General features: G+C 41.7%; 1 protein-coding gene across 3 annotated transcripts; it reads left to right on the top strand.

Moving 5' to 3' along the window:
- The first annotated feature begins 29,201 nt into the window (after positions 1 to 29,201).
- LOC146677039 (protocadherin-1-like) lies at positions 29,202 to 50,997 on the top strand. Of its 3 annotated transcripts, XM_085417826.1 has the most exons (4): positions 29,202 to 29,773; positions 29,868 to 29,966; positions 42,503 to 43,340; positions 47,332 to 50,997. In XM_085417826.1, exons 3-4 carry the CDS (start codon positions 42,525 to 42,527, stop codon positions 49,579 to 49,581), a joined length of 3,066 nt encoding a protein of 1,021 aa, XP_085273952.1. In that variant the 5' UTR covers positions 29,202 to 29,773; positions 29,868 to 29,966; positions 42,503 to 42,524; the 3' UTR covers positions 49,582 to 50,997. The 3 variants fall into 3 exon arrangements, with proteins under 3 accessions (XP_085273952.1, XP_085273944.1, XP_085273957.1); XM_085417818.1 differs by having other exon boundaries at positions 29,202 to 29,966; XM_085417831.1 differs by lacking the exons at positions 29,202 to 29,773; positions 29,868 to 29,966 and adding an exon at positions 37,550 to 37,669.
- Positions 50,998 to 72,089: the final 21,092 nt, after the last annotated feature.

The following is a 72,089-nucleotide window of genomic DNA, read 5'->3' as shown; positions in this document are numbered from 1 at the left end:
ATATTTAAAATTAAAGGAATTGAAATGTACATTGTGCCTTGGTTTAGTGTCTGGAAGAGTCCTGTCTCAGTCAATTATAGATGATGTGAGAGGGTGGGTGTGTGTGTTTAGGGCACGGATGGCTTGGGGATAGAAGCTCCTCTTGAGTCTCTCTGTCCTTGCCCGGAAGATGCGGAACCTTCTACCAGATTGCAGAAGTTGGAACAGTTTGTTGCCAGGATGGGACGGGTCCTTCAGTATCTGCGCTGCTCTAGTCCGGCATCTCCTGGTGTAGGTGTCCTGAAGCGGGGGGAGAGCAATCCTGCAGCAGCGTTCTGCTGTACGGCTCACTCTCTGGAGAGCTTTTTGGTCCTTCACACAGCTGTTCCCGAACCACGATGTCATGTTCTGTGTGAGGATGCTCTCCACAGCGCCTGTATAGAAAATCCTGAGGATCTTTGGAGAGACCCTGAGCTTCCTCAGTTGTCGTAGGTGATACAGGCGCTGCCTAGCCTTTTTGGTCTGGACCTGAATGTGGGCAGCCCATGTCAGGTCTGAGGAGATGTGAACACCAAGATACTTGAAGGACTGCACCCTCTCCACTGGAGCTCCATTGATGATAATGGGCTTGTAGTCTCTGTGCTGACCCCTTCTGAAGTCCACCACCAGCTCCTTGGTCTTGCTGACGTTCAGCTGGAGGTGGTTGTCCTGGCACCACGATGCCAGATTCTTCACTTCATCCATGTAGGCCGCCTCATCGTTGTTGGAGATGGCACCCAACACCACTGTGTCGTCAGCAAACTTCACAATGGTGTTGGAGCCATGGGTGGCCACACAGTCTGAAGTGTAGAGGGAGTAGAGCAGTGGCGAGAGGACACATCCCTGAGGTGCTCCTGTGTTGATGGTGATGCTGTTGGAGAAGCACCTGCCCACCCTCACCACCTGAGTTCTGCCAGTGAGGAAGTCCAACACCCATGCACACAGACGGCTGTTAAGTCCCAGATCCCTGAGCTTTGTGAACAGTCTGCAGGGCACTATTGTGTTAAATGCTGAACTGTAATCAACAAACAGCATTCGCACATAGTTACCCTGTTTCTTGTCCACGTGGCTGAGAGTGGTGTGTAGGACGTGGGCGATGGCATCCTCTGTGGATCTGTAGGCGAACTGCAGCGGATCTGTGGTGTCTGGGATGGAGGAGGAGATGATGTTCTTCAGCAGCCTCTCAAACACCTTCATTACTACCGAGGCCAGTGCAACTGGCCGGTAATCGTTCAGGGATGAGGGTTTGCTGTTCTTGGGCACAGGGATGATGGTGGATCTTTTGAAGCATGTGGGGACCACAGACTTCGCCAGGGACTCGTTGAAGATGTAAGTGAACACACCTGCTAGCTGGTCAGCACAGCAGCGCAGCAGACGGCCGGTGATGCCGTCTGGCCCCGCCGCTTTCCTTGTGTTCACTCTCCTCAGTGCCGCTCGGACGTCATGCTCCGCGATGCTGGTCACCGGTCTCTCGCTGATGACGTCACTGTCCTCGGTAGTCAGGCGGTAGATAGCATTAGCCGCCTGGCTAACCTCGAAACGGGCGTAGAACCGATTCAGCTCGTTGGTGAATGCAGAGTCGGCGTTGATCGGCGCAGTGTCCCTGGCTTTGTAGTCCGTAATGGTGCGTAGTCCGTGCCACATACTCCGTGTGTCGCCCTGGTGGAAGCGGGACTCCACACGTTCCCGGTACCTGCGTATGGCATCTCTCACCGCGCGCCGCACGCCGTATGAGGCCGCTTTGTAGGCGCTCATATCGCCAGTGGCGAGACCCGCGTTGTAGGAGGCGGTCCTGGCGTTTACTGCAGTGCGGATCGATCTGTCCATCCACGGTTTCTGGTTTGGGAATGTGGTTACTCTCGCAGTGGGGATAATCTCCTCCGCTAGCATATTGACGAAGCATACTGCTACTTCCGTAAACTCGTTGATGTCGACTGCGCATGCTCTGAACATGTCCCAGTCTACGTCGTTGAGTGCGTCCTGTAGCGTAGCTTCTGATTGGGCAGTCCACCGTTTTACTTCCTTCGTGGTCACGTCTTCCCTCCGTATGCTTTGTTTATACTGGGGAATGAGGAAGATGACGTTGTGGTCAGACTTCCCAAAAGCCGGGTGTGAGACAGCTTTGTAGCCCTGCTTGTATGGCGTGTAGCAGTGATCCAAAATCCGATTCGCTTTGTTAAAGTCTCCTGCTACAATAAGGGCTGCGCCCGGGTCCTTGTTTGTTTGTGTGTGTGTGTGTGTGTGTGAGAGAGAGAGAGAGAGAGAGAGAGAGAATTTGCATTTAAAACATCTCTTTAAGGGTTTTTTGTGTTTTATGTTAAACAAGCTGTTTGAGAATTTATGTCCAAACTACAGAGGCATACGTGTGTGTCTACATTTCTTTGTTTTTTTCTTTTTGTTTGTTTTTTTGGTAGTTTGAATGTCTTTTTGTTTTTGCATCATCAGTTAAAAGTATTTTCTGTCACTGAAAACGTATTCTGCAGTCAGTCAGCGCCTACAATTTAAGTCAAAGTTACAGGACTACAATACTGTTGCTCATAAATGTTTGACCACTGGGCCCAGTGTTAGGTAACCTTTAAATCTTAAGACTGATTTTCATCAGCGATGTTAGCGATACACCTGTCTGCGTGACAACAGCACTATTTCCTGCCCTGAGTCATTGGACCTTTTGTATTTGGTAAAACTGAGGCCTTAATGTGACATAACTGTAGAAGGCTTGTATGAGGCAAACCTATAGAATGAATGTTTTCTGTTTGATAAAGCGTCTCAATTGTGCTGTTGACACTTTTTGTAACTATGTCAAATTCATAGCAATAATTGCTAACACTTTTATTCAACTGGACTTTTATTGTGAAACATTTCGTGGTGTACTATGGGCCATGGCAGTCGGATGGAACTGAATGGAGCGAAAGCAGAGTCGATCCAAATGAATCAAAGACCCATTCATTTTCTTCCACTTTTCCAATTTAGGGTTGCAGGGTGATTGGAGCCTCTCCCAGCTGCCATGGTGTGAGAGACAGGGTACACTGTGCACAGGTTCCCAAGAGCAACAGACAACCACTCATGCCCAATTAAAATAACACCATCAACAGTGTTAGGTTTCTCCCACCAGACCACCTGTGCTAAGTCACATTCGCATGTGCTTTCCCAGTTGCAAATATGCATAAACCAGCAGCAGCAGAGGCAGTTTTGACAGTCATTAAAAGTTTTATCAGCCTAGAGATGTTTGGAGGAAATATGAAAATGACTCGTTTAAAACATGATTTTTGTCAGATCAAACACTCAAGTTCATTTGTGAGCTTTCAAGGTGCTTGTAGGCGGACTTTGGTGCTTTTTAAAACAGTCTGGTTGACTGTTTCTGTGTTTTCAGTCTTTAAGACCAGCTAAGCAGCATCTGACTGTAATTTATCTACAGTTTGCTTTCAATTTTATCGTGTAAGTCTGCAGAGGAAAGACTTTGAACCTTGTGAGGAAAAGATTTTGCTCACAGGTGAAGCGTTGCTTGAGTTTTGTTAAAAATACAACCCAGCCTGAAGACTACAACCAAAAACTGTAAACTCGACTGTCTGAAATAACATTACTAACACAAAAATAGCAAAATGAACAAAGTGTCCCTTGCACACTTGTATGTCATTGCAGGTGGGATGCTCCAAAAACACATTTTTATTTGGTTTGTTGCATGCTTATACTTAATGTGGCAGCCCTTCCAGCACAAGCACATGCTGTTTCTTCTCCCCTTTTTACTGGCTGAATTATTAAAGTGCGTTCACCTGAGAAGACCCACCTACTGTCAGCGACACAAAAACTGCTGTTTGTTTACAACCTCCTTACGGCAGTCAGACTGCAGCTCGTGTCAGACTTTAAACCTGCGTGTCTGCCGAGCTGCGTGTTTCGGCACAAACCAGCTGTGAACATTTGAAGTGGATTTGATGAACTTGTTAGCAGACAGGTATTACAGGTACAGATATTATCAGTGATTTGATCGCACTGTGACTTGAAGAAAAAGCAGACAAAATGTGAACAAATTGAGAAACAATTCTCGCAAATTCAGCAGCACATTCGAATACAAATACAGGAAAGACAACTAAACAGAGCAATGAGCTGCATTCCTTTGCGTGTGGGCTGAATTATTTACCGTGTTTTGTTTTTTTGCATGGATTTTCTCATGTCGGGATATTTTGGGATCTCAGAGCCACTGAACAAACAGTTAACAGGTCAAAGTGAACCTACCTGACACCTGAGCACTGAATGTACCCGAGAGGCTCTACCATTGTTATGCTTGCTGCTACAATTTTTTATCTTATTTTTTCTTTGTTTATTTAATCAATCATATTTTAAAAGGGACTGTTTTTATATGGCATATACTTCCATTTCTGCTGGATCACAAATATCTGATGTATAGTCATTCGTGCAGTGAAATGCTTCTTTTAATTGTTATAAGATAGAAACTGGCCCCCCACTGGGATATTTCATTTTCAACCACAATCATTATCTTTATGTATTTTCATTTGTATTTGTCAAAAAGGGACATTATTTTTACAAACTGTGATACGATTGGTCATCATGATATATGAAAAAAACGCCTACTGAGAAAAATCCCAGAACAGAAACATAGCATAAAGATTTAGATTAGATCCAATAGATGAAAAAGTACAGTTTCAAATCAAGCCTCTCCAGCATGCAGAGCACATGTCATAGTTCCAGTCTGTGCAGCTAAATGAACAATTTCATGGAACAACAAAGACGGCACAGTGCTAGCACTCAGTGAATAACACTGTAAATAGACATATTTTCTAACCTGATGGTTATTGATCTGCAGTGAATACAGTTCATTCCTGCATGACCACAGGAGAAAGCTGAAATAATTTCACGTAAATACCTCAGTCTGTTACATTATCCCTGTAATGAGTGGGTAATGAAGTTTCTATAAAGAAAATGCACAATTCAGCGAGATCATGGATGCTCTTGAGAATCCTGATCTCAATGTCAATGAAACAAGAGCCCTCAGAAGATATTGATGAGGAATATTTAGGTCATGGCACATGGCCACTCACTATTCATCAATAATGTGCTCAAAAGATACAAAACATCACTACCACTCTCTGCAAATGAAAGTGAAGAAAATGAACCAAAGCTGTCTTTAATAGAAGAAGCGTGTCATGAGAAAAAATACTGAAAATGATTCATTGAGTCAAATGATATTTTTAATTTGCATCTTTAGTTGTAATATCCATGGATGGTGAGAGTCTATCCCAGCTGTCATAATGTGCTCTTTGTGTGTGAAACAACTCAGAAAATATCCATCTTGTCATGATGTTTAGTCACTTCCTATTTTATTTTGAAATTCTTCGTCCGTTTACTATAGACCAGGGGTCAGCAACCTTTAACACCCAAAGAGCCACTTGGACCCGGTTTCCATGCAAAAGAAAACACTGGGAGCCGCAAATACTTTTTGACATCTAAAATGAAGACAACACTGTATATATTGTTTTTTACCTTTATGCTTTTTGTGAACAACTAAGGTGTGTTGCTTATGAAATCCATGAAGTGCTACAGAGAAAATTAACACATTTTTAAATCTTGAAGAAATATAACAAAAGGAAAGACACCCAGCTGAACTAAAATGATCCAGCAAACAAAAACTGTTGTGAGCCGCCACCCTCATATCGCCTTTGAGCTTTTGGAGCCTTGACCTGACTTTTAAAAAATAATTGGAAAAAAAGCACTATGCTGCTAAAAGATGAAAAATAGATATTTGCACAATTCTGTCTAAATATGTATTTTGGTTGCACGTGTTGGTATTTTACCAGGTTATGGTGTGTGGCGGGGTGTGGTCTGCAGCACCGCTGCAGGCGAGGCGGATGCACCTGAGCGGGACCTGCAATCACGCCGCCTTAATGTCTGTGCTATCTGTGCTGTTGTGTTGGTATGTGTCAGGCTGTGAGCTGAAAAGCTACAGCCGGCTGTGTGGGTACAGTAACCGTGTGTGAAAAGTGGTCAATAAAGAGATGCTGAAAAGCATGTTCATGGAAACATTGTCGGGTCTGCCGTGATATGTTTACAATGGAACTTCTGCTCCTGAACCTCTGAACAAAGCGTCAGCAAATCGGGGCTGTACGAAGTCAGCAGGTTGCTGACCCCTGCTATAGACAGCATAACAGATGGACACCGCTTCCAGGACATCAGCCGCTGGTTTCTGTCTTGTTTTGAAGCCTTGAGATGATTTTCCATTGCACAAAACCAATGACTTCTATGACCAGGAATTATAAAAATCATTATTTTTGTTCAGTATGATCCACATTGAGTAACTAAACTCACAAACTCAGCAGAAAAGTGTCAGTTTGTCACTAATTGTCTTATAATGTGAGCTGTTTTTTTTTTATTTATTTGTGTGTTCTCAAATGTGCAACTTTACAGGACAGCCTGAATGTTTTCATATTTTTATTCATATTTAAACTAGCCAATACCCAGACATATTACACATCCTGATTCATTTCAATGGAAAATTTCAGGCTTTTATAATTTCTGATTTGATATCCACCCTCGCTTTCTGTTTCATATCGGCAGTAAAAGAAATTTAGGACCGCTCTGCCCTGCCTCAGTCTTTGCTTTTACTGATAGCAACCAGCAAAAACACATCCCACATTATGTATTTTGCTAAAAGGGACTTGAAAAGGCTTTTTTTTTAAATAATTGTGAGAGATAGATATTAGCGGATGCAACCTTCTTGAATAATTATAAATAATAATTAATGTTAATCAGCCCTCTGTTGGTGGTTGACCTCACTGTTACCATGGAGACTACAACACACAAACACAATTATTGTGGATGCTAAATAGGTGTGTTGTTCTACAGAATGGTGTGTGTGTGTGTGTGTGTGTGTGTGTGTGTGTGTGTGTGTTGGAGTCAGGGCTGCCTGATTGATTGGCAATATTTTCCAAAGCCTTGTGCTGCTGTGAGATGTCGAGTAGGGAGAAAGTGAACCGTCCCTTTGTTGTTCAGCTTTGAAAACACATCTCTCCTTCTTCCTCGCTGCTCTGTTTCTTAGTTCACACCATGCCAGCGTATCCCACACCTAAATCCAAAGCTTAAAATAATCTCAAGACAGGGAAACATGGGATGTAATGTTAAGAGGACAAGTTTCTATCATCTCCTAATTCACTGCCAATAACAGCAGGAAACGCTGCTGTCAAACCTACAATATTCCACTTATGTAAGATGAAGACAAACAAAAACAAAAAAATCTAAAGAGTTGCAACAATGATAGACATGTAAATAAATGTAATATAAGGCTTTGTTACCATGATTAATTAATAATTATTATAACTTTAGTATTAGAAAGGAGAACCCAAACCTGGATTCTTTCTGATGGCCAGAAGGGGGTGACTTCTTCTATGTGACTGCACAGGAGTCTAAGTGAAAACGACCCACTGATCCCTTTACTTATGACCTCAGTAATCGCTCTCCTGATAAGTTAATGCTCTTTTGTACCTGGCATCAAGTTTCTTTTGTGCTGAACTTCTTCCACGTCAAAGGCTCTGAGTTTAAAGACAGACCAGAAGTGCTGATTATCAGTATTATGATTATGTGAACGTTCATTCATCAACTTAAAAACAATAAAGAGAGCATGCCAGTGAGGGAGCGAGCTGAATGGGAGCACGACCAAAATGCATCTGATGATCGTTCCGAAATAATAATAGTTCCCAGTGGAGCTGCGCAGCCGTGTGCAATAATCACGTTCCAATAACTATAAATGTGTGAATCAAATCAGTTACTGTGCTGACTGATTTACACTTGGGTGGTCTTACTAAGTGGACTGTATGCTATTTGAAAAAAGAATTATTATATAAGACTAATATAAACTTTTTCGTTTTAATTCAACACTAATATTCATTTCACAAGAAATGTTATTTCAATGTAAGTTTAATATCCCTGAGTTTCTACAGAGCCAAGATAATACAGCATGTAGGATGCTTTGAATAAAAACTCCTACATATGTACTCACCTTGAGTTCCTGAGTTTCACCAGAATAAATAAATTAACTGTGTCACCCTGAAGTTCAGTTTCCTGCAGCAAAGAATATAAATATGAAAAGTAAGAAGCAGTATATTTGTATGATGACATAGTACTGGCAGAGCTGCCTTATTTATTCCATAAGGGGACAAGTCTGGAACGTGTTCCACACTTTCCATATACATACGATATTTTTGCTGGGCTGGAGTGTTACATGAATAAATCCAGTATGCAGTGGAGTGACTTCTCTTATGTGTCGAAGCAGGTTCTGAATGAATATTGTTCGGTCTTTACAATGCAAGACAGTGAGATGACTTACTAGTCATCTTGCTGTTCACAGCGAGGTGCTGTGAAATGTCTCCTTGCTCCCTGGATTAAAAGGAAATAAAAGCATGCCATGTTGTTTCCAGATTTTAAAAGTGAAATTTTAACAGGGTTCACTGAAAAGGTCCACATGAAGAAATAACAGATTCAGAAGTGAGTGAGCTTTTCAGTGCTCAAATACACACACACACACACACACACACAGGAAAATATCTGGACACAGACTGATAATCATATCTTCTTAATGGTATTGATTTGATACTGACAGTTATTATCCTGCTTCTGGTCACTATAGATCTAATAACCTGTTTTGGTCACATGATCCACATTGACCATCATCGATGGGAGCAGTCCATGCTCATCTAACTGAAACATTACAGGAGCTTCTTTAGTGTTATAGAATATGATGTATATCATTCACCACTCATTAAATGAATAACCCACGTGTGCCAATTCTTTCCATTCATGTTGAATTTCACTGCCTGAAACTTACATTCTCTCTTTGGACTGCTGTGGATGCTTAAAGAATTTAGAGGTCTGTAAGCTACTGCCGTCATTATCATCTCATTCAACAGTTGGGATTTAATTTTGGAAATTATTGTTCATGTAGAGTAAAAGAGCGGCTAAAGCAGGGAATGATTTAGGCTATGACAAGTAACATAAATGCAGCGTTTGTGGTTTCTCGTGTTGTTTCTGATGACATGCAGTGAGAAACCAAACGTTTTCAGAACTGGGTAATGCCAGTCCATCTTTGATATGCAGTCTTTTATTTGTAATATCTTTAGTAATTCAGAAATAAATTATTTTTCCCAGCCATAAACCTAAAACAGAAAATAAAAAGAAGGAAAAGGAAAGTTATAATTGATTTATTTCAATAAGGAGAGATTGTTTGGAAGAACTGAACACGATTTATTGAGCTGCAGAAACTAAGTCTAGATGCTTGTAGTGGTGAAGATGAGACTGAGGCTTGGGTGGAGCTCTGGGTTTCTCAGGTGAGGTTGAGATGTGGGTGGAGGTGGGCTGCACAAATGAGAGTCTTAAAGGGAGAGCGCACAGATTTAAACCACGCAGAGTGAGGGCTGATTGGCTCAAAGACGGCAGGCAAGAAGATGATTGGATTAATGTAATGACATCACTGACAGTGTGGTAAAGTGGTAGTGATGTGAACAACAGACTAGCTGCTGAAGATGCAGGAAAGCAGGCAGATGAGTGATTACAGATCTTCTTTACTGAACTTAAGCATAAGCTTCATTTAAATGCCCCCCTAGAAATCCCCATCGGACTACCTGTAGATGTGCTGATTTTATGGAAGGAACCAAATCTGGTGAGAGAAGGACGAGCGATTGTGATGGAGGGGACAAGAAACATCAGTTTTTTCAGTGGGTCAGAGCCAAAGAGCCAGCTGTCAGGAGCAGAGAGGATCCTCAGTGTAAAAAGTTGATATTTGATCTTTGTGCATGTCCAAAGTTTCACATGTGGGAGACTTCGGATTGGAGTTGACCAGATTTATCACTAGCTTTCCTAAATGTTTTGATTGTTAAGGGTTTAATAAATGGTGGCTCTTCAGGCAGAGTCAAAGGTCACCTGACAAGCAGAAAAAAGTGAACCATCATGTCTTCGCCTTCCCAGACTGCAGCACCGCCTGATGATGTTGCTGTTATGTCACTGGATAATCCTCCAATGCGTTGATAAAGCCACTTGCACCCCAATTAATTGCGATTAGGCTAAAAGCTCCATTCAAACATACACGAAAAGCCCACTGCTAAAATGATCCCCTGTTACTGTGCCAGTAACAGTCATTGCCTTTGATTAGGTTTGCAGTCTAACTTCGGGTTACCAGATTAGAGGTCCATATATGCTGATTTGTTTTTGCACAGTTTATGTGATTAAATGCCGTGTGCACTCAATTACAGCTGAGCTTTGAAAGTTAATGAGTTTTTAGATTGAAATCAAATTTTTCAAGATGTCTGTTGTTTTACTTCATTTGAAAATATAAAATCACCTTGAAAGAGTGAATGCAGGGAATTTTTGGCATTATCTTTTTGGAAGCAGGTAGAGATTAGGAGTAAAACTTTTGGTATGTTCAAGGACAATTTGACTTTTGGACTTTGAGACCACAATGATGAGTTTTACTATTACAAAATCAAATATTCTACAAATGTTTTTTGTAGATTTGGTTCTCTTCAAAAGGCAGATCCAAAACCAACATTTGAAATTTGGTACAAGCTGTGAAGCAAAGGCAATTACAAAAAGTATTAATGTTATTTTGGTTGCTTTTACATTTACAATGGCTTGGATCTTTTTCCAGCTATTACAAAGAGTGATGTGTAACAAATAACATGTTATATGAACTATTGTTGCAGACTAAATAAACTCTTTGATGGACAGTTTTCTGTGATGAAAACAATGTTAAAGCCTCATTGTGACACAGTGAAGGTAATCACAATTTTCCAAAATAAAAGTAAAATCAGGCCACCAAAAGATAGAAAAGACAAGAATGAGAAACAGAATAATAACAGAAATTACCAGAAAAAAAGAAGAATACATCAACAAAAAGAATTCACAAGCTGAATCCAAAGACCTCCTACTCAGACTCAGAAAACTAAGACTTAGTTTTCTTTATTGGATTATAAAACAACGCTCCTCAGACAGCTGAGGCTGGAGAATGAAGCTCTGTCTTATAATAATGTTTCGCTCCTGTGTGATTTGGTGACCTCTGTAGCTCTTAGTGGTAAATGCAAATGCAAAAGTATTCTGGGAATAGAAAAACAAACTATTGTTTCTTAATAAAGAATTCAAGACCTTTTCACTTTATGCTGCATGTGGCATGAGTCAGTATAACGCAGGTCACAGTGGAAGTGACGAGTGTGTTCCACAAGTCCCTGCAAATGTTCAACTGTTGCACTGTTAAAGAATGAAAAATGATTATTTTACTGATTTATATTTTGATTCATTTTGAATGAATGACGTGTAAACTCTTTGACAGATTTCTGCATTTCTTATTTTTATTTCATAGCTAAAGTCAATGCGGTGAGGATGTAATCATGCTGGGTGTCTTGGCTCACCAACGTGCTGCAAGAATACCCTGGCTGCTTTTGGATAATGAATAAACATAATCCCATTAAATTTTCTTTCTGAATTTCTAGCAGCAGTCACGTCCATTGTAGGTTAAAGACCCTAAAATATTAGAGAGAAAATCCCAACAACCAAACAACCCAGAATAGGTAGCACATGGCAACAGTGGGAAAGAAAAACTCCCTATTAACAGGAAGAAACTTCCAGCAGAACCAGGCTCAGGGACCAGAAACCATCCATCTGCCCCAACCAGTTGGGGTAAAGGAAGGAAGACAGGACAAACCATTTACTGTGGAAGAGATTAACTAACAATTAAATACAAAAGGGGAGCATTAGGTAGCCTGAGCCTATGGTAGCATAACTAAAGATGGTTTAGAGTCCCCTGATCCAGCCCTATCTACTGTATATGCTTTATCAAAAAGGGAAATCTAATCTTAAAACTTTCCTTTTTTCCTAATCCTCATTCTTTTTTAAAATATCCTAGGAACCAGAAGTAAGTCCGCAGTCTAAGAGCGAAGTGTTCTGGGGTGATTTGGTACTATAAAAATATGATGGGCCCTGATGGTTCGAGACATTGTACACGAGGAGCATTATAAATTTGTTTCTGGATTTATGTCCTCTTTGGGCCTTGTCAGTACTCTGGCTGCAGCATTTTGGATGAGCTGAAGGCTGCTAACAACCTGCTGATAATTCATTATCAGCAGGCTGTTATAAAATAAGTAAATGTCTAGAAGTAATAATAATTTAGTAATTCAGAAGCAGGATATTATTAAGACATTCCTGTATTTTAACTGATTGATGAATGTTATCTGCCTACATGAGTTTCTTCTTTTAGTTAATTTAAAGAAGTCCAGAATGACTGAGAACCTTCACAGACATAATGAATGGTATCGTCTGCATAGAAATTAAAATGTATGTCATACTTTCTAATAACACTGTCTTAGACAAGCACGTATAATGTAAACAGAATTGGTCCTAGCACAGAACCCTGTGGAACTCCATAACTAACCTTAGTGTGTGAGGAGGACTCTCCATTTACATGAACAAATTGGAGTGTATTAAATAGATATGATACAAACCACTGCAGAACAGTACCTTTGATCTGGTCTGTTCTAGTCTTTGTAGTAAAATATTAAGGTCAGGAGTATCACATGCTGCACCGGGGTCAAGAAGGATGAGCACAGAGATGAAAAGAAGATAAGAAGATCATTTATAAACTTAACTAAAGCTGTTTCTGTGCCGTGATGCACTGACTGAAAATCCTGATGGAAACTCTTCAAATAAACCTTTCCTCTGCAGATGATCCCCCAGCTGTTTTACAACTACTCTTTCAAGAAATTAAGAAGAAAAGGTTTGAAATTGGCCTGTAATTAGTTGAGACAGCTGAGTCAAGTAAGGGCTTTTTAAGTAGTGGTTTAATTACAACCAACCACTTAAAAGCCTGTGCAAGATATCCTGTTGATAAAGATAAATTGATAATATTTAAGACTGTTCAAAGACGTCTTACAATTAATTACTGCTTCAGTGTTGTAGGAATGGGTCTGATGTCTTATCTGGAGAATTTATGTAGGAGGGATTTGTGAAACTGCGGGAGATCAGAATGTAAGAACTGGATCAGTTTGCCTGTTGTATTCATCACCGTCTCCCAAACTTTTATTTCTGCACAAGGGCAAACACGGCCTCATCATAAATTCCATATCAGCTGTTTATTTCCAAAAACAATGTTCTAACTTAAATATTTTTGTTACCTAATCTGCAGATGGGTTGCTAGCCCCGGTCTCTTTTGTGAGGGTTATGCAATTGAAAGAAATTATATAAAAAAATTAGAATTTAGTCTTGTATAAATATCAGTGATACGGGAGTGATGGGCAGGGATCTAGCTCGCTATCCATCTGCATGTGAATAACACACAAACTCATAAGACTGGGCAGCGTGATTGTCCAGCTGCTCTGCTGTCACGCTGTTTTTCTCTCTCCATCTCATCCTTTCTTCCTCTTGCTTTTGTGTTGCAGGTCATCTGGCTAACGGGTTAATTAGCTGAATGAAGTGCTTTGCAGTGGAAATGTCAGGCTCACTGACTGCAGTTTGACTTCCTGGATGGAAGGTTAAAGGTCGACGGCAGGTTTACTGAACCTTTTCCCTGTCACCTTTATCGAAATGTCATCCAGGAACCATTAGCGCGTGCTCTGCCGGGAGACACTTCATGTGTTAGACTGAAGAACAGATGACTTTGCAGATGCTGACAGAACCGGCGCGCAAAAAGGAGTCCTCGCTTCGAGATTCTGATGATGCTTCTGGATACTGACCCATTCGGGACACCTGGAGACAGAAGATTAAATTCCTCCCGCTGTGGTAGAATTTACTGGGAACACTTCAGATTTTTTTCTAAATATTCTCACTGACGCTCAGAACATGATGAAACCTTTCCTGTACCTCTGCTGTCAGTCCCAAATCTCTCCTTGCAAAGAAAACTTCCCCATGACCAAGCACATGGAAATATAATTATTGGATTTATGATATTTTCTATGTCGAGTCCTGATCCTCAGAGGATAAACTGTGACGATTTAGTGACCTCCTGACTCAAAAATATTAAACCTCACAGTTCTAGCATTTCAGTTGCCATCACTTTATCCTTCTTGACTTGTGTCAGATTATTATTACCTATGTATACATGCAAGTTTCCAAAAAACATATCTCTATATGAAATACAGACGAGAGGAACCATGTTGGTGGGGCAGTGTGAGCCTTATTACTCTCAAACAGTAAGGCTCAAACGCAAATCAAACAAATATAAAAAAGCTAATTTTATGGTTGTTACTCTTAAATTAATCCCAAACAGAAAAACAGAGTAAACAATTTAACTAATCTGAGGTTAGTTGGGAATGAGGAGAGGCTGCAAAGTGTAAAAGAGGTGATATCAGGAACGCTCACACTCCTGCCGGAAAGTTTGTTTGGACGAGGTATTAAATCAGAGTTTTTCTTTCTCTTGTAAAAACAAACAGATGGCAGGCGGAACATTTACCGTCTTATACTGTCTGAGTCACTTCAAAGACTGACTTGGGTCATCTTATGACGCACAATAGTTTGTTATCTCCAATTGTTGCTTTACTTTACAGATATATTGAAATACCTTCAAGTCGGAATGCTGGAAAGTCACATTTTGGGTTTGCTGTTTGCATGCGTTCAGAACTGAATGAGGTGTTATTGTGAAACCCTGCGGCTCTTCTTTTCAGACATGCCTGTAAACCACGCGCTGATGATCGGTTAATATTATTTTAAAACATCGCCTTTTGTAAGAGATCCTTTCATTTAGGCCTGGTGCGGAAAGACCACACTTGTAAACATACAATGCAAAAATCCACCATATTAAGTTCAATCAACACCCTGCTGCTGCCCATGGCGTCACATTCACTTCAGTGACGCAGGGAAAGAATAAAGCTGATTGCTGCTGTTCAAAGTTTACTGCGTCCTTATAATGTGACTCATTAGGAGCATTTTTAACTGTTTTTCATAACAAACGTTGTTCGGTGTTTCTATAAAAGAGAGAGGAGATCATTCCACTGAGTAATGGACTTGTACATCACTAGCGGCTAGAAAACACACAACAGGATGGAGAAAGAGTAATTCCACAGATCCTGAATTCACAAATTCACAGCTGAGCAATTTGTCTAATAGTTGTTGAGACGTTCCGCTCAACAAGAGAAATGTCAGCTTCATGGTAGCAAAAAACGTGTGTGTGTATGAGCGTGTGTGAAACCAGCAAATGTTGAAAATAGTCCAGGGGAGACGCCCGTGCTGGAGATAGAACAATACACAAGGATGTTTTCATATTCTCCGAGTTCTGCCATGTATGAAATAGATTTTTGTAAGATGTCGTTTGAAACAAGGGGGCAACATTTATTTAAAATGAAATGCTACCGTGGACAATTCCCAAATTTAGAAGTTTGACTCTGGTGAGAAATTCTGGAGCACAATCCAAGAAGACAAGTCAAGACAACCTGGATGGCTCTGTCACTCAGCCGTAAACTGAGGAAGGAACTGGGACAATCATATTGATATTTCTTATAGGTGGCGCTAAAGTATTTCAGTATTTCAGATCTCATAGAAATTCTTCCAGGTTCCATATGTTTTAGTGGATAGGGCTGTCAGTTCATGTTATTATTTTTGAAATATTCATTGAAATGTTGCTAAAAATTGATATGTATTCAGCACTGGCCTGGCCTACTCTACTGACCTGTCAGTAAACTGAGGTAGTAAATAATGGAGGAGGACACTAGAGAGCATAAAGAACAATGGCCAAAGAAACGGACAATTTGCCTTTGGTAATTTAGGTTTTTGATTTTCTGCCCAACACCACAAAGGCGCGCATTATCTCTAAACGACACGTGCGTAATTCGAAGTATTAAATTGAACAATTGTTGGTTTGTCACAATATTTCAAGCTCTTCATTACAAACGATAAAAGATCAGGCCATTGGCTTGAATCCATCAGGATGCACTTAGTTTTTGTTACGTTCATCCTCACAGCCCTCCCCACAGGTGAGGTTTGACTCACGAGCACTTTGCATTCAAAACGGTTTGAAAGAGTCAAGTGACAACACTCAACTGGGCCACAGAGGCAGGCCGACTGACCAGCAGACATCCCACCAGCACGGCTTAAAGAACAGAACTGATGATAGCTCACACCCCACCGCGGGAGAGCTGCACACTCTTCAATATTATCAACTTCCAGCAGAGATTCATTATTTATGCTCTTCACACACATGCGGGCATGCACACACACACACCAAAGAAACCTCTGGAGGTTAATCTAATTTGTCAACAGTGTGTGTTTGGGAGTCTGTGTGTTCCAGCAATTTGTCACTCTTTCATACTGCAAATAATTCATTAACTGTCACAGCTTTGCTCTTATTTTTCATGTCACTGTTCCTCCTCTGTTACTCTGAACTAAAAGCTTTGACTCACATTTATTTACCTCACGTTTTTGTTTGTACATTCCCGCCGCAGCGGTGCCGTGTGTCCCCCGCTCGTTTCTTCTACGGCTTCCCGTTAACGTTTGCCGCTACAACCGCTGATTTCCCCTCAGGGATCAATAAAGTTTCATCTGATCTTATCAATTGATGTTTACTGTCAGCGTCTAATTAATTTGGCTCGTTGGCAGCAGGTAGATTACAGATTACACTCTATTTATTAAAGCGGGACGAAACAAGGCCGTTGAATGTAAAGCAGCTCCCTGATGAAGAAAACGAGCAGGTCGGCTAAACCGCGAGGTTGCTTCCTACGTGACCTTTGACCTCTACATCCTTCCTACTCCAAGGGATATACAGCTTAAATGTTGTATAACATGGATGTGATACGATGATGAACTCTGATGTGTTTGCACATCTTATTCAGAGTGTATATGCTCAGGTTTATATATAGTTAGGTCCACAGTTTTTACAGTTTCACCTCCGTCCACCGACACAGTGGATTTTAATTCAAACAAGCAGGTTATGGTTGAAGTGCAAACTTTCACTCAAGAGGTTTTCTAGAACTTTTGCATTAACTACAAGGGATTTTCATCGCAGCTTTAAAGAAAATCCTGATATTTAAAATGAGTTCATCCAGTTCATTTTGAACCTTGGAAAATTAGGGATGTTGTTTTCGCACTCCTCAATGCAAAAACTCTGTTAAACCCCCTGAATTAAAGCCTAAAGTCTACATCTCAGTCAGATCATGACAAACAGTGTGTGTCACTGCTCATAGTGCAACATTTCTAACACACAAACATGAGCAAACGCTGTCAAATTAAGCACAACCTGCTGCTCACCTTAGCACACTGTTTTAAGGTTTAAACTTAGATCAGCAATGTTTCACACATTCCTGTTTTGTGGAAGTTTGAGAGAAAGGCTCACTTCGATCTCCATTTGTTCAATATAGAAATCCAGAACAGCTTGACCTGCGTTAGCAGAAAGACTGGAAACATATGAAACAATCAGCCTTGTGTAGTTTGACGGTACTCATACTTTACTTGAGTCTTTTAGATTTGACAAGGTTTAGAAAGAGGCATACAGACTCAGGGACAACTGTATTAACAACGGCAAACTCCGAGAAGAGAAAGAACTTCTAAACATGTTCTCCTGGGTGCAGAAATGTGACCAGCAGATAACCTCACTGTCATGGCCATGACACCAGTTGATTGAGGTGCTGTAATACTAGTAGATAGTAAACTGCTGATAAACAGATGCACATGGTCAGCAGCAATACAGACTTGGCCTCGGGAACATGATTGATTGGCATCAAGGAGCCTAAAGTGAGCCAAGTGAACCATTACAGCATCACCAGCAGGAGCCTGGACTGCTTAAAGGAGGCAGATTGGATTCATGGATTCATGCTGTTGATGCCAGCGTCAGCAGAAATGAACATTTATCAGACCAGGTTCTGTTTTTCCAGGATATGCTGTTCGATAATATTGTGAGGACGTACTTTAACTCTGCAACAGTTCATTGGGAAGTTTAGTACTTTTTAACGGTATGTATATTTGATTGCTGGTGATATATATAGCCAGGCATTAGAGAATATTAAACTGTACAACAGTCACTGCTGCCAGCTGCAACTCTAATCAGTTACTTCTAATGTTACATTTAAAAGTACTTTAAAGGTACTTTTCAAGCCTTTGAAATGTCAAGAGTTTAAAATGTTGATTTAAAGGTGTGTTTAAATAATTCTGCACTTTCAATAAAAGTGCAAAACCAGACATTACTCTTTCTTATCCATACAATAATGAGCAACCACACAGATTTTCCAGAATCCAGCTTTGGACAATAAATATCGTGGTTCCTTGCAAGTTTCTGCAGATTGTATTTGTTTCTTTGCTGCCTTAAATCAACAATTTCCGCTGAGTGGTTTTTCCCCAAACCAATCCAACACCTTAAAATGAACCATGATGCTAACAGAGCACAGATCGCATAGTGCAACTCAGTCACAGTCTCGGTGGACAACCTGAATTCAGCTCAGTTGATAATCTTCTGAGTATTCAGTTCGTAGGTCTTAATAAGCTGTGCTGTTTAGGCTGTTTCTGCACATCTGCAAGTTCCTTTGTAGCTCACCTCCACCCCAGCTCCTCCTTTCGTGTGTTTCTGACTTAATCATTGTTACATTTGTTATCATTAGTGATCCTGACTCTGGTCTAAAATGGCATTCCTGAATGACAAGCTCTTCAAAGCCTCCGAGCATCAATGCTAAACGTCTGCTGGAAGCACTGAAGGGCGATGCCATCATTAAAAGGCTGGAATGCTCATCTGTCCACATACTTTTGGTCATGTACTGGGCGTCAAACTGCATCTCGAGGATAAGCTGGAATCTGAGCGTTCGGCCCAAACGGGTCTGCTGGGCCCGCAGGTGTCTGGAGGGAAATTTTTAATAATCGTTCCGTGGAATGAGTCATTTGTGCAGCTGAAATTACAAATCATTCCTGCAATTTCTCATTTGTCACTTTTATTTTTTGCCTTACTTTTGTGTACAGTGCCATTGAATTGCTTCATTCATTCCCTCGCATTAATAATTCAATAATTCAGTTGAATAATTAATATCCTTATCAGCTTCTTTCCATTTGTCCCTGCCCCCCTGACACCATCACTTTGGACCACTTGGATTAATGCAGTTTAACTTTGCTGAACTCTGATTGGATGTTTCGTGCAGCACAGCTCTCTGGGACTCGTAGTCGACTTCTGCCGTGAAGCACAGTCTGGTACTATTTTTTAAAATCAATGAAGCAGAAATTTTTTACAGCACAGTTTCTCTTTGTTTGATGATTAATGATGATTATCTGCAGAGGACTGTGGGATTTTAATGAATCTTGTTGTTCTTCTGCCAGCATAATTAACTTCATTTCCTAAACAGTTAAGAGTCCACCCGTGTGTTTCCTGCTCTCACGTTGCTTTCAGGACATCTCGAATGAAAGGAAAGGTTTCCTGCACTCTTTAAACAGCAGCCACTGTGTATGGAAAGTAATAAAACATTAATTTTCATTCAGTTCACATTTATCTTATTTATATAAATAGTTGAAGACAGACAAGGTCAAAAACATGGAAGAAAAGGTCAAATTTTTAACACTAGTTTCTATGTCTCTGTCTCATGATTTTAATGCAAAACTCTTTCGCACCTTTATTATCAGTTAATACTTTATAATAGAGAATAGATCTTCACCACGGGACTACAACATGGCTGTCACTGAAACAAAGACAGCTCATACACACAGGAAAAACTGTGCCCATGGTCTCTTCATCCCTGGACTATAAAAGCTGTGTTCGCTCTTCTTCATTACTATGTATATAAAATCAGGTACACTGATATCACATATCAGTACCAGCATTTCACTTAAATAATATTGCATTGTGAATAAAAGCAAAGAAAATATTAATTAAAATAAATGCATGAGTGGAAAATGCCATTAATGTCGAGCATGTTTAATTCTGGATGTGATTCTTTTTCTCAGTTAGTTCTAGGTTACGCACGATATTGGCTTTGTTAAAAAAAAAAAGGGTCAAAAATCCAAATTTTAAAAAGTAGCAAATGGTCAAATTTCAAAGACAATATCATAAAATAAATTAGAACATAAGAATCGAGCTCCACTTCTGTTTACTGTTAAGTTGCCTAATCTACAACATCCAATCGGATTTGAGATGTTTGTGTAATCTAGTGTTGCCCAACAAAATGATCATGTGTGCCATGGAAGATTATCTGCTTCCACCTGATTAGTACTCTAAGCAACCGGCGTGAGTAATGGGCAGAACAATTACATTACCTACCACTAGAGGGCAGTACAACTACCTGCTCTAATTAAATGAGTTTCCAACTGCTAGTAAAACAGAAGAAGAAGAAGAAGAAATTACAGAATAGTCATGCTGTGAGAGACAGCACAATAGATAAATATTTGAAAAGAATAAGTAGCCAGTCTGACTTGGGTCCTGGAAGAAATTCTGACCCAGATGAAGGCCCTAGCATGAGTAGTGGTCAGAAGAAAGCAAAAAGCTATACCGGGGACAAACGGAGCCAATTCCACAATGGCTGGTGCGCAGGCAAAAATGATCAATATGCTTTTGTGACATTTTTGTTTGGCGGTGTGCCATCTGATTTTTCTAACGTGAAATATGTGCCGTGGCTCCAAAAGGTTGGGAAACACTGGCGTAATCTGTACAAGCTAAAGGTCTCAAAATGAGTGTATTGCAGTAAAAACACCATTTGTCAGGGAAATGTAGAAGATTAAAAGTGTAACCCCAGCTGAACTCCTCTGCTGAAAGGAATATTTTTATGATCACACAGGTCTGAATCAGAATTAACAGAAATTCAGTAACATGAAATCAGCTACAATGAGAAGGGAAGCGCTTTTTGGGGGGCTGCTGATTTAAAAGGAACCACTCTTGATATGTTTGCATTTTTAGCCACAGCTGCTGTGAAATATTACATTTCAAAATGTGTTATTAATCTCCAAACACAAGGCAAACAGATCAGCTGACCATCCACACGATTTAAGTCTCTTTGGTCTGCACACAGTAACTAATGCACCTGCAAGGACTTTTGCACCTCCAGCCCAGCTCTTTCTTTTCATGCCTCTCTGCTGTGGTCAGTGTCCACCCCCTTCTCTTAGCAAAACAGTAAATAGTCATGAAAACAATCTGATTTGTGTCCCAAAAATGCATTTTTAATCAAACTGGGCAGAAAAACACCTTAAACTAACAAAGTTGTATTTAATCAAACTCCAGTCTGTGCTACGACTGATAAAATGATTCTCTCCACCACCGGCTCCGGATGTGGGCTTTTTTTTAAAGTGGAAAATATAAATTGTATAAACATGGACACGAATCACTACAAATAAGGCCAAAGAGATGATAAATTCTATCCAGAAGTACAAATAAACAGATCAGGGGTCATTACTCAGTGCTGTGATGCCATGCTGCAAAGTCACATCCGTTGTAAGTGATAGCTGCTCCGTTCTGTGCACGGATGCACAGCCCTGTGTTTCCAGTGCATGTACATAGAGGGGCAGTGAGGTCCAAAAAACAGAGCCCTACGCCAGTTATACACGACTGTCATCCTATGACTGCTCACATGTTTGTTTGTCCAAGCACGTGGTTCTTTGACTACTTGGGCCTGATTTCACTGCACGTCTAAAGGATGCTATACAAGTAAACTGAATTGCAGTGGTTCTGGCCGAAATTACATTTCTGCACAATTAAATTGGTTTCCTCATCACGTTTACATGTAAGGAAATCCGTGTCTGGAGGACCGGATGAACAAATGAATCACTAAAGTTTCATATTCATGAAATCTATCAATCCAGTGGCAAATCAAATAATCTGTTCCTTTTCTTGTTTAAATGTTTATTATTTCAAGGTCAGTCAGGCCATATTGAAAAGTTCTGGTTATTCCAACCAAAACTCCCAAATCCAAGAATGTTATTCCTACTTTGGATTATTCTGTAACAAGATCTCTGTTTGACCAACATGGACAGTAAATCTGTAAATAACAATATTCTTTTGTTTTGTTTTTTTACCTTTTCTTACAGCTATGACTAACATAACAAACAGCAGATCAATGTAAGGAACAGCAGAGACATTACCGTCCATAACTCCTGCAAACACTTTGGTAACTGAACAAAGGGAACTTTTATGTCTGAACTAACTTCATAACTGTGATTATGAGTGTGAGTGCAGCAAAGAGCAACAGAGGACAGACAGAGAATATTGATAAGGATATTACAGCTGATCAGCGGGGGCCACACAGGCTGGAGGGTTAATTACTGAGAGGGATGCTGGGAGACGAAGTTGACCGCAGAGGTTTAAACTCCTCTGGAGACAAACCTGCTGCGGCATGTCTTCAGGAAGAAGAGGAGGAAAAACAAACCGAGGAAACAGACAGAAACTAAACGGTATCGACAGAACTGCTGGCTGTCTTGTTTTAACTCAGAGTCAGTGCCAGACAACCGAGGTTGGCTATCAGAGAACAAAACAGATGCTACATATTGAAACTGCTGACAGTTTTCTTTAAAACCTTTTTGCTTTTTATTGCAATGTTGCATTATATATATATTATCTGTAAATTTGCTTTTCTTAGTTTAAACCAAACAGTTTAAATGCTGTGTCATAAAAATGTTGGACCCCAGTCTCACAGGTGCACAGACTAGTTGGTGAGAATTCCCTAACCAGTTACAAGTGGTTGCAGAGAGGTATATGGTGCTGCTTCAAAACTCTCCTTGTGATTGCTTTATTTGTAGCATAGTCACGGTCACTCCTAATTTGCATGGAAGATGCTGATGTGTCTGCAAACACTCTGCAAATTCTACCGAAGCTTGAAAAAGAGCAACACAAATGGGAAATGGTGAAATAAAAGTCATGTCTTAATTATGTTAATGATTAGTTATGTTAATGTGACCTCTTAGCCATTGTTGGACTGAGGTCACATCTTGTAATTGTGTGTTTCTCAACTTTATCTGTCTCTGTGTTTCTATTTACGTCTCTCGCTTGATGACGTTTTTGTTATTGTTTCCTGCCTTTATTTCCTCTTTTAACTTTCTGAAGAGAAATGACTCCTGACCCCTGGGCTCTGGGCTCGGTTTTGGTGACATCATCCTGCACTTCCACAGCAACATAGACTAATGGAACAAAATCAAATGCAGGTGACTGACAGTAGCTCGGGGGGCTCTTTCAACCTGGCCTCTGTTTGTCTTCCCTGGTGTCACAAAGACTTCAAGAATAAATAATTGATGATGATGATCATTATTAGTCAGGACTACAACTTGACTGCATTCATTAACAAGCAGGTAGAACCAAGTTGGAGCATAAAGATTAGCGTGAACTGTATCTCTGTATCTCCTTCCACAAATATAGTTATAAAGAATGCTAATAATACCAGTTCTTAAATTAAAAAGTGGATTTACCAGTAATTCAGCGTCTTTGAAAACCATGTAGTCAACGGGTGGACGATCAGTTCTCTTTTAGATCACAAACTGCTTCATTTCAAAATTGCGCTTTACAATCTACTGCCTTATTTTTGATAAAACAGTCAGGAGAGAGCTAATGGGAATGAAATACAGGAAGTAGAGGTCTTTACACATGAGTGTGTTGACAAAAATGACACAAAATTCCATACTTTTAGGATGTGAACCTGTACAAAGTATAGAAACATGAAAAATGTTGTGTTTTTACAAAAGATTCAAACCCAAAAATTGCACTAAAAAAAAGTCAGAAATTAGGATTATTTCCCTATTTCCACATTTCTGTATATCACCCTGTGTGATGAGTACTAGTGCGCGTTTTCACAACTAAAATTCTGCAAATTTTTCCTGTGAAATTCGTGTTCGGTGTGAACGGCTGCATTAAGAATAGACGAGTCCAAAAAAATATTTTGACTAAATTTCTGCATAAATTTAACATGTCTGGTGTGTGAAAGTGTCTCACAAAGAAGAATTGCAAGACTGCTCCTTTCATGTTGTCATGTTGTGGGATTTTTATATTTCTGCATGAAGGGTCACAGTGATGCTTTCTCATGATTCCTGCCCGTTATTTTCATTATCACCTTTTATTTGGCTGTTGACCCTGTAGAACAGGGGTGTCAAACTCCAGGCCTCAAGGGTGTCCTGCAAGTTTTAGATGTGTCCTTGATCCAACACGGCTGATTTAAATGGCTAAATTACCTCCTCAACATGTCATGAAGTTCTCCACAGGCCTGGTAATGAACTAATCATTTGATTCAGGTGTGTTGACCCAAGGTGAGATCTAAAACCTGCAGGACACCGGCCCTCGAGGCCTGGAGTTCGACACCTGTGCTGTAGAATATAACAAAAATAATAGCGTCCTTTCCATTTTAGATAAAAATAACAGACATTTAGTTAAGAGCTAATTTAAATAATCATAGTGAGAATCAGATGGAAATCTGTCCATCCTGTGTTCCAGCTCTGAGGAGTGTCCAGCGTTGGCCGGCTTGGTGCTTTTGCCCTCCAGGACTCTCAGAAAGCTATGGATTGCTCCGGCAGCCAAGAAGCATTTTATTATTGTGATTATTATTGTAATGAAATTGTGTTTTACTTTGTATTTGACTTCCTTTTGTGAACTGAAATAAAGACATGCTGAGAAATAGGCCCATTCATTTGAAACATTTCTTCTGGGAGGTAAGCTTATTCAGCACTGAAACCACCCTTAAGGGGCACATTGGAGTGGAAAACAAAATCACCATTGTCTATCATACACTATCTCTGTATATCTTACATCTCTATCCTGGGAGAAAACTGCTGAGCTTATTGTAACAGATTTCATAACAGAAAAAATGAAATACATCCATCTGAGTGCAGCAGAAAAAAGAAAAATGGCTACAAACTAAAGTCTGAAAGGCAACAAGTGTGTGTGGGTCCATGCTGCGACTTAGTGATATTCATTGTTGTTGATGACGGCAGCACCTTGGAAATGAAACTAAGCTGAGTTGAAGCGTTATCTGTGATGTTTTTTTTTTCATTTGCAGCCCAACAAATATGAACGTGATGACACGACATGTTATGTAAACCCTCATATTTAATTTGCTAATTTATTTGACTGCAGTTGTTTGAACTTGTAAATCTGCAGTCATCAAGGTCTTTATTACAAACACCTGTACACCTGTTTAGTCATGCAAATCTCCAATCAGCCAATCGTGTAGCAGCTGCACGGCATAAAAGCGAGACGCTAAAACTTGAGAGTTGCTCGTCTAACATCAGGCTGAGGTTTTCGCTGTCTAACAATTTCTGAGCCCGTTAATCTCGCAGTATTTACTGTGAGTTTACTGACAGTGCTGGAAAAAACAAAAGGCGTTCGGTGAGTGGCAGTTCTACAAACGAAAGCGCCTCTTTGACGAGAGAGGTCAGAGGAGTATGGGTTGGAGCTGACAGCAAGGCTACAGTACCTCAGATAACCGCTCTTTATGGCTGCACTGGGCAGAAAAGCAACTCAGACCCACAACATGTCAAAGTTTGAGGCAGATGGGCCGCAACAGCAGAAGACGATGTCAGGGCTCGCTCCTGTCAGGAGATGCAGTAGGTGCAGGCTCGCCCAGACTGGACAGTTGACTGGACCCCCCCAAAAAAGAAAAGAAACCGTTACCTGGTTATCATCTTTATGCAGCTGGCAGACTCACAACTTGGTGTCAACGGCGTGAAGCCATGGAACCTGTGCACACAGTCCTGCTGCTGGTGCACTTGTGTTGGTTGTTTTTAATACCAGTCAGTCACAAGTGTAGTTTCTGAGATGTTTAGCGTCGTCTAATGACAGCTTTAACGTGATTACTGATGTCACTGAACTCCCTGGGTACCAGATCTGATCAGCGTAGCAGTGACGCGGTGATTCATGTTAACACGGAGGAGAATCTCACCAAACACCCCAAATCCAAGATCAGTGACGATGATGACGGTGCCACCTTTTTTGTAAAAAAAACAAACAAAAACTTATGTTTTTGACATCCATCATGATTCATGCTATTCCCAGTTTATATTCAGAAGGTGAAATGACAGCAATCAGCAAAAACAGTGCTCCCTAGAGAGATTTAACTGTCAAACAACGCACGCTGAGAAGTCTGATATGAATTTATGTGAACCCTCGATCATACAGCACAAACAAAAACAACCTAAAACTGTATACAGCATTTTTAATTAACTCATATTCAATTCAATTGTATTAATACAGCGTCAACAGTCACCTCAAGGCACTTTGTATTGTTGGTTAAAGACCCTACACTAATACATACAGAGAAGAACCCAGCAATCATATAACCCCCTATGAGCAAGTACTTTGGCGACAGTGGGAAGGAAAAACTCCCTTTGAACAGGAAGAAACCTCCAGCAGAACCGGGCTCAGGGAGGGGCGGGGCCATCTGCTGCGACCAGACAGGGTGAGAGAAGGAAGACAAGATAAAAGACATGGTCTAGCTGTATTATTAGGTTATGTTTGGAAAAGGTATTCAGCTCTTTTCCGTTATTACGTCTTACAGCGAGCAGCACATCCAGGTCCAGTTTAACACAACTACCAATCTTTCTGTGTTAGTGTGTGTTTTAGATTTTGAAGATGAAGGAAAAAAAAAAAGAAAATCACAAATATTCCAAAGTAAAGTCAGGCTTTGATCGTTCATCAGAAGACGTTATCTCAGACACGGCAAAGTCGATTTATATCGTGGCCACTTTGATCGGAAGTGGGCTGGACCAATGAAACTATGTGATAAATGTGGAAGTTCATTGCACAGACTGTCCTGTCATTATGAAATATAAATTTTCTATTTTTTTCTTTCTTTTTTTAAATCTGGTGTAGGAACAGACATTTCTGTAGCAGATAAAAGTTATGTTATGAAGATACAGTTAAAATGTCCAAATCTATTCACTCCTTCACATCTTCCAGTACAGTGGGTCATATTGGAGTCTTTGCTGGGCTAATTCTGGCCCTTATGTTCGATATCGCTGTGTTAGACCATATTTTGCAGATTGAGTGTTTCAGACAAATATTGCTACAAGAACCCATAATCCCCAAAATGCAAGTGAGTGTGTTAACATTTCACTGTATAACCTGAATCCAGGTGCACCAAAGGAAATCTGAGGAAGGATAATGAGCAGCCCATCACTACGCCCGCTGCAGTGCTGTGCATGTCAGTCGGGAATGCGATGTTAAATAAAGGCTCCGTGGATCCTAGCACATGAGCTATCCTCAACTCTGCTCACCAACCCTCCAATTTCTCTGATCTTAATGTCTCTGTAATTAACCAAAAGTGCAAACTGCTATTTACAGAGACCTTGATTAGCCAGGCAGCAAAGTGGCTACAGTAAATATAGCTCATAAAAGTCAAGCAACATGGAAAATCAACCCTTGTGCAAACAGTTATTAATGTTCAGAACGCCCCAAATAGTTAATAGAGCTCGTCAGGGAGTTCAACAACTGGTCAACAATCCAATAATATTGCAGTTCATCCTGCAAATGGGACTTTGGCTCGCCATAATAAAACAATACATGCATCAACTTATTGGACAGGTTATTCACCCAGTTACTGTCGCATGCCTCTAATATTTCCATTCCAGAAGCATACAGCAAATATAGCTCTCTGTCGCTATACCCACAAACAGCCAACGGCAGCTACACCATCAGTGTACAATCCAGCTTCATTCCACTCCACACAGGAACACCCACAGTGGAGTGAACACTTTTCATTGAAAACTGTGTTGTTTGATCATTTTGTAATTTATTGGTCATTTTTGTATCTGCAGGTACTTTTTGTCCCTTTGTGGTAGCTTTGTGTGTGTGTGTGTGTGTGTGTGTGTCCATTGTTATTTGTGTGTCATTTGTCTGTTTGTAAACTTTTCATGTGTGTTTTTGTATCCTTCTTGTTCTTTTCTGTAAAGTTGTGATCCTCTCTGTGGTGTTTTGTTAGAAACCTGTCAAAGTGGACAGGGTACACTTTGGTTGAGTCCAGTATTTCAATGAATCAGCTGTGTTATTTATGAACTTTAAAGAATATTAACATTTCACAATATAAGTACATACATGCACATAATATTTAATAAATCCAGCAGTCCAGCTATTTTAGATTAGCCATTCTTCAGTAATCCATTCTGCATTATTAGTATGTTTACTTTCAATACTCAAACAAATGCGTGCTAATAATTTCCCCTTCTGTAATAAGATTGATTTTTTTATGCAAAACTTGCATCAGTAATTCTACACAGTGCAATTTTAAAGGTATCTGTAATTCTACACCACTTACAGTCCAGAGATGCCAGAGTAATCAGAATAAATGAGCATTTCACAGACGATACTGCAAAACATGACAGTAACTCGCAGCTTTTCTCTGGGGAAAATTATTAATTAAAAGAAAAAAAAATTTAAACAAAGATTCATTGTAATTTTGGGGCCTCTGCGTGAGAAAAAAGAAAGACTTTTGTGTTTTGCGGTAACGGCCTTCCTCATACATGCACGTTAAAGACTGTTTTCACTGCTTCGGGATTAGCTCGTAAGCAGATGCACAAAAACTGAGGCATATGCAAAATCATAATCCATATGTGCCCTGTGTAATATCGGTGTTCAGTAAGCTGCTTTGGATAACTGCTTCCCCTCCACCACATGCTGCGCCGGGTTCACGGGCTCTATCGGGCGTTACGTCCAATAAATAAGCTTTCTATAGATTTTCCACGACGGGCTCCATTTTGTTGCCTTTCCCGTGCTGCCTCTGCTGCACGGCGGCCGGGAAGCAGAGCCTCCGCTCGCTCTCATCTTCTCACGTGCCACTTGCCGACTGTAGGTGGCGCTCAGAGCGCGAGAGACGGCAGCTTTCCTCCTCTGTGGCCGGACGGAGCCGAGCGAGAGAGGGAGAAGGAAGAGAGACCCCTGGATATAATTAAAGAGCGAGAGAGGGAGAGACGCGAGAAAACAGAAAGAGGTAGAAGCATTAATTTACTGTATGTGCGTGTGAAAATGCGAGGGTCACAGCGAGGGTCACAGCGTGTGCGCACTTTGGTCTGCCATCTCGGGTGCGCGCAGGCTCGGACCTATGGCCGAGACACGACACCTTATAAAGATACATCAAATATAAAATCAGGTGTATTCACATAGAATACGGGGGTGACGGCAGCGGGGAAGTCGCCAAATGTTTGATTTGAAGAGAGAAAAAATGTTGGGAAATCCACGAAGTTGTTGGGGTGGATGCTCGCTCCGCCCCCGCCCCCTCCGGTGTAGTGTATAGAGTGTATGGTGAGGGAGGGGGAGGATGGGGAAGAGAGCGAGATAGAGACCGGGAGGGAGAGAGAGAGAGAGAGAAGCGCGAGCGCACTCGTTTGGATTCACTCCACTTTCTCAGCACTCACGGTGCAGTCGCGCGACCTGCTCCGTGCTGGACCGGGAAGGCGGACAGAGTTTGAGGCGGCTGAGCGGTGACCGCGCTTCTGAGTGGGAACTACCTGGAGACCCGCTGCTGACAGCTCCCGGACCTTGTGTTTGTTGCTCAGGTCGTTTTTTCTAAAAAAAAACAACAAAAAAAAACAAAACAAAAAAAACACTGCTGCCCTGTCCCATTGCTCCGTCCACCTCCACCCCAACATCTCCCTACGCGTGCCACCAGCGGAGGATGCTGCTGCTGCTGCCGCTGTCCGTAGAGCCCGGGCGGCGGTAACGTTTCTGCGGAGTAACTGAGTGACCCAACTCCTCCCCACCCCTCCTCGCCCGGACGGGTCTGCCCCCTCCTCCTCCTCCTCCTCCCCGGCTGGACTCCAGCTCCAGCCGCTCCTCCGGTGAGAGGAAGGACTGTCGGGCTGACGCGCAGCGCTGATCACGACACTCAGAGTGGACAGAGATTTGAGAGAAATTGGAGTAATCACCACCCCTGGCTGTCTGACTGGATTGTTTGGTTTATTTAGAGATTTGATTTTCGGGATTCTTATTTTTCTTTTTTTTTTCCCGGGAGGTCTGGAGCGGCTCCGTCTTGGTGCCGAGGAGGAGCGGAGCCTGTAGCCAGGCTGGAGCGCTCAGAGCCGGGGAACCGCGCAGCTCTTACCCGGTCCAGGTAGGAACTTCTCTGCACATAAATACGCGATCCATACACAAAATCTTTTTCTTCTATCTGCACATAACTACGTTCATGCTAAATATTTCAAATATTTTGACTCGAGCTCCTTCTGTCGGACTGCAGGAGACGTTTTACGCACGAGAATAGCCCGAAACACATTCACTTTGTATTCAGTTTCGCTTGGATGAGCACTTATGCCTTAATTAAAAAACACATATTCGATGGAGGTTGAATCTCCGAAGGCACACGGGCGTTTGTGTCGAGCAGGAGCTCTTTTTAAAACACTTGTTGGTAAAAAATAAATAAATAAATAAATAAAATAAATCCATTCAGCGCGACTGGACCTTCATATTCTCTGCCTAATCTCCTCAGATGGCTTTTTTTTTTTTTTTTTTTTTTTTACCAGTGTTACACTACAGTGCTATTGATCCGTATCGATCCCCTCCCCGCTCAGCATTACCCCCGTGACTGTTAGTAATAAAATGCGTTCCTGTGGGTCACTTTGGGTTGATAAACCTTTCGGAACCTGGAACTAACCCCACGGTAATCCTGGCTAATGCATTCCGGGAGGACAGTACAGTAGGGCAGAGTGTGCGCGCGGGTCCCTGTAGTGCATATAGGAGCATCATCATAAACTCACTGGGGCTTCATTTAAGCTCGATCTGTAGGAGTTGTACGGGACGCTCGGTGTTCAGAGAATGTGAAAAGGCAGTGTCTTTATCATCTGAGGTTTGTCTTGGAATATAAGAGCTAATCTGCCTTTGGGGACTCTTGGCAACAAAACAGTCTATTCATCCACGGCTGCTAATAAACCAGACGCGCAGACGTGGGGGCATACATCATTCTCCATATCTGATCCTCTGCGGCACCTGAGGCCGCTTTGAGCACCTGTAGCATCAAATTAAACTCCCTTTTCCTCCGTCCTTAACACCCCCCTTTAATGAGCTTGTTTTCTGGAGCCTACGTGCCGTTAACATGGTGTGAAGGCAAATAAAGGCACAAGAGTATCAGTGTAAACTATCAAAGGTGGACAGGAGGGCAGCTGATGATGAATATCCACCGCGTCACCGCTTGGGAATCTAGTCAGTCCGGTCCCACCAGTCTCCGGCTTTCCGGTTCTCCTCCTTCCTTCTGTTCCATGTGTGCGTACGTGTATGTGCGCGTGCGCGCGCGTGTGTACTAGAAAGGGGGAGAGAGAGAGACCTGCTCCACATGAAGGAGGGAGGGAGGGAGCGAGAGAGAAAGAGAAAGGGGGGAGTGTATTTACATGCAAACTGCATCTGCCTCTCTGATACTGAGCTAAGTACTGGTGGTTTTCAAACACATGTTTCCGGAGACGCTTCCGTGGGAATCTGCCATGTTTTCTCTTCCTACACGCTTGACCTTTGACCCTATTCCCCACTACCCCACTGTCATCTCGCTCCCATAATTTCCTGTGAAACTCGTGATGTGAAATCATCCAGCTGCATTAGAAGCTTCATGTGTCTCAGCCAGTAAGGCGAGACCGTTGTAATCACATTTGGCCTTAAGGTAGATTTTGCACAGTAGAGCAGGTCCAGCGTACTTCCTGGAACAACTGGAGAATCCACTTGAACAGTGGTGTTATTTAATAAAAGAATATTAATGAATTAATGTAGCTGCGTTGCTGCGTTCTGCTGTTGGACAAACATAAAAAGCCTCCGAGGGTGAGATTGTGGTTTTATGGTCGAGCTGGAGGGTTCCCCCCTGTGCATTCTGCCACTGTTAAGCGTAGATCCAGGTTTATTGTGCAGCAGGAGCGACTGAATTGGAGATATTCTCCCTCAGGTTTGCGGCCGGCTTCGATGGCAAGCCTGCTGTCACTTGAGCTTATGCCATCCGCCACTTTGAGGGTGAGGTCTGAGGTTTGATTCCCATCTTTAGGATTCTTCTCTTGCCTCCTCTAATTCAGGGTGATCAGATAAAATGGTGACAAACGTCACAGTCCTCCGTGGCTCTGCGGCGTGGGGGATTAGTCATTGGGGGGAGAAAGGGGATGGAGTGGGAGGAGGGAGGTCGCACCGAGTCCGTTCTGCACATTTCTGCGTAAAAATTGGAGATCTGAGCGAGTCGCATTGTTAATGCCCGTCATTAAAATAGGAGGAGGTAGAGTGGAAATGGGTTTGGTGTGTGAAATGGACACACACACATGCATTCACATCACTGCACTGCAGGAAAAGAGACATCCACCCTTCTGATTTCAGAGTTTTCACAGACAGTTTCCTTTCTAATTTAAGTTTAGGTGTGACAACGAGCGCGCAAATGGGAGAGGAAACCAAAAACTCGCATTAACACGCAGAAGAAAAAAGGAGAAATGGATGCTTTGTCACGTCTTTCCTGTGACACGGCTGGTTACTTGACTAATCCATTGTTTCTTCTTTTATGGTGTTTGGGTATGGCTCCTGAGCTCTTAGTCACAACTTGGAAATAGCAATAAAATCTTTGGCATCTCAGTGAAATTCACAAACAAGCTAGAAAAGTTTGACTGGCAGTAACATTTTCCAGTTAGATGATCCTTCGGTTAGTTTGGGAGGAAGAAAACCCTGAACAGGTCGCTCAGAGATGTGGTTGTACAACAGCCATCACATATTTTTCTATAGATTTCTATCCGAGAAGAAAACATGAATCATTTGAAATAAAACACAAACCTAGTTATAAATGCACATTCATGCTTCATTTTGAGTCTGTTAGGATGACGGGCTCCGGTTGGCTTTTGTGGTTTGTCGTTTTGTTTTTCTGAGATCAGATGTGTCCCCTCTTCCCACTGAAACCCTTACAGCTCGCGGAGCACACTGAACACGTCGCAGAGGTTTATATCTGCTTGGTAGCTACACTCTTGCTCTTCTGTAATCAGGCGAGGAGTCACGGGGGAACTCAGGGCACGGTGCTGTTGCAGCACGTCGGTGATATTGTGGACACTGTGACCTGATGAAAAAAACTTTCACCCACATTCTCCTATGCGAGGTTGGGTTTTTTCCCCCCTCTTTCTAGTGGCAAATATGTCATAAATCAACTAAAGGTGGTTGAAGGCTTGGCTTGAATTTTGCCGTGAACTGCAATGTCATCATCATTTTTATATTTTATTAAAAAGGAGCAATGGTAGAACTCCTCCTGAGGGAATCATAAACACACCCACTGTTAATTTCATGTAAATCAGTCCGGCTGACATGGAGATGCTTTACAGCCTGGCAGATGGAAGGTTGTCATCGTTTCCTGTCATAAATGAGACTAAAAGCACCGATATGGAATGATATAGCCGTATTGATTTCTCTCTCTCTCTCTCTCTGTTGGTTAATAGAGGCAGTCATTAAAGTGAGTTAAATGTTAAAAAACTCGCTGCGTGTTCTCACTCTGAGCAGCAGGCGTCATTTCAGGCTGCGTCTCTGCGTGTTCACATAATGCAGCCGTGCGGTGATGGTCGATAAACTGTCACAGGTGCTCGAGGCGTCGTCTTCAGATTTCTTTTGTTCGAGCATTTTACAGCGATGCTAAGCAGAGAGAGAAGTATTGAATGCTGCTTTTAGAAGCTGGAAGCAGAAGACACTTGTCACATTTTCTTGATAAATGACTAAAGTGATTTAATCAGTTCGTGGTTGATTAACACTAATCTGTTAAACTTGCACAGAGCCTCTTTAAGCTTCGCCAGTGATCGAGTGCAGAGAAGAATTAAATGTATGTATCAATGGGGCTGGCCCGATTACCATTTACTGGGCTCAGGAGGTTCAGGGGTAATTGACGGCAACTATTCAAACCCTTGGTTGGAGGACTGGGGCGAACTGGGTGCGCTGATCGGCACCAGCAAAGACACTCGTCTTTCGGCTTTGTTAAACACAAAAGCAACACTGATTTCCTCCATATTTAGACATAACTAGGTTTGTTTGTCTTTATTTTCCTCCAACGCAATGTGTGCCTCCCCATATGGAAAAGATATATATAAATCTTATAAAGTTTGTATCTGTCTTGTGTGAAACTTGTATGAAAAGCATACAAGAGTGAAAACAGATATAAGATCCCTTGAAAAATTATATAATGAAACTTGTATGTTTTGGATACTTACTAAAACAATATATGAAAGTAATGAGGAAGTGGCCACTTTCATGAGTAAATCATATAAGTTTTTACTATTTCTTTTCCATATGGGTCTGGATGATCAACAAACCAAGAGAACAGCACTGAGCATGTGCAGAGTGCTGAGTGGCACTGATAATGACTGAACAGTGTAGAACAGGTATACCTGTATCCAGAGCGCTCAGGTGATATATGATCTGTCTCTGCAGTTTTAAAGAACGGTTCAAATCAAGTCTTTTCAGGAGAGACATATACACTGTAAAACGCAGTATATAGTGAAACAGGAACTTCAGTGTCACCACATTCTCGATGATACCAGATTAAAGCACGTTTAACATTCTGCAACACATTCGGCATCCAAGAGTAAGAAAGCATCGTTATCCCAGAGCTCTAAAAACCCGGGGCACCTCGTAGATAATCCGCCAGAGCCGTTTACCACGAGTGGTCAGCAATGACCAAATCATAAAGATTGCAGCGGTGAGTCAGAGACTTGGAATATGTAACGAAACATAGAGATGCATGGACCGCTGAATTAAAAGTGCAAAAGTGAGGAGGCGGCGTGCATAAAGCACACATGATGTGTGCTGAAAAGGTGTTCTTTGAATGCCAACATAACATTTGTTCAATAAATCAGAAACACCCGATGGAAAACAAGCATCAGATCCAATCCAAGGCAAGGTCCCCAGCACAAACCCAGAATGTTGTATTTAGTCATTCAAGAACTAAATGCGTAATTGTAGAGGCTTTAACCAGCTTTTTTTTTTTTTTTACAGTAGTAACTGTAAAAGCTTCCCCTCACACCTTTGGCCACACCCTTTTTTATACCAAGAGTCATTGGAGCCTTTAAAAAATAATCTGAGTTTAGATTAGAAAAAAAACCCTCAAGAATCCAGCAGGGTGGACTGGAAAGAAGTGAAAGCAGCTCACTGATGTTATATAAGCATGTCAGTCCGTGTTATCTGGTGCTTATAAAGCAGTGGTAGTTTATTGTTATTATCTCCTCCTGCCGCAGTCTGACATTCATGTGGAATAAATATGTTGCCGTGGATTTAAAACCGCATTCAGATGATGCCCGATCTTTACTTCATACCAGCCTGCTGTTCATCCACCATCCGCTCCCATAATCCCCTTCTGCTGCTGCTCCCAGAGGATCACTGTGTGTGTGTGTGTGTGGATCAGAGGTTGGCACATCCTGTCAGTAGAAGGTCAAACGTTTGATCCCTGAACCAGCCAGTCGTGCCACAGTGCCTCAGACCAGGAGTTTCGGGATGAAAATTGTGCAACAGAAAGAAGAAGCAAGCATACAGAAACCAGCTGTGAGCGTGATGAAATCGGTGACTAAATGCACATAAATCCAAATTTTCCCGTCTGACAGCAACATGATGATCATGTGACATAGCTCGAGTTACACGGCATTTATGACTCATAGTGTAGTCACGTTGTTTTCATTTTTAACCCCGAACACCTGATAAGTTACAAGGCTGTGTACACAAGGTGTGGACACACCGATGATAAACCACATTGCACAGCTCCTGCTGCCTGTGAGGAGAGGTGTAGAGGCATCATAGACCCGAAAACCATTGATCATAACTGGATTATTTAAAGAGCTTCTTCTCATATTTGTTAAATTGTTGTTTACTGTTCACACAGTTCCGTGAACAAAAGGCTTTCGAGCTTTAACTGCTTTTGTTATAAAAGTCCTGCCCCCGTACTGCATTTTGACGAACGTGTGCTTTTGGTCAGGAAATGACTTTCTTTAAAAAAAAAAAAAAAAAGGAAGGAAGAAAGAAAGAAAGAAAGAAAGGAATCACGCAAGGCAACAAGCGGGGGATGCCTCCAAATCAATGCAGTTACTTAACTTGCATAAATAAGTTTAAGCTCCGTCTTCTCCGGCTTTCATTCGCAGCTCTGAGGGCAAATGACTGGAGCCTTGTTTGGCACTAAATTAAATGTAAATATTGTACCCAGATTCTTTTTATTGAATCAAGAAGCACTTCTGAGTCAAACTGCAGGACTTCCAAAGATTTACAGCACCCAGCAAATTCACGCTGAACATATCCAGGTGGTGTCGGGAGGCAGAAAGAACCTGGCAACCTCTGATTGTTGCATTTCAAAAGGGAGGATGTGTGTCTGCGTGCGCAGTAATCTGGATCAAACAATGGTAGTGAATGGAGTCATTAGAGTAATCCCCATTGTGTTGGAAGGCAGGGGGACCACACACACACACACACACACACACACACACACACACACACACACACACACACACACTGGACTGTCCAGAAAGCTCACGTCAACCATGCACATCCTACCCATCTGAGATCTGAAAACATCAAAGGAGCTTTTGATTTTCTGTGTTTGTGTGTGATGTTTAATTCAGGCCTGCTCTGGTATGCGTGAACCTGAAGAGCTGGACATTCAGGTTACTGCATTTTGTGTAGGAAATACGCTCAGGTACAGCGGTGCGCACCTGCACGGAAACTTTTGCGAACTGGTTTCCAATTTGGCCGCTGGCCATCAGCTCCATGCTGCCATTTTTGTGGTTTGTAATTGGTCTGATGGACTTCGTGTGTAATTACACAACACATTACCGCAATTAAAAATGATACCAGGGATAATTGTGCCTTTTATGTAACACAAAGGACTTTATGTTTCTGTCACAGTCACACAGCTTCTCTTTAGATGGATCTCTTTAAGAAAACCAGTTCAGTAATGACTTCACTGAAATACTGTGCAGCAGCAGAGGGACACCAGCGTATCGCACAGGGCTAGAAATCATTTAAGTTTATACACACTTATAGTTTTGCATATACAGTGTTAGAGGTGCCGCAGTTCATTGATAAGTGGCTCAATCAGTTAGGCAGTATCCCGTTTGTTTTTTGTAATCGTTTAACTTCAGGCTACTGTGATGACGTTTCAAAAATTTGACTGAACAAAGGTATTCAAGTCTGCTGTCACCTGGGGCTATCTTCACGCTCGGCTGCGTCTGCCAGTAGTTTACAAATAATTTGTGTTAAATTATCAAGATTAAAATGTTCAGGATTATGATTGTTGTGTTGATCGATAGTCAAGTGTTGGACATATTAGCAGTGCAACACAAGTCCAAATACTGTGGTGTAAAAAAGTCAGTCTTAATTCTTTGTGTGACCTGCAGAAAAGTGGAATCAAAGAAGCAGGGATGAGGAGTCATGATCAGACTCCTCATGCCCTTTTTTCCTAGATGCTACATTTCAATCGCAGCTGAAAAGGGTGGATTTTGAATCCGTGTGTGAAAAGTGGCGTGTTAAGGAATAATCGTGGAACAATGACAACAGAGATGCAAGAATGTTGTGTTCTTTAAGGTTTTCGTGACATTTCGTCATTCATTCCTTGATGCGTCTGCAGTCAGTGGGACATGTGTAGAGGTACCAGGGCTGTTTGTTATGGAGATACATGCAGTATGATGTGGAAGGACAGGCAGAGAGGCAGGATGGTTGGAAAATGCCATTCTTTAGATACGCCCACTCGTGCAGCGGGAGCTCATCCCTGCAGATGCACCAGGGAGCACAGACAAGCTGAACAGCTCAAGTCACAGGATCTTTAAAGTTTAACCGGCTCTGCAGAACAGCGCTAAGGTCAGTAGTCCAATTTATGTGCTAGAAGTTGTGTCTGCAGTTCAGTGTGTTCTTGTGCAGTCGTGTTTTTTTATATATATATTGCTAGCCACCTTTTTACTCTGTTCTATTTTATTTCTTTTATTTTTCATACATGAAAACTAATGAACAGATTTGTTTTATGGGTTTGTTGGATTTATGGGATTTCTGCATCAGTGATCTGCATGCTGTCTGGATTTGTCTGATATTTAATTAACAGGATTAGCAAAAACTGGAAATTTCAGCTGGTTTTTCCATCTCTTAACCCGTCCGTGGATGGTTTTCAAAATAGATTTCTTTTAAAGCAAATGACAAAAAGCATTTTTTTAAATTCTGTGATCATTTTTTGTTACATTTTCTGAAATTACATAAAATATGTTGCAGTTTTGTGTTTGGAACTGTGACTGTCATTGATATAAATTCATTTAACCACAGAGACCAGTCAAGAATTTCCCTTGGCAAACACTGAAGTAGCGTTTTATTCTAGTTTGATTTTCATCACAATGGATTTTATTTTGTCACTGATTTATGATTCTAATTATCTGTCCTGATTTTATCCAGCGACCCGTTACTGTACGCAGAATTTTGAAAGTGTTACATCAGTTTTTAAAGGTTTTAAAAGTTTGAGAAGTACTCAGATATTTAAGTAAGTACTCAAAAAAGAAAGTCAAGTCATAATTTAAAGGTATTCTTATAACTCTAAATCAAATGAATCATATAATAAGTGATATTACTTAATAGTCTGCACATTCACTAAAGCTTTCAAAGAGTAAGAAGCGTGTTTGTCTTGAAGCATTTCGCTCCGACTAGAGTCAGTTAGCTCATCTGTTCTGCCATCTTTCAGGAGGAAATACGTTTTACTTTTTTGCTTTCAAACTGCTACTTAAATAAAACACGATTTTTCATCGAAGACGTTACTGCATTTTATCGACTTAATAAACTGCGGTGAAAATACTATGTTTAGACTGAGTTTATGGCTCAGCTGCAGCTGCGTTTGAACTTACAATTTTACGACACACTTGTAATTGTTTTACGTGCATATTGGAGATATTCGTACCAAGTTTGGCATGAGAGCACCCGGGGGCAAGGCGTAGAGAGGGGGCAAAAACCATAATGTGGCATTTACAGTGGTGGTAATTTAATGCAGCTGTGACTCCACGGGTATGCAGGTGGGACATTAACATGGAGACACACTCTGAATATTAACACTAAACACACACACACACTCACAGGAGGTGGTCCGAGGGCCTTTAAGCTGCTTTGTAATGTATAGATGAGTGCTGTTGTCTGGACACGCCCCCCCCTCAATCCCTCTGAGTACTTTATTGTGAGTCTTTGTCTCTCGCCTCTTCCAGCGGCAAACACGGGTGGCAGCGAGCCTTACACATGGAAATGTTACTGTCCTTAGTCTTTGTCTAATGTCTTTGTAATGTAACACACACACAAGTGGCTCCAGCAGCTGAACTGGCTGTCCCGCTTTCTACACAAACATGCAAACACACGCACGCACACACACTGCTTAGTGAGAAAGCTTGAGACTGTGGGAAAGAGGACGAGCGGGGCGATCTCTGGCTCACTCGTCCCCCGAGGAAGGCGCACACAAACTCACAAAAATGCGCACTACATGTGAACAAACATGCGAACATGGAATCCATGCACTTTGAACTTTTCACATTTTGACCCTGAAGATTTTTTTAGCATCAAATTTTTCTCACGACTTGAATTCTTTCTTTTTTTTTAACACCCCACGATCTGTGGAAACAACTGCAACAACAGAATCCCCTGATCTCACCTGAGGCCTTGAGTGGCAAGCATGCAGAAACCCAACGCACCTACGTGATTTGTTTGTGCTGAAAAGGCGAATAAAGCAAATGTTCTGATTCCATTTCTATTTTTATCACGAGGCGTTAAAGCAGCGCTCACGTTCAGGTACCACGAGCTGTGCTGAAATATGTTTTCAGCTGCTACTTTCTAAATGAAAATGTTGGCCCCAGAGGGGATATTGGCACTGTGATTCAGCGTGTTGCAGTTTACATTACAAGTGTTGCGTGAACTTTGCACATGTGCAAACTTTTATCTGCAATTTTTCATGAATTGAAAATCCAAATTGAATCTATAGAAACAAAGATGTTTTCAATAAAACTGCTTTCTGTGTTCTCGGGTAATGTCTCATAATCCACAGGGCAGGGGTTCATGTTTCCATAGACTCATTAAAGGCGTTTAGAAGGAAAGATATGTTGGACCCAGTAACTGCCTGTCATCCCATTCATCTGCTTTATATTCATATGTTGGCAAAGCATGAGCTCACCCTTAAACAAACTGTTTTCAGGAACAGCACCTTGTGTATTTACATGAAACCTCATGTAAATACACAAGGAAATGAAAATACTTCATTGCATTGACAGTAAAGGAAGCTCACTTATCAGCGATCGCTGCCGTCACATCTGTGTGCGTATGTATCACACTGATTAGAGCCAGCCTTTGGTTTTGTGGAGCCACTCTCATGTGTTCAGAGCTGCATTAGCAGACTGGACACCAGCCAGCCACCCGAGTCGTTTTTGCTCCGTTTCCACAGTGACGTGTGAAATATCACAGGGTCAAAGGTCAGGGGTCAATAGTTTGGGGTATTTGGCAGCTCTGAAGAAAATATGTGAGAAAAGAAACACACGGGCATCATTTACACTGTAACAGACACACTAACACTCACAGCCCGACATGCACGCACACGTTCGCAGTGGTGCAGGGGTAATTCGGTTCCAGCGTGTCACAGTGGGGAGGGCGAGGGCGAACGCTCAGATCAGTGTCCGGTTTTTGTTGCCGTTCTCTGTTTTGTTTGAAACGAGTGGGAGATGGATAATTAGGGCCCATCGTGCAAGTGTGAGACGTCCCAAATCCCAGGTTGACCTTTACGTAACGTTGTTACAGAATAACAGAAGCTAATATAAAAGGCTAATTTGCAGCCTTCTGGGTCTGCTGCCACTTTGAAATTTATTTTTGATTTTAAATTTAAAAAAAAAAATTTGTGCAGGAGACTCAGTCCACACCACAAGGCCATTAAACAAACCGACAACAGAAATCATCGGTCCATAAAGTCATCCGTGATTACATTCCTGCTCATTTTCACTTAAAATCCTGCTCAGCTGCTTGAGTCGAACCATATGAGAATACTCTTAGTTTTACTAGACAATCGTTTGTCTTTTATTTAATGGGGGAAAAAATGCTTTGAAGTTTAAGGCAGATAACTACAGTCTCACTTAACAGGCTGATGTCTGGCGTGGATGTAGCCTGATATCACCACAGTGCTCTGCAGGGTAACACTTTCTTTCTGGGTTCGTGTGAACAGATGAGGCGTTCTGATGTGTGAAGGGGCACGTGCTATTAAAATAATATTGTTCTGGTTTTATGTTGGATTTGTGAACAGAGAAAATTCACTCCTCCCCTCTCTTTCAGACACACAAGCAGACTCCATCCTGTAGGACAAAATAAACTGCGTGCATCCGAGTTGCGGGGTTCCTGCTTCCCATTCAGCATGCTGGTCCATGTTGGATCTATGTGTGTGTGTGTGTGTGTGTGTGTGTGTGTGTGTGTGTGTGTGTGTGTGTGTGTGCGAGGGAGATAGTCTCTCCAAATCAAGTACGTGAGGAGGAAAAGTAAAAAAAAAAAGCACTTTTCAGATTAACCTCTGCGACCCGCAGCTGAGAAACTCCTACAGCAGGAAATACAGAGTGGAGTGTCTGTCTGAGATTTACTGCCAAGAAAAGATAATGTGTAGAGACAGAAGAAAGAGGAGGAGAGGTGGAGTGAATGAGGGGAGAAGAAAAGAGAAGAGTTTATATCAAGAAGAGTCTGGCTCAGATGTAGCGTTATGAACACCAGGCCATCAGGAATGAAGTCGGTTTGAGTAAACACATTCAGACTTGACGGCAGAGTCGACTCTTATGAGTTCTGTAGAAAAAAGGATTTCTTCTGAGAGTCTGCAAGGTCAAGTGAAGTCTGAAATGTACTTAAACTTAAAACTAATAAACTCTTAGTTGGAGGCTTGTGTGTCTTGTGTAGTTATAAAACGGTTACCTGAAGCATTCAATCATTGATGACTTGCTGAACCTGTTGTACCACATTTGTATTATGCTGGAAAACAAGTACTATGCCCAACAAGTAGTGTGTGATGAAGGCAATGGCAAATGTTTTTCTTTATGTCTTGAATTGCTTGCACAGGAACAAGATCTGCTCTTGCTTGAAATTCTGTTTGACATTTAAAAAGCTTAAATTTGAGTTTATTATCCCTGCAAACAGCCTTCAATGCTATAGGCTACTCAGAATGTTGGACTTTAGGTTGGATTGCAAACTAAACATGTTTTGAGACGCACGAAAGACATGAAAATGATCCGATTTTCTACGAGTGCGGTCCTCCCCACGTGTTATCTTACTTTTTTATTCTAATCATGTGGCCCATTACCACCTGCTGCCTCTTGTCAGTATTTTTGGTCGCCTGCAGCAGCGTTCAGTTTGTCTTCCTGCCAGAGCAGTCGACTGGTAGCAGGAGGAAGTCATCACTCTACCCTGCTCGGCTGCTCTCCCCACACCGTCTCAGCCGATGAGTTCAGACTCGAAAACTTTCCGCATTCGGGTCTGGCGAGTAACCATTGAGGATATGTTTAGACGCTGAAGGAGATGAATTTAGCCATCTTTTCTTGAGTGGCCCTGAAATAAATCTGAGCAGCAGCTCTGCAGATCCTCAGTTATCAGTCTTGTTTGGTGCCGTCTGAAGCAGAACATGAGTCTTACTAATGTGTTTTCTGTCTCTGTCTGTTTCAGAGCGGTGTTTTCTGGCAGAGACATGGCAGCGCCGAGGTGTGAAGCTTTGTTCTTTTTAGCTGCCTTCCTGCTGGTGTCTTGCAGCGCCTCGCCCAGTGACATCCTCTATCAGGTTTTTGAGGAACGACCGCCCAACACGATGATTGGCAGCCTGGCGACAGACCAGGGCCTGCCCAATGCCGGTCATCTCTATAAGCTGGAGGTGGGTGCGCCGTACCTGAGGGTCGACGGCTCGACCGGTGACATCTACACCACCGAGATCCCCATCGATCGTGAGACGCTGAGAGACTGCCGCAACCTGTTCGAGGGCGACAAATGCTACCTGGAGTTTGAGGTGTCGATCACTGACATGGTGAAGGGTATCGGCAATGGGCCGCGGCTCATTGAAGGTCGCATCGAGGTCCTGGACATAAATGACAACACTCCACAGTTCTCCTCGCCTATCCTGACTCTGTCCATTCCCGAGAACACGCACATCGGCGCCCTCTTCTCCATCCCCATGGCCACTGACAGAGACTCGGGGAGCAACGGCGTGGCAGATTACTCTCTGAGCAGTAGCACCGGATTAGGCGCTGACCAGCTCTTCAGCCTGCAGGTCGCCATGGACGCGGAGGAGAAGCTGCCGCAGCTGGTCGTGATGGGCAACTTAGATCGTGAGATAAAGGACTCGTATGACCTGAACATTAGGGTACAGGATGGCGGGAAGCCTTCGAGGGCCAGCAGCGCTCTGCTGAGAGTTACGGTGACCGACCAGAACGACTGCACTCCGAAGTTTGAGAAAAGTCACTACGAAGCTGACCTACCAGAAAACAGTCCACCGGGACACTCTGTACTGCAGGTCAGCACACACATCAGTGTCGTACAATTCATTTTATCTGAATCTGTAGAGCCGTTAGCTCTGATTTATTATCGATAGCTAATCAGTCATTTATCCTCTGATTAATGTTTTTCAGTGTAAAATGTAACTTTAAACACTTACATTTTGCATTTAAAGGTTTCAACATGTTTACCTCTTCACACCCAACAGATCGTCGGCTTTCAGTTGTGTTGCATGGGCAGGTTTTCAGAAACTAGAACTTCCTTAATGAAGTCACTTGTTTGTTTTGGCAGTAAAGCTTTGCTGTTAAAACCTTTTCCATTTTGAAAAATTCAATATGAAGTGGAAGTTGAGGACAGTTCTTATTTACTCAAAATTGTCCCCTATGTGTGATTTAGGGATACAAGTCTCAACCATATGAGATCCAGCCTTATGGGAGCTTTTTCATTTACAGTCTATTAATCTAAAATATCACAAGTAAATGATTATTATTGTGTTATTTTAAAAGTAGCAAAGTTAGTTCTCTCCAGGCAAAACTGCGTGTGAGCGCTGCTGCTGCTGCTGTTCAGGAGTCAATCCAGAGTTTTTCTTGTCCGCCGAACATTGCAGTGGAACCTTTGGCCTTGTTGGCGATAACACTGCAGGACAACACGGAGCAGCGACTGCACGTAATATGCTGCTCAATTATCCGTACAGACAGATGGTGCAGCGGAGGTGAAGCGGGGCGTGGGATCGCTGTGTGTAGTCACATATTAACCACTGATTCAACTTCACCTTTGAGCCCTCGGCTGGAGCGGCGGTATGTGATGTTGCCGTCAGCGAGCAGAGCAGGAAGGCCCGGTTTGGCTCGGTGACTCCGCAACATCCCAACAAACCCACTTCACCATGTCATCCTCCACTTTTCGTGCCCCTTCTCCCAGACTGCAGTGCGGCCAGCCAGCCAGCCTTCCAGCTTGCTGTGCATGACTTAATCTGAGTCAGTCATGAGATTATCCACGGGGCTTATTGGTATTATTGCTCTGGATGTGGCTCATTGCATTTCAGAGAGCCACAGAATTCATTTCACTTAACGTGCGTTTGAGGAGCGATGCTTTAGAGGCAGCAGGACATCGCCGACTGACGACCCTGACCTTCTTAAATCAGCCAATGGCAACACAGACATGTATATCCCTTTCTTTTGACTTGTTTTTTAAAGGAACACACTGCTGCTTTGTGATTATTGTTAGCCTCTTCTAAAGCTGTTTCAGTATCGAGTCACCTTATTTTAGACCTTCAGGCAGCCAGATTGTTATCTCAAAAAAAGTAACATCAGTGGGTCTAACTTTGTTGTCTAAAAATGGGCAAATTTAAGTTTAAATCGCTAGATTTTTGGAAAAAATATATATATTCTGGATAAAAATAATGCATAAAAAAGATTTGATTGATATTCCCTTGTAATGTAACCTAAAGTAAATTCCTTTGAACAATTCTTCTGTTCTTATATATTTAATGTGTGGAAAAGCCCAGTTACAGAGCCTGTGTGGGTGTGGTTTTTGATCCGATTTTTTTTTCTTTACATTCAAATGTTGCTCTTGTGCCTGATAGGTGCACTTAGGTACATGATATCCCCACCTTGCCAAGTTGAATTCACTGATCCTTTCTGCACCACTGCATTTAAAGCTTTTGAACTTAGCTCCGCCTACCTGAAACCCTTCAGAAATGGAAGCTAACCAGAAGGACATCAACCAGAGCAGCTCGAAATTTGGCATCTTTTCTTTTAAATGTAGCTCTAATCAACCATATCAACAAGCTGAGTCAGAATAATTAACAGTTTTTAGAGCCTTTAATCAAGTAATTAGCAGAAGACAGATCCTTGAAATTTAGCGCTTATTAAAGACCAAGGAATATTGACAGGGGTCCCTAATGCGTAGTCACTAAAATCCTAAAGATGATTTAAAAAACAATATGATGTTGACGAGCTGATTAATTAGTTCAAAAAGCAGCCTCAAATGGTTTGAAGAGTCCACACTGAACTGCCACGTCATTATAATGTAATTTAGTCAACAATAAACTAGACAGGATATAAACTGTGATAGATTATTTCTCTGCGTTAAGTGTCTGCAAGCTCATTTCCTCGGGAATAAATTCTCTAATAGTTTCGTGGAGGGGGAGAAACCAGGCTCATTTGGAGAATGTTGGAATAAATTAAAGGTTTACTGTTGTAAATCACCTGAAACATTCAGAAACTCTGGTTCACTCAGTCAGGAAACCAGACGCTCTTGCAGGTTAATTGTTAACTGGTAGATAAAGAGTGTTTATAGTTTCTGTATGCCTGGACAAAGTGGCCTTGGAGCGCAGCCAGTGCAGCTCTGTCCCCATCACAGTGGCACCGGGCTCCAGCAGCAACACTGTTCAATACACAATTCTCAGAAGCTGTCAATAATTCACCGCTGTTTGGTGATGTCTGCTGCTTAAGGCCAGAGCAAAGGAAAGGAAATCAATGGGCAGGAGAAATTATAATTTCACTTTCATGCTTTCTTTAACCTTAACCTCTCTGACTTGGATCAGCAGCTTCTATGGTCACATCATGGTGCTGGTGGTGGTCCGTCACAGTTTGTGAGTTTCTTGAGCAGACGATAAACAACATATTTATTATGTGGCAGTATGAACTGGAGTCTGTGTGAAAAACAAGAGTCTTCAGAGATTCTGCTAGCAGTAGCCTTTTAAACCCTGATTTCCTCCTAAAAACTGATTTAAATGGTTTTGGATATGGTATAATCTGTATCTTCATTGAACTTATATCATGTTTACATTATATTAGATTTTGATTACTAATGTAGCTGGTGTTTTTAGGGGCTTTAAAGGGTGTTTCTTATTTGGATAAATACGAAGCTACGACCAGAAGCAATCCCTTATGTTTGATTGGTTCTTTAAAAAGTAGCCCTAATAATCTTATCCCATTGGCAGATTCCTTTTTTGTATTTTAGTAAATCATAATATTTTGGACTTAAATTTCAGGGAAATATATTACTGAGTGCAAGCTTGGCTAAGAACCAGCCCAGCTTTAAAGGTATAATGGCCTTAAAAAAAGAAGAATAAAAAAAACCAAACATAATTACATTACTCTGTCCTGGGTGAAGGCTGTACAAACACTGGATCAGCAGCACCTGGGACATTTAAATCAGCTGTTCAAGAACTGCTTAATTTGAAACAACCTACATTTCTGACCGGCAGCCATGGCATTCAATGACTGCAATTAAAACGGTTTAGATCCGTAGATAGGACAGGTGTGTTAACGAGTATTTCCTAAGTGATATTTTGCTGACTTCTCATATCTCCTAATTGACTAACTGCCCCCATTCACTTTAGGTTTGGACTTATGAAGTCAGCTTGTGGTTCATTCTGTTCTGTCCTATTCAGTCTCCTAATGGGCCCTGAGGAGCTGGGGCTTTTCTGATAATGAGAGGAACATTAACATTCACTCGTCTGCCCATTAGATGCCAATGACCCGCTGCACGGCCGTTAGATGTTGTTGTGTAGGGTTGTGCAATCAGCTTTGATCGGGTATTATCTTTCGCAGCATACAAACTCCTCCCCCTGAGGAAAACATAAAGGGCCTTGTACTGTTGCATTAGTAATGGTCATGACTCTTCATTAGCCAAAGAAGCTAAATAATCATTAAAATTTAACAGAGACTGTAATGGAATCATGACGCGTATTTCACTGACGTCACATGAAAAAGAGCGTGGCGAATCATTCTTTTAGTCTGAGATTACTTCAGACTTTTAGTCTAAAGTTGAATGTCTTAAATATAGAATATTTATTGCTTGTCATGAAAACTGCAAACCTGCCAAAAGATCAATGTTTTGATGATATTTTGATTTTCCAGTGTACCAAATGCAATTCTGAACAGGCAAATGATCTGATTCTTAATGTTGTTTTGGACAGTGTTTGGCTAAACGATTGAATCTGTTTCTTTGTTTCTTTCTGTCCGTCTGTCTGTCTGTCTTTTGTTTTTTTCCAACTCTTGTAGGTCAAAGCCAACGACGCAGACACTGGCCTCAATGGAGAGATAGACTACAGCCTCCATCAAGCATCAGAATCTGTCCAAAGGCTTCTGCGCATTGACCGCGCAACAGGCATCGTCTACGTCAAAGGTCTTGTGGACAGAGAAGAAGAAAACTTTCTCAAGTTCTTTGTGGTGGCAAGAGATCGTGGACCCAATTCCAAGAGTTCCAAGGTCCTTGTGACCGTACACGTCAAGGACCAAAATGACAATGCACCAGCCATTGAGATCCGTGGTATTGGCTTGGTAACACATCATGATGGTGTGGCCAACATTTCTGAGGACATGCCTATTGGTACACCAGTGGCACTGGTCCAGGTGTCAGACCGTGATGAGGGGGAAAATGCTGTGGTGACATGTGTTGTTGCTGGTGATGTTCCATTTCAGCTTCGTCCTGCAAGTGAGTCAGCCAACGATCGGAAGAGAAAATACTTCCTGCAGACAACAACCCTGCTGGATTATGAGCGTATTAAGGATTACAGGATTGAAATAGTCGCTGTGGATTCTGGAAACCCAGCTCTGTCCAGCACTAACGCTCTCAAAGTCCAGGTTACAGATATTAATGATAATGCACCAAACTTTTCTCCTTCAACTGTTGAGGTAGACTTTGCAGAAGGCAACCAGCCAGGAGACAAAGTTCTAGACATTGTGGCGACAGATGCAGACAGCGGCACAAACGCAGAGTTGTTCTATACCATCACTGATTCAACAGCCAAAAGGCTCTTTAAAATTAATTCCAGCACTGGAGAAGTTCGTGTGAATCACTCATTGGATCGGGAAGAAAAAGAGCGTTATGAATTCCGTGTAACTGCAGCAGACAAAGGTGTGCCTAGTAAAACCGGCACTGCCACGGTGGTGGTAAATGTTCTAGATTGCAATGACAATGACCCAAAGTTTACACTGAATGGCTATAGCTTCTCTGTCATAGAGAACATGCCTCCACTCAATCCTGTTGGTGTAGTGACAGTCAATGATGCAGATAAGGATGAGAATTCCCAAGTCAGGCTGTTTGTGGAACAGGACAATGGCATGTTTGTCATCCAGAATGGCACAGGAACCATCCTGTCAAGCATCTCCTTCGACCGTGAAAAGAAGAGCACCTACACATTTCAACTAAAGGCTGTGGATGGTGGTAACCCGCCTCGATCCTCCTATGTGGGTGTGACCATCAATGTGTTGGATGAAAATGATAATGCCCCATATGTTACCAGGCCGTCTAACTCGTCCTTTGTACACCTACCGGTTGGGACCCGACCAAACACACACGTGGAGGTGGTAAAAGCTGAGGACATTGATGCTGGACTCAATGCTGAGCTAGAGTATACCATCATAGGTGGAAATCCATATGATCTGTTCCAAATATCTACCAATGATGGGGAAATCACAGCAGCACAAGAATTAACCCCGAAGTACAATGGGCTACATCGGCTGGTAGTGAAGGTTGTTGATAAGGGAAAACCTCCTCGTAACACCATTGCACTAGTTCATGTTTTTGTAAATGAAACAAAATCAAATGTCTCCCTCATTGAAGCGCTGGTTGGACACAGCCTCTACACCCCTTTGGACAGGGACATTGCCGGAGATCCCAACTATGCCTATTCTCAGCAAAGCAATATTCTGTACGGTAGTCTTGCCGGTTTTGCTGTTGTCATTTTAGTTATAGTTGCCGTGGTCCTCATCAGACGCTGGGTACAGAAGGATACCAAGAGTGGTTACCAGGCTGGCAAGAAGGAGAGTAAGGACCTGTATGCCCCAAAGCAGGGCCCTAAAAATGGCAAAGGGAAAAAGAGCAAAAAGGGGAAGGCTCCAAAACCAGCTAAGACAGGAGAAGATGATGAGGACGCCAGTCTACAAAAAGGCCTCAAATTCAACTTAATCAATGAGAATGTCAATGACAGTCCCAGAATCCACCTGCCCCTTAACTATCCACCAGGGAGCCCTGATCTGGGGCGCCACTACCGCTCCAACTCCCCGCTACCATCCATCCAGCTGCAGCCACAGTCACCGTCTGCCTCCAAGAAGCACCAGGCTGTTCAGGACCTCCCTGCCACCAACACCTTCGTGGGGACGGGCGACAACAACTCTACTGGCTCCGACCAATATTCGGATTACAGCTACAAGGCCAACCCACCCAAATACAGCAACAAACAGGTAGGAGACTACGCAAACACAGCAATGTACCACAGGGAGATCTATTGGACCAACCGGGTGTGGTAGTCACGCTGGGACTTATTTGGCAAAGCCAATGTTATTCCACCAAAGCTGCACTGATTTCCCTGCACATCACCCACCTCCTCACAGTTGTGATTCCTTTTATTTTAAGTTTGGTTCTGTTCACCATTTGTCTTCTGTTCTGCTCAGTTTTGGGTATTCACTTCAACATGGACACCACAAAGCCACAGAATGAAGGATTGCAGGGCTAGACCAAATATGGGCTTACCAATTTGTCAGTTCCTTACAGTAACCTCCCTCCTAAAATGGACTCTGTTGATCTAAAACACATTTATGGAGGATTTTTATGTTTGAGGTAATGGGTTTTGGGGTTTTTTTGGATGATGTTTTCAAAGCCTTGCATTCAAATGTTTAATCTGCAGAATTTAATTAAAAGTTCCTGTTATAGCGAAATATGTGATATTTCAAAGAATTACTTATGATGTTATGTAAACCCAAGTTTGATAGCATACGTTTGATTGAGCCCCCTGTTCAACTTGGAAATCCCATATGGGTCTGTCCTTAGCATCTGTGTTTTTCATTTGTTTGTGTTTCATTTTACCTTTTTTTATGGTGGATTAAATGAAGGACATTATGAGTTTTCCCCATTTTATTATTCGCAAATGTTCTTGGAGTTCTTTGAGCACCCATTGAAAGGTTCATGCTGACATCCTCATTATGTCTGAATGTGTTATTCTTTTCTTTTTTGTCTGGAGAGCTGACTTGAGGCTTAAAGCTGCTCTTTATGGCCGGATCAGCTTGTTGAAGTGTGACAAAGAGTGACTGTGAATTCCTGAGTTAGTTTTCGTTCTTTTTTTTTAACCAATTTTTATTGTTTCTTAGCTTTCTTTTGCCAGAAAGTAGACTGACTGAGCAGCACTTTAGTGTTTCCATCCAGTTCAGACCAATTTAAGGTAATTTCAGCTCAGTCAGGGAGCCAAGCAGCAAAGAAGAAAGAAAGGAAGAAAGGCAATAAGAAGGCTAAGGGAGTGGGGTTATAAAGAGCCTCTACGCTATGAAGGAAAAGGTACACTACAACTAAATACGACCGTTTCCGAGCCACAACGCTTCCTGTCAGGTCAGCTGAAAGACGACTTTTAATTTAGCTGTGTTCCCAATCACAGGGGCTCAAAAGGCAATTGTTTGCACAGATTAATGGCAGGTAATTTTCCAGGCACCCGCTTTTGCCTTCTTTTACCCAGAGTGCCTTGCTTTATTCTATTTAATGTACCAAAAGGGGAGTTGGGAGGGGGTCTGTGAGACGGGGGCCATTAACTGTATGATTGTGATGAGCGTTCACGCCACATCGGCTGTTTTGTGGCTTCATGTTGATGGACCTGCAGCTGTGAAAAGTGAAAATGTCACATGCGCTGAAAAAACCAGACAATCAGATTAAGGTGTTGTAGTGATGTTCAGACTGTACATACATGTGAATGTGAAACATTTTGTTTTGTTTCTGCTTTTTCATCTGCTGTTTATTTTGCAACATTACAGTGTGTCTCGTGTGAGCTTAACAAGGCCATTTCATTGTTCTACTGACTTGTGTTGACTGTTTGAAAAGATGTACCAAAGACTCACACACACACCTGCATTTTCACTGTCATCGCGATCGCGATCATCAGTTTATATATATATATATTTTTTTTTTTTTATATATATATGTATATATAAAAAAAAAAATATATATATATATATATATATATATATATATATATATGAACACGCGAGAAACTGTTTCTTTGGTCAGTCTCGCAGAGTCCCTGCTGCTGTTGGCAGCTTGCTAGCGCTCCTGCTGGTTTAACATTTAGCCTGTTGACATGCAGGCATCATACTAGAATTTAAAGCCACATCTAGTCTGTGCACACCTGCTCAGTCGTGTACTCTCATGTACTTTTCTATGGGGACATAATTGTACAGTGTTTTGTTTTCTTTTTAACACTTTAAAGCAGAATTTATTTCAATAAACTTGTTTCTTAAATGTTTAAGTGGCGCTTTCTGTGCATTCACTGGGTTCTTGAATTGGGAATATTGGGAATGCTGCAAGGAGAGGTACAGTATTGTATTTTCATTTTCATTTCTAATATATGGAGAGAAAATGTATTTGGCCCAAGATGTTCTGAGTATGGTTTCTGCATGTTCTCAACACCTTTCATTAATAATGTCAAGACAAACAATTAGGTTTAGCAGAAAACACAGATTTTAGAGCTGGATGACAGAATGGTAACATATCTTTTCCCTTTTTAGATATTTTTTTTAATTCTTTATCTGACCATTTTCTCAATTATTTGGTTTTATGCTCATAATACTGATGTTTTAACAACTACGTTCAGACCTCACAGTTACAGGGAGCACAAGGTGATGTAAAAAAGTCCTCAAATACATTATCTACTAAATTATAGGGTAAGAGAAGGAAACCCATCAGATTACATCTGAGGATAATTAGCAAGCTTTTTCCTTGACATTTTAAAGTTTTTGCTCCGTTAAAGCTGAATAACATAAGATAAAACTGACTGTTAGTTAGAAAAGTGGCTAATTCTGTCAATCCACTACTTTTATTAAATAGATCAGAGATAGATGGATTATCATGTTTGTTTTTTTCCCACTACATTAATGATGTATCCAGATGACTGTTTTAGAGCCACATATCCGGTTTATGCAGCTCTGGGCTCATAGGGCAGAATCATCAGAGTCATGGTGTTAGCCCTAGCATCACATCTAGGAAACAGCACAATATAATAATAGCTGTCAAATTGTGCCAAGTATAATCATCGGGTCATAATGCAGTACTTTCCCAAGTAAATATTTAGTGATAAAGACATATTACAACATTGTTATCTTCAGCTACACTTGTTAGCATGCTAACATGCAAACCAAAGGCTAACTGTGCTACTGTTAGCACTCTATCAGACGTTCTATAACAATGACAATTTGTGTAGTACTCAGAAATAAGTGTAGATTAAACGTAATACTGAGACACTAAAAGGAAGCCAAAAACAAACTGAAAACATACATTGCATGCTTAAATTCTTTACAGATGGTTGACAAGCAAATAATCATTTTTGTGTTTGGTGGAAATGAGCATTTCTATAAGCAAACACTCAACTAAGAACCACTCGCTGAAAATAGCATTCTTGTTAGCATTTCCGATGGAGGTCTATTACATGAGCTTTACAGTTTGAACAGTGCTTGAAATTTACTTTTGCCCTTTGTTCCAAATATGTTTTCTCTCCATAACAGCTGACTGGAACACATCAGCTATTCTCTCAGTCACTTTAAATTTACAGCTGCCTACCTGGTGGCGTGTTGCCTACATGCACGCAACACACACCCAACACTCTTTCAGACTTTGAACCTACAGCAAACAGCACAGAAAGAACTGAGATCAAAACAACTCTGAGCAGGTGCTGAACCCGCTGGGGTCAAAGGTCAAATATCAATCAAGAACAGCTATTGGCAAAGAGGAGCGAAGAGGCCAAAAGTTAACAGCTCTCCCCGACTCCTCCCTGTGTCTGGTCTCTACATTAACAGTCCGGCGGCATCCTTCCTGCTTTTACGCTGACCAGCTCAGCCGTTTCTATGGCAACACAACGACCTCTGCCTGTGTGTGTGTGTGCTGACTCATAGTACTGACCAACCTCCCTCTCCGTCCATCCAACCCAACACAATCCTTCCTTCTTTGGAAAGCTCTGCCCTTTGAATGAGGAGATGTGTGTTTGTATAAGCTCTGAGCTAAATGACTTCTGGATTACATATTACCATCTGTACAGCTGAAGCGTTCCAGTTTTAGTTTGATACTAAAGTTGTGTTGAATACATATATTTATCAAATACCAGATGATTAAGCTACTTTTTATTTTATTAGAAGTTTATAATCCAGAATCAATAGTAACAGTGCTGAATAGATATGCCCAGAATGAATTCAGGACAAAAAAAAAAAATTCAAGCCAGGACATATTTGAAACATTGGATAAGAAACTATAAACATCTTCATAGAGGTGTGCAAATGTCTGCTGTCAGGTCTCGCTCTGTGTGTGTTGTTGTTGTAGTGCTGTTGCGTATCTCTGTGCCAGCAGCCCAAGTGTCATATCATGGCGCCTATCAGCTGTTTAAAGGAGAACAAAAACTGTTTTCACAACCAGCACTTCGTTCATATCTGCACTTTCACTCTGTTGTTTGAGTTTGATTCATGATCTGAGCGTTATGCTCTACAGGCTTACAGGCTGTGCAGAAAGCTCCTATGGCACATTTAGTGTGTCTTAAATCCAAAGACTACTTCGTGCTTCATTTGAAGTGCTTGTGGGAACATTCTGCAGCTTTTTTTTTAATAGTCTCAAATAGGCAAAGCAACAATTCCACTCATTAAAAGCTGCAGCTGTTTTTGGAGGGTCGGCTTTTGTGAGAAAAGACGCAGGAGTCAAGACATCGGAAGAGAACCATGTTGCTCTTGGTTTCAAATGTCCAAACCTGGCTTGTTGCGAGAGAGGCAAGACACAACAGGCTAATTGTTCGGAGAACCTCTCCAGGAAAGTTGAGTGGAGTTTCGAGATACGCAGAGAGAGCTTCCCAAAATTGCCGGTTGGAACAGGGTGGTGGTAGGTGTTGTGCAGAAAGTTGTAATTGTCCAGAAAAATATGAGCGAGTACTAGACTATCCTCATTAAAGCATTGTTTGTGCATCTTAAATCAGGTACTACCGACGATCAGTCTGCTGGAGTGGCTCCAAATCTTGGTTTATCTGGGTATCAGTCTTGACACTGATACCCAGACCCTGACAACCAGCTCTTCTTGGTTGGAGCTCTAGGTCTTCCAAGAAACACATTTCTATAAGGAACTCCTTCTAAGCATGTCGTCATGCCTGAAAACAACTCAGCTAGCAGGCATCCAGGAGGCCGATGCTTTTCTGTGGGCCCGCTGTAGTCATTAGGAACATGGCATGAAAATAATACTGTTGTTTCAGATTTTTGTCTCATATTTTCTTCTAATTTTGAAAACATATTTGGTATTCATACCTCCACAGGGTGGGCAAAGGTAGAGAAGGGAAAAAAATATATTTTTACTTTTTTTTTTTTTTATCATATCAGAGATAAACTTACATCAGCCACCAAGTTAAAAAGCCCTGGAAATGCTGGAAATGAAATGAAATTTTCTCCTTGAGTTATTGGGGTGAAAAGAAAAATATTAATCTCTTTCACCCACAATAGCAATCAGACCATCAGACCCATTCATTCAGTGTTTCAGCTTGTCAGCTTAACAGATGAAATCCATGAAAATGACACACCCGAAACCACACGATGAACCAAAATCTGGTTTCCATCCCACTGGACCTGTTAATGTTTCACACTCAATAATCAGCTCGCTCACTTCATTAAACCATAGGCAATTCAGAACAGGTGTTTTTAATCAATAGCGTGTGTTTCTGTAGTTTGACTGACAGAAGACTTCCTGTTTCTCTGCGGTCTGGCTCACTGTCAGGAAAAGAAACTGTAATGGCAGTCATTAGGCGGGCAGCTAGCAGCTTTTTCTCCCCCAGAAAATTACTGTAATTTCATGGCAGCGGCTAAAATATCATCAGGCTGGGACAGAGTGCCTGTCATCAGTCAGGTTCAGCTGAGTGGAAGGCAAGGTTACAGATACTGCCACTGTACTCGCACGTTACTTCAGCTGCACACTTTCCTTTGCCAAAACACTCATGTAAAAATAATCACAGCTCCTTTTCAGGATTTTAAAGTTGCACTAGTCTTTTGTGGTTGAATAGCTTCTCCAGAAGATTTCTTTTAAAATAAACTCAGAATCTTCACTCATCCATACATAATGCTGATACATTAAGAAGATATCAGGACCCAGCTCATGTAAAATCAGCAGTTGTTGTGAGCATTTATGAGTCTTTCCCCTATAAAGATCACATTTGATGAGCTACCCTGTACCCTGTAGTCTTTATCAGTAAAGACATGGTTTGGGCACCATTAGAATAGACTGTGTAGAGATCACCCACATTAACTTCTGATGCACATTCAGTCATTTTATTCTGGAATCCAGTCTGAAATATGACAGGAACAAAGGTTATCCCCAAACGTTGCTCATGGGGGAAAGAGTTTACAACAATTTTACAACAATTTAGCTACAGAAATAACATCAACGACATCAAGAACCTAAAATTCCACCACAGGTCTTTTGGTACTTTTTAGTATTAGTATTACTAGAGTAACTAAAACCAAAGAAACCAAAATAAATATGTCGTTACTGCATGGGAAGGTTCGGGTATTTCCTTGAATTTGTCACCTTTCTATATTATTCCTTTTAGCAGTAGCGCTCGTACTAATTATTTGTTACTGGCTGTTCATTGTTGTTAGTATAATGTTTTGAAGGTTGTGTGTATTCACTGATTCGAACAGCTACTCGCAGTGTTTATAGTGGCGAAGTTGCGGGTCCAGAATGGTTGGGGAGTTTCATCACAAAGGGCCTTTGTAACACTGACACACAAACACAGACATACAACACACACATTCCTAAGGCGTGGGTGTCTGTCAGCACAAAGTAATCCTCTCAGCTTGTGTGTGTGTACGCACACACACACAACGAGGCATGTCTGACAGGTAGAAAACACCTCACTCCTCAAATTACATCAAATTATTGGATTCATGAAGACACCCAGTACCAGCTCTCCTTGAAATAACTGATTTAAACAGTTCACACTCTGTTCGGATGGCAGGAGATTAGCATCTGAACGTTTCGCTCAGGTGTTTATAGGACACATTAAATGAGTCTGAGGTTCTGCTGGAGAGTCACCTCCTCCAGTTTAAGAGGAAGAGAACTGTTCATCTTGTTTAAAATTCAAAATATTTGTCCAGTTATTTTTGCCACAGGATTTGGATACCTGTAAGTATGACTACATTTAGCTCAAATCTTAAAAGTAGAAAAAGCATCTGTCTAATAAACCCAGACTGAAAGCTGGTCCCACAGAAAATCAGCCTGAGAGCTGAAAGCTCTAAGAACAACAAGCCAGCAGTCTGAGTCTTTTAAAACTTACACACTAATAATTACACTATGAAATTTATAATGACTTAAAAATGCGAGATTCAAGTTTATTGTCTTATACACTGCAAAACAAGTGGTTACACAAAGCAATGAAATTCTTACTTCCAGCTTCCCTTCAAACAACTAAATAAACAACTATCTAAAATAAGAATAAACTTAACTCTGAGCGTAGAATATAGTAAAACAGTAAAACAAGTGCTTGTGTAGCTTGTGTGTGGGTGTAGTCAGAATTTAAAGTGCGAGTAGTTGCAAGACTATCACAGTGGTAATATATACAGTATATACAATATTAAAATAGTTTATATTGTATGAGGTTGTATTATATAAATGTACAAAATTGCAAATTTACAGCTCAAAGATAAACACAGAGATAGAGTGTACCTCAAAGTGCTGTGAATTATTAGCAGCAACCCACATTAGCTTTGAAAACATTACGCAAGCTACCAAAGATGTCATGATGCAAAACAGCAACTTCAGTTTGTCCTGCTGTACCTCATATAATATACAGTACAAATATACAATCACAGAACTTCCAAACATGAAGGGAAAAGCTCTGTATCATCAGCACCACTCATGTGGTTTGAGCTAACCTATCGTGGTGGCTAGTTAGCTTGCTAACTCGGTGGTTTTAGATAAACAATGTAATGAGAGTTACTTTGTAGATTCCTGTTCTCCTTATGATAAATGATACGTCTGCTGACATGGTGGAAATGTCTGTCTACAAGCAGCTAGCACACCTGTAAGTAAGCCTTTGGGAGATTAGAAAATGTTAGCATGCTAACATATGAAAACAAAAAGGTAAAGGTGATGAACAAAACACCTGCTGACCATCATTATTTCAGCATACACTTCCCATATCAGCAGCCAAAGTTTCACAGAGCCGCTGTTTTTGCATCCACATACCATGTAAAAAAATACATAAAACTGGGACCAAAGCAAGTTGGGGCTCAAATTTAAGATGAAACCAATAAAATTAAAGTAGACCATTTTCTTCTGTCTTAGTGTATACGGAAAGGAGAGGAATTAAACATTTTAAAACAGTTAAGTAAATGATTAAAATAGAGTGATGGTGTAAAAAAAAAAACCTCTCGTGGTTTCCTGCCAAAAGCTTATTTTGAGAGCCAAAGGACGGCTCAGGAGCCATTCACAGGAGCCGTTTGGCCAATTTAAAAAGCAGCAGTGACAAAATGGGGACTACAACAACAAGCAGCAACATTTTTCAATCACTTCAATCACAGTTCAGTGCTTCAGTGGACGCCACCAGAACGTTCCTGCTTGCTCTCAGGGAAGAAGAAGAACAGGACAGGAGTGAAATCATCTTCAGAAAACATAAAATCATCTTAGCCTTTTGAGAAGTGCCAGTTTATTTTAAACAATCCATAGAGAGCCGAGAGAGCCATGAAGGAACTCTTATTCAGCCTCTCTCTCAATCTCTGTCTATCTCGGTCGCCCCCTCAGGGCTGTGATTGTGTTCGAGCCACTGAGACGACTCAATACAAAGATCAGTGTGTGTGTCTGTGTTTTACTTTTATGTGGCGCCAGAAATCAAAAACACAAGAAACATAATTTTGTTATTGTGTTATTGTGTGTTCAGTGCATTTATATAGATTTCTCTCTCTCTATATATATATATATGTGTGTGTGTGTGTGTGTGTGTGATGTCTTGCCACCTGCTCCAACAACACAAGTGAAGTGGAATGGAAACCTGCCTCAGGGTTTACACACACACACACACACACACACACACACACACACACACACACACACACACGCACACGCACACGCACACAGGAACAAAACAGGCGACAGTAGATGCAAGCATGACGAGAGGAGGGGGAGTGTGGGCCCTGTAAAGAGGAAAAAATGAGGAGGTGGAGGAGATGATGAAGCCGAGTGCAAAACACACACGAACACACACGCAGACACACTCAAACCTCACACAGACACACGCTCACTCCACATATCAGCATGTATGTTAGCGTTATGTTTGTGAGTGTGTGTGACTGGGCTGGTAGCAGGTGGTATGACTCAGGAGAGAAGAGGGCTGCAGATGTGCACCGCATAATACACATGCATGCACATACACACCTGTAAGTGGGGTCAGAGGTCAGATGCTGTACAGCTGCTCTGCACACCGGGCTGCTGAACTCTATCTGCAGGAAAGTACGCACACACACACACACACACACACACACACACACACACACACACACACACACACACACAACATAGCTGCTTATTGTTATCATCAGCAGTGGCGGCAGCAGCTCGGATGCTGCCTGCAGTGTGACTGTGTTGTGTTGATAGAAGCAGAGCAGGATAACAGAAATGCAAAAAGATGGGATGGGATTGGTTTGGTTCACGTGTTGCTGACCTTGATCTTGATGTGGACTCCACACTGACACAACAAAGCTGAAGCCTGCTTCATTTTGAGCAGATTTCGGCTGCCACAACTGGACATTTGTCATAAATAACAAGGGGTTTTGTCATTCTTTTCTTTGGTGAGGGGCACTTTGATAAAAGTCAGCTTTCCAAGCAGAAATGAAATCCAAATTGGCAAAAAGAAAATGCAAATGAATGCAGTTTTCCATCCACTACTGTCATGCGAATAGCAGAACTTCATTCTCCAGTTGTTGCCAATAAGCCACCACAAAAGAAGAAGAAGAAGACAGAGCAGAGATTCATTAAAAGAACTCCAGTCAAAGCACAAACGATGGAAAAGCTCTGCGGAGAACATGACTTCTTCCACTATTTTTTCTGTCTTAATTGGAATGGGGTTCACCTCTGTGAAAAACTAAACCACGCTGGCTTTAATTTAAAAAATGCAATTGACGAGATTATTGGCATGACAGGCAATCTAAAAGAGGAATAAATATTTTGACACGTGATTTCTCGCATCCAAGACCAAAAGAGCATCGGGATTAGGAGTCACGGTAGCAGTAGCATCACTACTGCGTACTTGCCAAAGTAAGAGTAACAGTAGTATCAGTATCAGTAGTCACAGTAGCCGTAATAGTATCAGGATCAGTATTTTCAGGAACATAGTGCAGTAATTGGCAGCAGATGCTAAGTGACAATCAGGACTGTCAGCAGCGAGTCTCTGGAGAGTTGTGTTAGAGAGGGAGTGCAGCTCGATGTGTTAAAGGACCTTCTGCCAAGTGTACAGTCACAGGCAGTCGCCGCGGCTACCGCCTCCGTCTGCATCCTGACTGACAGGTGACGATGAGGGAAGTGACAGCTACCGGAGTGAGCGAGGGAGAGAGACAAACATGACTTCATCAATCAGGAAATAACACATAATCACCAGCAGCCCTTTGCTTCCTCTTGTTATTTGATTATAATGCCATCCTACAACAGTAATTGATCATTACACGGAGGCTATGGTCTGCCCTGTTGCCTTCATTTGTGTTCAACTTCCTGTTTGGTGTTTACTTCCTGCAGCTCTCTCTCCCCATCTGTCAAATAGCAGCCTCATTGTTTGACCTGACAAACAAGAAGGAGAAGCAGCAGAATAGGTGAGCTGAGCTGCATCCTCCGTCGCTGTCTGTCCGCTTGTGGTTCATCTCCTGGCTCTGATCCGAGCACAAACAGCAGAAACACATTCACTGTTTACACTGATGGCTGCGCGTCACAGTGAAGAGCTGCAGGTACGGCGTTTTTGAAAGTAGGAAAGCAGTACAGATTTCCCAGTGTTGAAAAACAACAAGAAAATAAAACTTTGTTTTTTCTGAAACGTTGGTATCTGAAATAGTCTCTCCAAAACACAATCCATCGACTACACCCACGTTTAACGCCTGTGCTAGCCAAGAAGGTTGCATTTTAGTCCCGTGCTAAACAAGGTGGTTTCAGAACACGTGACTTGAATTCAATTTAGCTTTCAAGTTTTATTTGCCCAAATAAACTTCCTAACAGTCACCATGTGGAGGGTAATCTGATTTGGGTTAAAGTATTAGTTTAAAAATATTGCACTAGCATGGACTGAAGATTATGTTGCATTGTTAGTTATCTAGATTAAATGTGCTGAACATTTCACATAATGACGTTCTCCAATTGTAGCTCTAGTAACTGCACAGACAGAGCTCGCACTGACAAACGTATGGTGCACAGGCCTGAAACTGCTCACTTATAAAAACAGAAATGGTTACCCCTAGTCAGCCAATCAGGAGAGAAGGTGGACTTTTAAGGATGAGCCGATGAACCAGTATGATATAAATCTGTTAGTCTGCAGAGTTACTCGAGTAAAGTCCTAGAATAAAAATAGACCTGGAAATGAGCAGGATAGGTTCACTGTAAAACCCTCAAAGCCTGCGTGGAGGTTTTTGAGGGTTTTGTGTGATGAAAAAAAATCTTGTCTTCAGGTATTATAGGAACAAAAACGAGCTTTAGCTAAAGCTAATATGTAGCCTTCACTAGCCGAGTGCTGTTCTTGTTGTTTCTCGCCTACATCGCATGTTTTACAGCAAGACAGGATCTTAAGTCAGCCTGGCTTTGATTCTGACCGAGTGTGTTGGTAGCGAGAAGTTTTCCTTTGATCCTCATTTCTGCTCTTCATCACATTCAGTCCACTTTGTAATCTTCATCTCAATCATCCTCATCCTCTGCCTCCGTACACACTTTTACGCTTTGCAGGCTTCAGGTTTAAAGACTGTTTTTAGCTCTGTGCTGCTACTTTATGTCTCCTCCTCCCTACACACACACCTACACACACACACACACACACACACACACACACACCTCTGCCAGTCATAAAATCCCTGGACCCTGCAGGGCAGAGCGTGACGAGGGCAGAGGGCGGCTTGCTCTGTGTGTGTGTGTGTGTGTGTGTGTGTGTGTGTGTGTGTGTGTGTGTGTGTGTGTGTGTGTGTGTGTGTGTTGGTTAACTGCTTCAGCACTGAGGCAGAAAATGACGCAGTGGTCGACTGAGCTCAGAGAGGTTTTATAGAGCAAAGGGGCTTCCATCCTTGTTGGCAAAATACTTCTCGTTCATCCTTCCTTCCTCTCGTTTTTCTCCTGCTTATACTCTCTCATTGTCTTTCCTTTCTCTTATTCCTTCCACCTCCTTCGCCCTCATCCACCTTCTCTCATTTCTCGGCGCCTCTCTTCTTCTCTTCTTTCACTTTTCCATGCCCTTTTTTCCTTCCTTATTATCTTGCGTTCTATATTTCTTTTCATTTATTTCCTTCCTTCCATCCTCTTTCTCTTCCCGGTCTTTCATCCTGTCTTTCCTTTCCCATCTCCTCGCCGTTTTCTTCTTACTCTCCATTTCTGCCTCGACCAAACTTTCATTCTCTTTCTTTCCTTCTCTCTTGTCGTCCCTCTGTCTCCTCTCTTTTTATTTAGTATGACCACCTCGTACTTCACCTTGAATCACCTCTCCTTCCTCTGCTCAGACTGTGGAGAGGAGATAAGAGAAACAGAAAGAGGGAGGGAGATGTTGTCGTTCTTTTACTCGGCATTTTCTCTCCATATCATCTGAAGTGTCTGTTTGGATAGGAAACACTCGTCTCCTCTCTCCTTCCCCCTCCTTCCCTCTCTTTATCTCCCTCTCTCATCACCTCTCTGCTTTTATCTCATCCACATTCTTCATCCTTTCGCTTTGCTCTTGCTTCCTCCTCTTCTTCTTCCTTCCTCTTCCTGGTTGCATTTTGTTACCAGTCAGCAGGATGCGAGGAGTCCTCAGTGTTTTACTCATGGCCACCAGTTTGGATTATTTGAACTTTTGTTCTGTGAAACGATTCCTTTTTTCTTTGTTCAAGTAATTAGATGTTACAAAAAAAACAAACATAATTAGTGGTTTAGTGGCGTTTTAAGGACCACAAACACCAACTTTTTTAGACAAAATCAAATCAAAAGGAGTTTCTCCACACAAGTGTCACACTCTTGTAAGCCATCGGCGATCCTAGCAAGCCTGATCCAACTTTCCCCAACACCGTCCACTTGTCTGCTGTTTGTAGAGCACTGGAAACTCCTCCCAGATGTTTTTAATTTTCATGATTTAACTTCAGCTCATGATCATCCACGCATTCTGTCTCCTGTTTATCTTCTTTGCATTGTTTCCCACAACTTAACTTCCCTAAATAAACTTCCTTAAATTAATTGAAAAACCACAACAATGATCACATTACAGAAATAAATAACTTCCTCATTTATGTCACTTGATAGCAGTAAAAGAAAGAAGAGAAGCTAGCTGCTGTCACGCACAGCATTTTGTGGACACTTCTATCTGCCCTCAAACAGCTCTACAATATCGACACATTACTCACATTATCATCAATTACTACGGCCAATAGGGGGAAATGTCACTGGGATGTAAATGCAAGCAGTACCTTTGGAAACCGTAATAGCAATAACGTGTAACAGCAGCTCACAATAAGCCTGCATTTGGTCCAAAATATTTTTCCAAATCTAATGAAGTAGCAGATTAAACAGGATTAAACAGGATGATACAATCAGCTGAACTCTCAAATGAGAGTTCAGCTCGCAGCACAGATCTTGGTTCAAGTATTTAAGGAGGGTTCAGTGAGGCCTTCAACTGCAGCCTGGTGTGTGTGTGTGTGTGTGTGTGTGTGTGTGTGTGTGTGTGTGTGTGTGTGTGTGTGTGTGCCCGATTATAACAGCTGTTTCTCTCTCGCTCTAATCCTCTGGCCGACCTCAGCTCCCCATCTTCCATTTCATCTCGTCTTTATTTTCATTTCACTTCCATCTGCTTTATTGGTTGGAATGAGAGGTCTCACTGCTGACAACAATATATTCGAATAAAAAAAGACAAAAATACATGACTAATACATCAAAAATCGGGACTCTGCCTCTCTCTCTCTTCTCTCCCTCTGCTTCAGTCTGGATTAGTGGCTCGGCCTAATCTCTGGAGGTTAAATTAGAGGATTGAGGTCGGATGTTAACACACAGCTTCACATCTGCGACTTTTTCTTTTGCTTCTTTCTTTCTTTTGGGGAGGGGAGCCGAAAATTTCCCTGAAGGTTTGTGCGAATCCCGTTAAAGCCGCTGCACAAGCTCAGAAACAGAAAATAACAAATCTGCTCTTGGTCCGTGTTTGTCGGACTGCAGCGCTCGTGTTCTCTCCTCAGCTGCTGTCAGAAACTGAACGAGCATAGCTGCCTCTTAATGTTTATTTCCAAAGAAGCCAGCGGACGCTTTATCTGCTCTGACGCACTCTGACAACTAAAAAAACACCAACAAACAACCTCATCAATACACGAAATAATCAATAATGACTTGGAGTGGAACAGTAAATAGACAGGAAGATTTGTTGAGGCAGACTGCGTTCCCTGTACTAACAACATTATTAAATCACATCAGGCCTTTGAAAATGCTGCAAATAAATTTTGAAACCGTGGCCAAAAGCAGGGGTACATCCAATCATTGCAGCTTTATGAAATACGTGTTCATACAACAGTGATACCATATCATTACTCTGCTGCTGTAACAGCCAAGGTCGTGTTCTTCCACACCTTTGTGTTTATTTAATATGATGGATGCCGGGAAACAATAAGCATTTTTCCATTTTTCAAACAGTATATAGAGAGAAAAAAATCAATCGAGTAATTGGAAAATGAATCCCTAAAGAAGATAACCACAGAAAAACCCCTTAAATATCAATGTTTTAGAGACAAAATATTTAGGCTGACTAAAGAGCTTTTCACAGTGATTACATGCAGAAAATAAAACTGCCCGCTGGTAAAAAGTGTGTAAAGAGTACAAATAAAAGCATAATCACCATGTTTAAAGACGGTGCGATTTAGTACAAAATAACACTTCCTTCTTCTGGTTTAATAATTCTCTTTAAAACTCCCCCTTCTGGGATCGGACCTCTAATTTACCTCAAAAGTCCAAAAATCTGACTGAAATCCAGAGAGGAGGAAAGAGGCCGAGCAGCTGCTGCAGAGTCTTGATCCATTTTTAATCTACAACCACCGATTCGAAGGTTTGTTAATGAGATTTGGGAGAGTCCACTGTGTGTGTGCGTGTGTGTGTGTGTGTGTTTTCTGTGTCCTGTCACTCACTAAAAATACATAAAGTGATGGAGGGAAATACTCAGAAGGCAGAGAGACTATAGGTGACAACAGAGAGAAGAATGGAGCGATGACACACCTGAATTCATAAAAACACTTACAACCATCCTCACTGCAACCTGTCAGTGTCGTCATAGCAACATAATGACAGGGCAGGCTGAACCCTTTTCTGTGGAAGCACAGACATGTTTGGGCATGCAGGGATATGAATACATACACACACACACACACACACACACAAGCATCTCCTTTTACCCGTGTTTGCATTGCACTTTGCATACAGTCTGAGGTCATGCTGTGAAGCTGTGTTTACCTGTGTGCGTGTGAGACAGGTAAAATCTTTGTCTTGCCCTCTCCCGCGTCCTCCAACACGGTGTCCGTTTGTTCGGTCTTCCTGCCCTCCTGCCGGCTCCTTATGCGATGTTGCGGGTGGCTGAGCAGCCAATGGAGCGATCCCTGAAAACTGATAAATAAACACATGGCGAGTCAGCATGCTGCTGCAGGGGCTTCTGGGTAGTTTGGTTTGACTGATCCGCCGACCGACTGCTGATCTTCACAGTGTGTTCATTTGTCTGTCTGAAAAGGGCTTCAGATGTTGTGTCTTCACTGAAGATCAAACAGCTTTACTCATTAATGGGAAAAAGGCCAATGTCCTCCTTTTTGTGTGTTTTTACCTCCGAGTCATCCGAATCAGAGGTGTGTTTAAATCACTTCTTTATGTCTTGAAACATTGGTCAGAAAATATTGTGACGCCTGAAGTGTTAATAATTATTAACCAGAGCCTGAAAAGGGTGAAGGGATCATTTACTTTTTGATAGCTTACACAAAGCATGGTAAATAATAAACGACTATCTGGCAGCTGATTTCACGATGAGACCTCCAGCCATCTGAGAGGACAAATGCATGTGCCCCATAGCCTGCCCCTGAAGAATAATGTTTGCTGATGCTCCTCTGACCACAGCTAGCGTGCACAGTGAGTGCACGTGGGAAGGAGAAAGCGAGTGTGGAGGTCTTGGCCGAGGCAGGTCTCTCAGTGGAGTAGTTGTCATAGTCCATAATGTTTGCTTGCCTGGCAGCTCAGGCAGAAACAGTGGACTGTCTGTGAGAGGTAAGCATCTGCTAATTTTGTGAACCTCAGTTGCAGTTGGTGTATATCACAGAAAAAAAGCCAGAGGCGTGCAGGTGCTTTTAAAACACGGATCCTCTTTCTTCATTTCAGTTTCCTAAAGGTGAAATCAGCGATCTCAGGCCAAAATGTCTCTGCATACAGTCGGATAGCCCTTTGACCATTCAGAGCAACAAAACATGGTATGAGGCACTGGCTGATGACGTTCTTCTCCTGAGCTGTCACGTCAGGCTCGTCCCACATTAGATAAAGTTTTTACTGGCTCTGCAAAGGCAAGGGGAACTGCAAATCTGTTGGAATGGAGAGGATGGGTATTTGCAGAGACACATAAAGAGCATGAAGTATCAGATCTGCTTCTGAAAACAAATTAGTTTTCCTTTTAACCTGCTGGGTTTGTTGGTTTCTGCCTGGTAAATACAGAGCTGCTTTCTCAGTTTCAGTGATGAACTCTGTGTGCTAACAGGACTTCAGCCTCATGGCCAAAATACTCTAGCCAAGAAGGTCTAGTTCAGCCCTGGAACTGCTGTAATTGTGGGTGCAGACTGTCCTTTTTCTCCTTCTTTGTGCATAGTGGGTCAGTTTATTTGTTAGCATCATTGTTGGATTTGCATATCTAGTTTATTGTGAACTTTTTAGATAATTTAGCTTGTATTGTCTAGCAAAATCTATCACATCTTTAGTTCAAACAGCAAAAGTGGCTTATAAACCCAAAAAAACCTATTTCACTTTTGACATGTCCAGGTTTTGTTCGAGGCAAACGTCCAGGCAAACGTTCTCCTTCACTTAAGGAGAACGCTCCTCCCTCACTGCTCCTCATCAAGAATCCGGCTGCAGGGTTGCCAGGTCTGTGTGACAGAAGCCTCAAAACTGAACCAAAAGCAGCCAAATGTGGAGTTTGTATGCAAGGCAGTGCACGCTTTGTGTGCATGTGGGTGGATTTTGTTTTGTGTGTGTGTGGGAGGATTTGAGTATAAACACATTATGTTATTTAAAGTATTGAATTTTAATTAAAATTATTCATAGTTTTGTGTTTCACACAGGCATCAAAAGTGCTGAGCTGTGCTCCGTCACCCGGATGCACCTCACAGCAGCAGTTTTGGGTAGAGATGGACCGATCCGATATTACGTATCGGTATCGGTCCGATACTGACCTAAATTACTGGATCGGATATCGGAGAAAAATAAAAAATGTAATCCGATCCATTAAATATCACGAAAGCACCTCACAAAACTTGCAACACGCCGTAACTCACCTCAGAACGACGTTAGCACGTCGGAGCAGTATGCATCACGTGATAGAGCAGCTGTGGCATGCGGGACCGGTCTGGATAGCATGTGGAGCTTCGCTAGCAACCTGGCATTTCATCTCCGACAAAGTTATCCCCGAGAGAAGTAAAGTAAGTGTGTAAGTCCATCTCTGAATGTTTGTAAAGCATTCCCACGTTAAGCTTAACGAGCGACTGCCTCTCGCTCTCCGGCTGCTACTTCAATCGTGAAACTGCTTAATGATCAGCTGATCGGCTTTTCTGTGGCGAGTCCGTCTCTCTTGTTTGTTTTTGGTCCACTTTGCACCAGAAAGAGGAAACCAGCGGCTGAACAACAGCAGCACGTTTAAGCTCGATCAGCTGTTGTTACAATTTATTTAATATTACTTTCTACACCAGGATCTTTTTCTACGTAGCTGACGGCTGGTAACTGTGCAGGGGCGGATCTAGCAAAGTTTAGCCAGGGGGGCCGATAGGGCATTAACTGGGAAAAGGGGGCACAAAGACATACTTTTCTTTCTTATTCTCATTTAAAATGTCTAGCTTTTAATAAATAATTATCTGACACCCAAAGTTTTAATTTGATGTAAAATGAATAGAAGTCAATTACTGTATATAGTAACTGTTAAGTCTAATATATATACCCTAGTAAGCTATACTACTTTTTACTTTGGGAAGGTACCATCTGTGCAGTCTGCAATTTTGTTGAAGAAAGATGTTGAATCTATTTAATATTTCTTGAAAAATAATTGATTTCTGTGCATTTTTTTTCACACTGCATCAAATTAAGGTTGATTACGTCGATTAAGCATCATGAGGTGGCGCGTGAGAGGTGGTTCCCTATTTTTTATTTATTTATTTTTGTTGTTGCTGGGAGTTGGAACCCTATTAGTTAGGTTGCTTAATATTTACGCTAAGTACTCTTTAAAATACCAGAATAGGGAGGATGGTGTAGGTCTAAGTTTATTAGATTGATCAGTATTGCTGAACTATGAAATATTTTTTTTGTATACAGGTATAACAGAATAGCTTTAGTGTAGTTGTTGTTTTAAACTTGAGTATGAACTTGCAGACTTGCAAAATGCAGCAAGATATTTTAAAAAACAGTTTTGTTGATTAAAAAACACTATATCGGATTCATATCGGTATCGGCAGATATCCAAATTTATGATATCGGTATCGGTATCGGACATAAAAAAGTGGTATCGTGCCATCTCTAGTTTTGGGTGCTGGGCTGCTTTTGGTTGTCCGATGACCATTTTCTCGCACGCACCTGCCCAAAAGGGTGCACACAGCGCTAAAGCGAGATATAATGTAGGAGCTCAATGTCCTAACGAATTATCCTGCTGCTTCATACAGCGCCATCACACATAAAAATTTGCCACACTGTGCATTTTATATGCGTATGTGTGCATACTGTATTTTAGCTTAGTGATTAGCTTTGTTGCCTTGGAGAACTACTGAGTGGAGTTAGCACTGGAGAAGTACACCGAGGCTGGAATTAACGAGCCTTACTTTACTCTATAAAAATGTGTGTTTGTGTGTTTGGTGTGTGTGTGTGTGTGTGTGCCCACACACGCATCAGGCTGGAGGAGGGATGCCATTCTAAATTGGCAAAATGAGGTGTAAATGTCTTGAGGCAGATGAGCTGCCTTCAGTGAGCACAGCACACTGAATATTTCACCAGCAGTTTCAGGAAAGTGTGTGTGTGAGTGTGTGTGTGCGTGCATGTGTACATACATGCACACTTGGCAGCCATAGCCAATCACCGTCTATCATTCAGTTTCGGTTCTGACAGCTGGAAGAGGCAGAAAGTCCCTAAACGCCTCAGAGAAACACTTAACTGCCTTCACTGCTGCTCAGGCATTTGTGTGTGTGAGTGTGTGTTAGCGTGTGTGTGCATCAAGGAGAATGTGTGTGTGTTTGCATTAGAGGTGAGGTGTACAGAGTGTAATTGTCTCATTATATTCAGCAATCATCTGTAGTGTGACGTGCTGCTAAATCTGCTGAATGCTGTTAACACGAGTTACACCTGACCTGCAGGTTGACCTTTGACTAACGGTTAGAGACAACTCTGGATTGACCTTTGACCCATGCAACTGTTTTTACTTGTATTGAAGATGAAAAGAAACAGAGTCTAAACTGTAGTCTGCAGTCATCTATGGCCATGCCTGTCACTCATGGGTGGCTGTGAAAGATGAACGGCATAGATGAGCGTGGGATGGCAAATAATAGAGTCAAAGATAGCCTGTAAACCTTATGTAGGTTGAGTAGAAGCTTCCCAAAGATGGACAGATGATGATGACCAACCCAAAGCTGGGAAACAGTTTCTGACTCAAACATTGATACCTGTTGCCTCACAAAAAGATCCTGGGTTCCAATGCATGACCTGGTCAGGACCCTTCTGCGTGGAGTTTGCATCCTCTCCGTGTGTGGGGGTTCTCTCCGAGCACTCTGCCTTCCTCCCACAGTCCAAAGGCATGCAGTCAGTGGTGTTAGATTAACTGGGGATTTTAAATTGCCTGCAGGTGTGAATGGGCGTCTGTCTCTCTGTTTTAGTCCTGTGACAGCCCCAGTGTCCTGTCCACCCCACCTCTTGCCCTGTGGCATCTGGGACAGGTGACTCTTTCCGTGGTGATCCCGTTGATTGGGAGGAAGATGAGCTAAAGTATCTGGTTGGGGTGCCACATCCCCGAGTATGCTTCCTGCTCTCAGTGAAGACGAGAAACCAAAAGATTGAGAAGAACAGCACATTTAAATAAGTTAGCAGTTAGCAGCGTGCCTGATTAAGTTTAAATGAGCTCTGGTTTCAGGGCTACAAACACTAAGACTCAGCTCTTCTTCCATCCTCCACCATCGTCATCATCGTTCCTCTCTGGAGTCTGAAATGTTTGCTCATATTTTGTGTGCATGATTCCACCTGCGACCTTTGAACTCCGGGCTGTCAGTGAGGTGTGCGTCTTTGTGCTGAACCTCAGTAGTATATCTCTTTGGATGAAAGAGTCACAGAAAAGTGTTGAATGCAAAAAAAATCTCAGCAGGTTTTTTTCCCCCCTTGTTTGATCTCTCACTGCCAGTCATGCAATTTTTATGAAGCACGTATTTTCGTATTTTAAAATGCATAAAAATGCTATCAAAGTCCTGTAAAAACATGCAGCTGGACAACTCTCTTTTCCTCGAACTCGTGCATATGATGAGATTGACTTGTGCTGCACGAGTTGGCAAAAAAACACAAAGCCAATCAGAGCTTTGTAGGTGAGATTAAAGGGGAGCTCCGCCAGTTCGACTCATCAAAGAGTGAAGACTACATGTGAAAATATGAAGCCTTTCGTGTCTCCACGAGGAGCTGTGTAGGGCCTGATGCATTACTACATTGGAAGCCACTATTACAACACACTTTAATCTCCAACTGAACTGCTGGTAGCCAGGTTGCATTGTGGGTAAAACGGGCACTGGGAAAAAGGATGCTGGGAATAAAAAGGATGATATCTTCTGTTCTGCTGCATTGATTTTTGAACATTTTTAAAGGAGTCCAATAGAATTTTAGAAATGCAGTGCTTCAAACAATATGATGTTAACTGAAGCTATCAAGCATTAACCTGGCTGTAGCTGAGCTCACTATGAAGCACTCTCCATGAATTTACTGGAATCAATTTATCCTTTCTATTTAGCTTAATGGAAATATAGAACTGTTGTTTTAATTTAAAACATCTCCTTTTTATTATCCGGCCAGTTTATAAATTTGATTTGAGTTTAATAATGAGCATGGGACTCATTTTTGTTCCTTATTAAACTCAAATTCCACAGTTATTGAGTGGAATTGCAGTCTAAAAGAAAGAAGACTATGTTAGACAGTAAAAATGAACATTTGGAGGTGAAGGTTGTGACAAATAAAACACATTTTTTTTAATGTCAGGACGCAGCAGTTCAGCAGGTTATATTTAATATAATGGAACTGTGAGCAGCCTCGCGCTGTTCACAGTTCTTAAAAATTATATTTGAAACCAAACGTCATCCATCCCTGTCATACCCTGAATTTCACTGTTTTTTTTTTTCAGTGACCTTACCTCATTTTATTCTTAAAGAACATTGAAGTTACTGTAAAGTGAGTCATCCCAGTCTCATCTGCAGTTTGTGAAATAGTCATGAAGAAATTAATCCTTTTTTTGGCGTTCATTGACGGGTAGAGAAAGTGGGGAGGTGTCGCCATGCCAACCAAGAAAACAAACTTATGAAAGATCTGGTAACCCAAGTCATGATCTTTTTCTAATTCTAGCAAAGGTGTTTTTAACGCCTTAACCGAGTGACATTTTGAATTAAAAATCATACAAATAATGTGTGAAAATCTGTCACATGCGTGACTTCAAAGGTCGAGATGACTCACTCGTGGACAATCTCACCAAACTCTAAATGTGGGCTCATCTGCCTTTCAATCAGCACACAGGACTGCCGACTGAAGTCGTGTTCATGGACTTGAAATAATGTTAGGAAAGTTGTGTTGTGGAAAACAATTCAGTGGATTAATGATCTTATGGCTCATAGTGCAAAATTCTGGGTTTACTGAGTTTGACTGACACACAGTTTAATGCAGCTAAGGTGATCATCACTCCTGCCGAGCCTGAGTTAACAATGAGTATGGATTATGGATTGGAGAGTTGCTAAAATGAATAATAACAGAACGCCCAGTAAAAGTTGGAATGACTATGTGAGACCTGCTAATGGAGGGGACTGAAGAGGCTTGGGGTGTGTTTTGAAGGTCCAATGCTTTTTGTCAGCTTTGGTTATGTAACTATGAATTGTTGGGCAAAAGCAAAAGTGCTTAACGGTGTTTACAACTCAGATTGAGGATCAGGCCAGGATCGCTGTGGTCAAACTGTGCTGCAGCAGGTGACCGCCATTCAGCTGTTTTGTTGGCCTGGAGCTTGTGCCTGTCTGGCTGTGCTGCCACTACTCCCGTCAGGAGGAGAGGCACGGGGATTTAATTAGGGACAGATTTAAAGTCCAAACATCTGTTAGTTTCAACGGATAAAATGGATGTTTTAATTCACTGAAGGAATTTC

This window comes from Rhamphochromis longiceps, linkage group LG2, assembly GCF_057381845.1.
Source record: "Rhamphochromis longiceps isolate RC_006_pf linkage group LG2, R_longiceps_female_GT1.1, whole genome shotgun sequence".
Taxonomy (NCBI): Eukaryota; Metazoa; Chordata; class Actinopteri; order Cichliformes; family Cichlidae; genus Rhamphochromis; species Rhamphochromis longiceps.
This window is presented reverse-complemented; position numbering and strand designations above follow the sequence as displayed.

Excerpts from the sequence above, each read along its gene's own strand:
- LOC146677039 (XM_085417826.1), top strand. The coding sequence starts at position 42,525 with ATGGCAGCGCCGAGGTGTGAAGCTTTGTTCTTTTTAGCTGCCTTCCTG. Across the intron at positions 43,341-47,331 it reads CGGGACACTCTGTACTGCAG|GTCAAAGCCAACGACGCAGA; the intron begins GTCAGCACACAC and ends CAACTCTTGTAG.